Raw genomic sequence first — 72,089 nt, 5'->3', positions numbered from 1 at the left:
AAAATGGCATAATAACTTATTATAGCATCCTTTTAGGAATTTTAAATCAGTTATTGAAATAAAAGTACACAATATATAGACAAGTATGGATTCCTCAATAGGTGTTTGACCTTTCATTTCTCCAGTATCCCACCCGCATCAAATAAAGAAAAATACTTTTTAAACTTTACGAATATTTCATTGTTCTAAAGTTAAAGCCATTAAAAATAGAAATAATCAAATGGCCTACTATCATACCATTAGAAGAAAAAAAAGTGTTCATGAGAGTTCCAGATTAGAATACAAATTTTCCTTAGGCACCTGTTGATGTATGCTATTCTGCTCTTTACAATAAATAATTAAATTTAAAACACTTAATTCCTCACTTTTAAGACCTTATTAGTTTACAAATTACATATTGACCTATGCTAAATTTTATACCGACCCATGCTAATGAATTCAATACAGAAAACAAAAAACACTGCACTCAAGCAAACTACATATATATATAGATATAGATATAGATATAGATATATATATATATATATATATTACCTAAATGCATTTATATCCTACCATATCTCATAAAGCATTGTGGTAACTCACCGGAATACAGACAATCAAATATAATGGCAAAAGCACTTAATATAAACAGGGCCAAGGAAACATAGAAGATGAAGAAAAGATGAGGGAAATGTGAACAGGAGGAAGTGTAGTTAATCGAGTTGTATGTTTTGACCTTAAGATTCTCTGTGTGGGGACTTCCCTGGTGGCACAGTGGTTGGGAATCCTCCTGCCAGTGCAGGGGACATGGGTTCGGGCCCTGGTCTGGGAAGATCCCACATGCCGCGGAGCAACTAAGCCCGTGCGCCACAACTTCTGAGCCTGTGCTCTAGGGCCACTGAGCCACAACTACTGAAGCCCACATGCCACAACTACTGAAACCCTAGCGCCTAGAGCCCGTGCTCCGCAACGAGAGAAGCCACAGCAATGAGGAGCCTGCACACCACAATGTAGAGTAGCCCCCACTTGCCCCAACTAGAGAAAGCCCATGTGCAGCAACAAAGACCCAACACAGCCAAAAATAAATAAATTTATTAAAAAAAAGATTCTCTGTGGATAAAACAACATGTAAATAATTGGTTACAAAGCCATGTTATTTGAAGGTGCCAGACTGCACATTAACAGTCTGACACAAAGGGACAGCACAGGAAAACTATTCAAAGATAAAGATTTTTAAATCTTTGCAGTTTGAAACCTTTTAGAGCAAGTATAATGAGCTCGACACACATTTCAACACTCCACGTGTTAATCACATTTTCAAAGCATGTCTCAAAGTCATTGGAAATAGTTGCTGTCTCTGTCTCTGATATGTAAAACAGACCTGTGATGTGTAAAACTCAGGAGGTATTGATATCCACTTTTTGGCATCTGAACAGGAAACAAAGTTGTTTCGCAGTGATAATAAAGAATGAAGTAAATGCACCAGTCAAATAAAAGACAAAGTACTGAGGGAATGTATTAACAAAACGAATCCAACTAAATTCTGGTTACCTGGGGCCTACGATTGTACACACTGCATGGAAATACCCCAGCCTAAATACTGGCATAGGAGGAAGGGTACTGCTAAGCCCATCACAGTATAATCCTTTTAAATGTCCCTTTCAAGGTTGTCTCCACTCAACACTGAGTATAGGAAAACTTCCCATCAGGCAGAAACACTGGCTGTGCAATGATTGACCAAGAAATTAACACACTAATGAATAAATGATGCTAATTTATTTCTATCCCTGACAACGGGAAACAGCACACACTCTGTGTCAATGGTATGTCCTCTTTCCCACTTTTCTAAATGGTCAAGTATGTTTTTCCCTTCATTGCTTTATATCATGTGTGGCAGGCATGATGGGAAATGGCTACCAATGGTTCTGTTATTGATTTCTACCTTCATTTCACTGTGGCTAAAGAAGATACTTTGTATGATTTCAGTTTCTTAACAATGTATTGGTACTTGTATTGTGGCGTAACATATGGTCTTTCCTGGAGAATGTTCCATGTGTACTTGAGAAAAATGTGTATTCTGCTGTTGTTGAGTGGAGTGATCTATATATGGCTGTTAGGTTTAGTTGGTTAAATGTGTTATTCAGTCCCCCTACCTCTCTACTGATCTACTGTCTAGATGTGTTATCCATTATTGAAAGCAAGGTATTGATCTCGAACTATTATTTTAGAAGTATCTATTTCTTCCTTCAATTCTGTCAATGTCTGCTTCACATATTTGGGGGATGTTTGGTACATATATGTTTATAGTTGTTATATCTTCTTGATAGATTGAACTTGTTATCAACATATAGTGGCCTCCTTTTCCTCTTGTGATAGTTTTTGATTTAAAGTTTATTTTGTGTGATATTAACATAGCCATCCCAGATCTATCTACCTTCCTTCCTTCCTTCCTTCCTTTCTTCCTTCCTTCCTTCCTTCTTCTTTCTCTCTCTTTATTTCTTTTTGTTACTATTTGCATGGGATATTTTATTCTGTGCTTTAACTTTCAACCAACTTGTGTCTCTTGAAATCAAGTGAGTTTTTTGCGGACAGCATATACTTGGATTATGGATGTTTTTAAGGTCCATTCTGCCAATATTTATCTTTTTATTGGAGAGCTTAATCCACTTTTTCAAAAATTACTGATGAGGAAGAACTTAATTCTCTCTGTTTCCTGGCTGTTTTCTGTATGTCTTATGCATTTTTTGCCCCTCATTTACTCCATTACTGACTTCTTCTGTGCTTAGCCGATTTTGTTGTAGTGAACTCTTGATTCCTTTTTCATTTCTTTTTGCATATAGTCTATTGATATTTTCTTTGTGGTTATCAAGAAGATTACATTTACCCTTCTAAAGTTCAACCAATATCCTTTGAATTGGAACCAACTTCAATAGCACACAGAAACTCTGTTCCTCTACAGTTCCATTCCTCCTCCTTACATTATTGTTGTCACAAATTACACCTTTATACTTTGTGAGCCCAATAACATGGATTTATGATTATTTTATGCATTTGTTTCTTCAATCATGTAAGAAATGAAAACTAGCGTTACAAGCCAGTAGCACAATACTGGCTTTAGTATCTGCCCATGGAGATTTCTATTTCTTTATACACCTTCGAGTTGCTGTCTAGTGTCCTCTCATTTCAAGCTGAAGGTTCAATTTAGCATTTTTCATAGGGCAGTGTTAGGAAGTTGTAAAACAAACGCCCTCAGCCTTTGTTCATCTGGGAATGTGTTAACTTCTCCCTAAGTTTTGAAACCATTTTGGGCAAATATAGAATTCTTGGTGGACAATTTTTTTCCTTCAGCACTTTAAATATATATGTCTGGCCTCTTGCTTCCGTGGTTTCAGATAGGAAATTAGCTATGAATCTTTTTGAGGATCCCTGCTTTGTAACAAATTTGTTTTTTCTTTCTCCTTTGGGAGTAGAGATTCTTTCTCTGTCTTTTGGCATCTGAGAGTTTGATTATATTGTTTCTTGTTGTGGCGTTCCTTGAGTTTCTCTTAGTCCTGAAATCAGGCAAAGATTTACAGCAACCAAACACATACTGAACCAGGGAAGAGGCAATTTGAAAATGGCAGGAAAGCTTTGTGGCATTTTTACTTGCCCTTGCCCCATCTACTGTTAGTGTAGTGGTGGTCTTAAAGTGGTGGGGTCTTAATGCAGTGATAGTCTTAAAGTAGCAGCAGACCATTCCTAGTATGGGACCCTCAATCCTGCTTCAGGAGGGAGCAGAAGAGACCATACTCTCGGATTATTATGTGTATCTGTTCTAACCTGTCTTGGAGTTACCTGAAGGACTGACACAAGATGCTTATCTCTGTCTTAGCTAACCTGGAACACAGTCTGGAAAAGCAGCGGTCATTGCTCAAAAAAAGTGCAAGGTGAACTGACAAAGCACAGATGGCTGGGGCAGAAGACTGTGCATTGAAATACAATAGACCACATAAGATGCAGGAGCAAAAGTTGGGGGAGATTCTTTGGGAACTTAGAACATACAAAAAGTACACATGTGTCCAGAGAAATTAAGAAAGCCACATGCATACTCAAGATCAGATGCATGTTCTGAAAACACCAGAGGAGTCTCTAAGCTTTTACCATGGGCTGAGCCCTGAACTCAGTGCAGGTCAGCTAAATGTTGAAGGAGTGATCCAGCAATCTGCACAATGGGGAGAGGTGTGTGGTTTTGAGTGTGCGTGTGGATGTGCTTGTGTATATTTGTTTTTGTTTGTCTTAGGTGCAGGGATTCAAGGACATCTCTGTCAAAACATTAGGTAAACATGAACTAAAGGAACAGAGACTTCAGTGCCTACATACGATAAGGAGTACACTCATTGCAAAACTAGTTTGGAAAGGTCCCCAAACAAACAGACTACTACAGCCTTCAACAATCCAAAGCCAAGAAAACCCTGGGAAAGTGGGAGAATCTGATTTCCATAGACACCACATTATAATATTTGAAAGCCAAATGTTCAACCAAAAAACTCACAAGGTATACAAAGACATGGAAAAGTATGGTCCATTTAAGAAAACAAATTAATTGATGAAACCATCCCTAAGGAAGCCCAGAATTTTCTCCATTGCATATTCTTGCCTCCTTTGTCATAGATTCATTGACATAAGTGCATGGGTTTCTTTCTGGGCTCTCTATTCTGTTCCAGTGATGGATGTTTTTGTGCCGGTACCATACTGTTTTGATTACTGTAGGTTTGCAGCACAGTCTGAAGCCAGGGAGCATGATTCCTCCAGTTGTGTTCTTCTTTCTCAAGACTGTTTTAGCTATTCAGGATCTTTTGCGTTTCCATACAAACTTTAAAATTATTTGTTCTAGGTCTGTGGAAAATGCCCTTAATATGTTGATACAGACTGCATTGAATCCGTAGATGTCCTTGGGTATGATGGTCATTTTAACAATATTAATTCTTCCAATCCGTGACCATGGTATATCTTTCCAGCTGTTTGTGTCATCTTTCATTTCTTTTACGCGTGTCATATAGTTTCCTGGGTACAGGTCTTTTACCTCCTTAGGCAGGTTTATTCTTATGTATTTTATTCTTTTTTATGCGATTGTAAATGGGATTGTTTCCTTAATTTCTCTTTCTGATAGTTCACTGTGAGTGTATAGAAATACAAAATTTATATATAGAAATCTAGTGTATCCTGAAAATTTACCAAGTTCATGTTTGAGCTCGAATAGTTTTTTGATGGTGTCTTTCAGATTTTCTATGTATCATGCCATCTGCCAACAGTGACAGTTTTACTTTTTCCTTTCCATTTTGGAGTCCTTTTATTTATTTATTTTTTCTTGTCTGATTGCTGTGGCTAGGATTTCCAAAACTCTGTTCAATAAAAGTGGTGAGAGTGGGCATCCTTGTCTTGTTCCTGATCTTACAGGAAATGCTTTCAGCTTTTCACCATTGAGTATGTTAGCTATGGGCTTGTCATATATGGCCTTTATTATGTTGAGGTATGTTCCCTGTATGCCCACTTTCTGGAGAGTTTTTACCATGAATGGATATTGAATTTTTTCAGAAGCTTTTTCTGCACCTATTGAGATGATTGTATGGTTTTTAGTCTTCAATTTGTTACTGTGATGATAAGAGACCTAAGATAGCTACAGAGGCTAAGTGACCTTTCCTTCCCTGAATGGGTAGGTATCCTTGTTCTGCCTTCTAACTGAGTTAGTATCTGAGTAAACAACTGCCAGGTGTCATTTAGTTCACAATACACTGCTGTGGCAATATAGAAATGAATTTGCCTAAGTCATTTGGCTTTTCTCAATTATAGTAAATGAATATACTGAATGAATACTTCAACGTAAGGAAATGTTCTTAAAAATATATTAATGTAGGCAACTTCAGTGGAGAACTGAAAACAAAACATTCAGGTAAAGGGCTGAAATAAAAGTACACTCAGTTGTATCCAGTTTCCTCTTGTAAATCTCTCTTTTTAATTTGAGTGGACAGTCACTTGAGAATATCTGACTTGGGGCTAAGGAAATCTAAGCCTTCTTGGCCACACTGTATTCTCTTATGTCATTTACTAAAGACACCAGGTGGGCTGCTGAAAAAAGAGTGGGAAAAATCAATCCCTCACATCCAAAGGGCGGCTCTTGAAAATATGTGTGTTGTTGTAGTTATTTTGCTCTTCTGGCCTCAGAAGTTCTAATCTTAACCTTAGCCCCTCATGGAGAGAGACTTTGTAAACGAATTCCCACATTACTCATTATGTGACCGTTGAAAAAGAGAAACCCAGCTCTTTCCCTGTGCTTTCAACCAGTTATCTTCTTCAAAAATCTGTTTGGATTGTTATACCTTAATCTTGCCTGGCAAGGGACTTATGGGAAGGTTCTTATTGTTTGAAAGTTTGGTGCCAGTATCTGCAAAGAAAGAAGAAAGATGTGTTTATGAAACATCCCAATAGTGAAGGTGTGTGAAAGCAACTTTTGAAAAAGTTAATTTGTCAGAGTTTAGCCGTATTATTACATTTTATTTTATTCATTGAAAATAAATAATTATCAATGAATCCTTTCTACATTTTCTAGTTTCCCAAAGTTCCCTGTATTCACATTCTAAGAGGAAAAATGGTATTTTAAGTCACTGCTCTCCACCTTATATTATTTATAATCACTCCTCGTGACCTCTTCCTTCCAAGAAATGTGATCCTGAGAAGTGTCCTTTGTTTGTCTTTGTGGAATAAGTGATGAGGATGCATCCTGGAGACCTGTGAGATGTTTAACTTGTGGCATAATGAAAGTAGGAGAGTTCTGGAAAGATCTGGAAAGGTGGCTGGTAGAGTGTGGCCAGATGTGGTGGGAGAAGAGAGACATACAGAGAGAGGGAGAGGAAATTTTCAGAAGGAGAAAATGAAACAAATAATTAAATAAGTTTTGTTGTGTGGTATGGGACGCAAGCCTTTCTCTCCCCCTTTCCTTCACAATGTCTTTGTTAAAGACTGTGTTTTTCATTAGTTTTACTAAGATAGGATTTGCCGTTTTGTTTGGATACTGAGAATGGACCCATGGAAACAGTTACATTTGGGTTATCTCTGACTGTCTTTAATGAAGAACATAAATATTGGCCACACTATCCATGCACATGCTATCACCATGTCTTTTTTGTTCTCTGTTCATATATCTAAGTCCTCTTCTTTCTTTAAGGTCAATCTCAAATCTCATCTGAAATGTACATTTATTGATAGATTCAACCCATAATGAACTGTCCCTTCTTTGTCCTCCTTAGGCTCTGATTATTTACAAAAACTCATTTTTGAACTTAGAAACTGTCCAATATGATATATTAGTTATTTCACAGCATATGTTATATCCTCAACACAATTATACGCTTTTGTGGGGCTGGGATCATACATTCTGTAATTTTTCTCAGTACTTACACTTACTTTGATAAAAAGCACATTCATTCATCTAAACATCATTTATTGGGTGTTAATTAAATATCTCAACTCAGTAAATATTGTTTGAATGAATGCATGCATGAATGAGGGAGTATGCAATAGGTAGCCTAATGTACCGCCCAATGTGAGAAAACCAAAAACATAAACACAAAAGCAAGCCAAAAAGTGGACCAGGACTTTCTGTAAAATATCCTGCTTTTTGTTGGATGATGCCATGAAAATCAAGATGCTCCTGAAAGGTCTTAATAGCTGACCACGAATAGTAAACAATTGAAATTCTCTCAGGCTTCTTCAACCCTATCACTGGACACATTTATACCTCTCAGGAGTGGTATTAAAAGAAGAGATTAATAAAGCTTTTATAGATGAGTTGATAAATCTCTAAAGATTTAAGTCTTCATTGCCTGCTAGGTTTTCTCTATTTTGGGTTTCCAAAAGATTTCAATAAACCACAGGATAATTAAAAATTAGACATTATCTTTCTTACCTTGATGTTTTTTGATGGTAAACACCTTTTTATTGTCTCCATAGTGCTGCCTAGTTTCCACCAGTACAGTACTTAAGTGAATTTTGCTCTGGATATTGAATATTACTTAAATAACTAAAGTAACTTCCTCAGAATTATTATTCTATTCTGGTTAGGATACTATCTGCTCTGGTTTGTTAAAATTTCCCTTTAGAGTGGTTTTAATTTTGTTTCTGATAGGGTCCTAGGATTTATTGCCACACCCATCCTGCATCTGTTTTTCTTTGAATTACTCTCCTTGCAGTTTCTGATTCATACAGGGCCTTACAGGTTAGTGACAACCTGGCCATCACAACGCTGGGAAGGACAGGCCTACTTTTCAGAGGTGTTGATGTTTTCTGTACCTGAAGGTTTTCAAGAGATATCAATCTTCCTCACCACCGCCCTTGGCCCTCTTAATGGACTAAGCAGTTCCTCATGAAATTTCTGTAGGATATCTGTACCAACTTCTCAATATTGTTCCATCCTGAGTCTATAAATTCCTGGCCTCAAGGTAATGTTAGATTTCTAGCTCCAGCCCCTATTTACATAAGGCCTATACTAAGGAACGGAACCCACAGACATCAGTCCACTCTTCTTTCTCTGGATTTAATTTCTCTGTTACTTTCTGAAACATGCAGGTGTTCCTTTCTTTCTTTTAATCTCAGCTATGTGCTTTTAACCTTTTCAAAATTGACCCAGAATTTACATGTGTCTCCAGTAAGAGTACATTAAATTGAGCTTAGTCTGTTATTCTACTGGCATATTTGAGATCCAGATAATTTGCTACTTAACTGGATTCAATGACCTGTATATTTCAGGCATCTAACACTTACCATGTTCCAAATTTCCCTCCTTATACTTAGTAATTTTCTTGGGAATCTGGATGACATAAAATGGAATAAAGTTAGTGAGTGGCCCAGGAATGCCTGAAAGTTTGTTTGTCAGAGTGGCCAGGGAAAGTTAAGCAAGGAAGAAAAGCAAATGAAAAACAGAATCCCATTATTATGGCTAAGTTTACTCCCAGGATTCCATGCAGAGCTCTCTGTAGAGCTGGGTTGGGTTATAATTTATGCCAGAGCTCTACATGGGGCTGACACCATCTCATGCCAAGCTCTCAGTTCTGGGCTAACGTCATCTCTGGTCCACTCTGTGGAGTGGAAACTTTGGAGGAATGGCCAATGTGTTCCGTGGTGTAGGAAGAGGGAAATTATGAATGTGACTTTCTAAATTGTGGAGGAACTAACCACTGTAAATGTGCCTTGAACTATGTTGTTTAATTTGACCAGTCAGATCAATGACATTCCCCTTGAATGAAATGCTGCTACGTATATGAGCAGAAAAACAAAACTGGTATAAGGAATAGATAGCTAGTGGGAAGCTTCCGCATAGCACAGGGAGATCCGCTCGGTGCTTTGTGACCACCTAGAGGGGTGGGATAGGGAGGGTGGGAAGGAGGGAGATGCAAGAGGGAGGAGATATGGGGACATATGTATAACTGATTTACTTTGTTATAAAGCAGAAACTAACACACCATTGTAAAGCAATTATACTCCAATAAAGATGTTACCAAAAAAAACTGGTATAAGGAGATGGAGAGACTGGGAGTCTTATTTTCCCACCAATTAACTTTGCCTCTGACCATGACCTTCCCTTTGAGTCTCCTAGACCTTGGGGATGATCGCAGCCCCTTGGGTTGGGTGACGGCAACCCCATCTTCACTAGAACCTCTATAGTTAACTTTGATTTTTCCCACTCCGTCTATCCATCCCATGTGTGCAGTCAGACATTTGATCTTGGACTTTTCCTGACAAAATATGCTTGAATATAACCATTTCTTTTCACTCCCACTGCTACTGTTGTCACTGCCTTAACTAGGGCTTTATCTTTAAGTTCTTTATATAAATATATAAATATCTATATATAAATATACAAATAAAATATAATATTAATTCTGATGATTTTAAAGTCTTTTCTTGATAAAGACTTTTCCTGATAAAGATACACAATATCTTATATAAATATTTTTGTATTATCTGTTCTTTTCTTAGAAGTTTAGTCATATGATTCTATCTCTTGGTTTGTCTAGAACTTTTTGATTGAATGCTGGCTATTTTATTTGGCTTTTTTTGTTTTTCTCAGTGGAAACGTTGTTTTGCTTCCAAATATTTTATTCTACCTGGAAGTAGCAAATCTTCAAATTACAATTTTTTAAATGCTTTCAAATATCAATACTATAGGTGTCACAAAATCTAGAAAAATGACATTTAAAAATGAACTACTGCCAGATGTGTCTCTATAAAACTTTTCCCCCACTCTTTTAGCTATATATTCTTTAACTGCCTCCTCATACGACAGTTTATGTATTTTCGAAATCAAATTTTAAGAAATAAACTTTGTAGTTTTTAGACATAGATTTCTTGTACCATGGTTGATTAGAATTTGCTTCTAATTATTAATAGTTTAGAAAAGTTTATTTCAGCTTCACAATTTATTATTGATAATGTCACATTAATTTTCATTGTTAACTTTGAGCAAACCTCTATGGATTACTTCCTCATAAGTATTTACTATTATAAATGCATTACTGATTTCAGTACTGCTATAGGTTTGTGCATTACAGGGATTCTGATAAAATACTCATTCATACCATTCCATTACACACATTGTTGATGGAGTATATTCATTCATTCATTCATTCATTCATTCATTTATTTATTTTTGGCTGTGTTGGGTCTTCGTTGCTGTGCGCAGGCTTTCTCTACTTGCAGGGACTGGGGGCTACTCTTCGTTGCGGTGCACAGGCTTCTCATTGCGGTGGCTTCTCTTGTTGCAGAGCACGGGCGCTAGGCACAGAGGCTTCAGTAGTTCTGGCTCGCAGGCTCAATAGTCGTGGCTCACGGGCTCTAGAGCACAGGTTCCGTAGTTGTGGCACACCGGCTTAGTTGCTCCGTGGAATGTGGGATCTTCCCGGACCAGGACTCGAACCCTTGTCCCCTGTATTGGCAGGTGGCTTCTTAACCACGGCGCCATCAGGGAAGCCCCTGGAGTATATTCTTGACAGAAGAAAATTTCCGTTTTGACTAAGCATTGATGAGAACTGAATCTTTGACTTATCTTTCACATGCCTGATGATTGAAATAATTTTCCACAGATTAGCTTCTGGTTTTGTACTTTTCAGTTCTTTTTTTCTTCTTCAAACGCACATGCTTTGAGAGCTGTGAAGTGCAAGACACGGCTATATTGTAAGGTGGGTTTTGTCCTTATGCTTCTGTGTCTTGTGCTAGGTTAAGTCAGTAGAGCAGTCAGTATGAGTACTGGAAGTTATTCCTGTAATGCGATAGTATATAGTCAATTACATATGGCGGTGTCTGAAAATCACATAATAGCCTCACTTAAAACATCTCCTTAGGGCTTCCCTGGTGGCGCAGTGGTTGAGAGTCCACCTGCCGACGCAGGGGACACAGGTTCGTGTCCCAGTCCGGGAAGATCCCACATGCCGCAGAGCGGCTAGGCCCGTGAGCCATGGCCGCTGAGCCTGTGCATCCAGAGCCTGTGCTCCACAACGGGAGAGGCCACAACAATGAGAGGCCCGCGTACCACAGAAAAAAGAAAATCTCCTTAGCCAGATTTCAAAAAAGCCTGTGGCCATTCCAATATGATCCAACATAGCGGAATATGATAGAAGGAAAATTGGCAAAGAAAGAGACGCTGGTCTTACCTGATGGAAATTAAAATATCTCACTTTTGACAATTTTGCAAAAACTTATAATTCCATGAACTAATTTCTAGGGTTCTTCATAGGACCTAAAAAGGAACCCATAGAGTTGTGGAACAACAATAGAAGCTGCTGTGATGAGAAGCCCAGGCACTGCAACAAAGAGTAGCCCCCGCTCGCCACAACTAGAGAAAGTCTGCACGCAGCATTGAAGACCCAACGCAGCCAAAATAAAAATAAATAAATAAAGATAAATAAATTTAATTTTAAAAAAGTAATACTCAGGTTTGAGGCATGAGAGGTATGATGAGGAGAAATTAGCTAATCCTTTCAGAACTTTTAAAATATCAAACTCAGTCTCTAAGATTTTAGCATTATATACAACATTGGTTACTTATTAGTGGTTTGGGAAGGCCAATTTAAAATTTTCTGATCTTACTGTATTGAAATTCACGGCCCTAATGTTTTCCACATTGATTATATGAATGATGAAGTAAAGTCAATCATGTATTTCCTTTCCAACTGGACAGAAAACAAAATTTTAAAAAGTGTTTGGACTACTGACTTCTGATTTCTTCTAAGGCAAGTGTATAGGTAATTTTTATTCCCTGATGAGGAGAAAAATGGTGGAAGAGGGCAGGGTTAGGAATTAAGATTTCAAGAGCGTGAGAGGTAGATGGCCAACCAGAGTTCCTAAGGTTCGGTGCCTGTAACTGTTGCCGCCGCTTAAGCCTGCCAAAGCAGTGGTACGGCTGCTGCCCTCGTATTTGCTACCTCTAGAAACATTCTTGCCAGTACTGGCGGCAGCGGGACTCAATTACCCCCTTTTATCACTCTCTGCAGACCCTCCAGATGACGTCTTCTGTGGGCAACGTGGCCGACAGCACAGAACCAACGAAACGTATGCTTTCCTTCCAAGGGTTAGCTGAGTTGGTACATCGAGAGTATCAGGCAGGAGATTTTGAGGCAGCTGAGAGACACTGCATGCAGCTGTGGAGACAAGAGCCAGACAATACTGGAGTACTTTTATTACTTTCATCTCTACACTTCCAGTGTCGAAGGCTGGACAGATCTGCCCACTTTAGTACTCTGGCAATTAAACAGAACCCTCTTCTGGCAGAAGCCTATTCGAATTTGGGGAATGTGTACAAGGAAAGAGGGCAGTTGCAGGAAGCAATTGAGCATTACCGGCATGCATTGCATCTCAAACCAGATTTCATCGATGGTTATATTAACCTGGCAGCCGCTTTGGTAGCAGCAGGCGACATGGAAGGGGCAGTACAAGCTTACGTCTCTGCTCTTCAGTGCAATCCTGATTTGTACTGTGTTCGCAGTGACCTGGGGAACCTGCTCAAAGCCCTGGGTCGCTTGGAAGGAGCCAAGGCATGTTATTTGAAAGCAATGGAGACGCAACCGAACTTTGCAGTAGCTTGGAGTAATCTTGGCTGTGTTTTCAATGCACAAGGGGAGATTTGGCTTGCAATTCATCACTTTGAAAAGGCTGTCACCCTTGACCCCAATTTTCTGGATGCTTATATCAATTTAGGAAATGTCTTGAAAGAGGCACGGATTTTTGACAGAGCTGTGGCAGCTTACCTTTGTGCCCTAAGCTTGAGCCCAAATCATGCAGTGGTACATGCCAACCTGGCTTGTGTATACTATGAGCAAGGCCTGATAGATCTGGCAATAGACACCTACAGGCGAGCTATTGAGTTGCAACCACATTTCCCTGATGCTTACTGCAACCTAGCCAACGCTCTGGAAGAGAAGGGCAGTGTTGCCGAAGCAGAAGATTGTTATAATACAGCTCTGCGGCTGTGTCCCATCCATGCAGACTCTCTGAATAACCTAGCCAATATCAAAGGAGACCAGGGAAACATTGAAGAGGCAGTTCGCTTGTATTGTAAAGCATTAGAAGTCTTCCCAGAGTTTGCTGTTGCCCATTCAAATTTAGCAAGTGTATTGCAGCAGCAGGGAAAACTGCAGGAAGCTCTGATGCATTATAAGGAGGCTGTTCGAATCAGTCCTACTTTTGCTGATGCCTACTGTAACATGGGAAACACTCTAAAGGAGATGCAGGATGTTCAGGGAGCCTTGCAGTGTTATACTCGTGCCATTCAGATTAACCCTGCACTTGCGGATGCCCACAGCAATCTGGCTTCCATTCACAAGTATTCAGGGAATATTCCAGAAGCAATTGCTTCTTATCGCACTGCTCTGAAGCTTGAACCTGATTTTCCTGACGCTTATTGTGATTTGGCTCATTGCCTGCAGATTGTCTGTGATTGGACAGACTATGATGAGCGAATGAAGAAGTTGGTCAGCATTGTGGCTGACCAGCTGGAGAAGAATAGGTTGCCTTCTGTGCAGCCTCATCATAGTATGCTCTATCCTCTTTCTCATGGCTTCAGGAAGGCTATTGCTGAGAGCCATGGGAACCTCTGCTTGGATGAGATCGGTGTCCTTCATAAACCACCGTACGAACATCCAAAAGACTTGAAGCTCAGTGATGGTCGACTGCGTGTAGGATACGTGAGTTCTGACTTTGGGAATCATCCTACTTCTCATCTTATGCAGTCTATTCCAGGCATGCACAATCCTGATAAATTTGAGGTATTCTGTTATGCCCTGAGCCCAGATGATGGCACAAACTTCCGAGCGAAGGTGATGGCAGAAGCCCATCATTTCATTGATCTTTCTCAGATTCCATGCAATGGGAAAGCAGCTGATCGCATCCATCAAGATGGTATACACATCCTTGTAAATATGAATGGTTATACCAGGGGTGCTCGAAATGAACTCTTTGCTCTCAGGTCAGCTCCTATTCAGGCAATGTGGCTGGGCTACCCTGGGACTAGTGGCGTGCTTTTCATGGATTATATCATCACTGATCAGGAAACTTCACCTGCTGAAGTTGCTGAGCAGTATTCTGAGAAACTGGCTTATATGCCCCATACTTTCTTTATTGGTGATCATGCTAATATGTTCCCTCACCTGAAGAAGAAGGCAGTCATCGATTTTCAGTCCAATGGGCACATTTATGACAATCGGATTGTGCTGAATGGCATCGACCTCAAAGCATTTCTTGATAGTCTCCCAGATGTGCAGATTGTCAAGATGAAATGTCCTGATGGAGGAGACAACGCAGACAGCAGTAATACGGCTCTTAATATGCCTGTCATTCCTATGAATACTATTGCAGAGGCAGTTATTGAAATGATTAACAGAGGACAAATTCAGATAACAGTTAATGGATTCAGTCTTAGCAATGGACTGGCAACTACCCAGATCAACATTAAGGCTGCCACTGGAGAGGAGGTTCCCCGTACCATTATTGTAACCACACGTTCTCAGTACGGGTTACCGGAAGATGCCATTGTGTACTGTAACTTTAATCAGTTATATAAAATTGACCCATCTACTTTGCAGATGTGGGCAAATATTCTGAAGCGTGTTCCCAATAGTGTACTGTGGCTGTTGCGTTTTCCAGCAGTAGGAGAACCTAATATTCAACAGTATGCACAAAATATGGGCCTTCCCCAGAACCGTATCATTTTTTCACCTGTTGCTCCTAAAGAGGAACATGTTCGGAGAGGCCAGCTGGCTGATGTCTGCTTGGACACTCCACTCTGTAATGGACACACCACAGGGATGGATGTCCTTTGGTCAGGGACACCCATGGTGACTATGCCAGGAGAGACTCTTGCTTCCCGAGTTGCAGCTTCCCAGCTCACTTGTTTAGGCTGTCGTGAGCTTATTGCTAAAAATAGACAAGAATATGAAGACATAGCTGTGAAACTGGGAACTGATCTAGAATACCTGAAGAAACTTCGTGGCAAAGTCTGGAAGCAGAGAACATCTAGCCCTCTGTTCAACACCAAACAATACACGATGGACCTAGAGCGGCTCTATCTACAGATGTGGGAGCATTACGCAGCTGGCAACAAACCTGATCACATGATTAAGCCTGTTGAAGTCACTGAGTCGGCCTAAATAATGACTGTGTGCACAGGAGAATTACCCTGTACCTGAGCCTCAACCTTCTGGGGGAAAGGGAACTACTTTTTCCTTATCTGTACAATACCATGCTGCAGATGGGTGACAGACAATGATAAGAAATAGCACAGCCAGACTTGCTTCCTGCATGATCATGATCATGATAGGGAGAGACACAAGAGATGGGAAACTGCTGTTCCACAAGGAGTCTCCATAGAATTTTGCAGCAGCCAGGTGTCTGGAAGGTCTGGAAGGTAAGTCTGGAAGGTCTGATCTCCCTTGGTCTTCCATAGGATGGATGGTTAGTGTGGAAGGGAGATAGAGATTGCCCAGCCGTTTTGTGATTATCATGGATTGATTGAGTCTTCTGAATTAATATTTTTCTTTATATTTTGGGTATTGGAGCTTTTAAAAATGTTTGGTTTCAGGTATTTTTATTCATGTGAAGTGTGTATGATTCTCTTGAGATAAGCTTTTAAGCTAAAATATTCCTTGTTTTAGTTTCTGAACTCTACAGATAAATGGGGACTTTGCTGGTATAGTCTTTTTATAGGTTGTGTAAACCACTTGAGCTTATATCAGTCATTTTAGTGTCTGACATAATGTTCGGAACTATCAGTGCTTTGTTGGTTTATAGATGATGGCTTAAATTATTTTCCTGGTCCGTTTCCTTCTTCCCTTCCCCCCACTTTAAAAATTCTCCTGTAACTTGGCTAACAAAAAACCAAGTCTGATTCAAAACCTCCCAGAGTGTTTCTCTTAACCGCGTCATCTGGTGCCGAATGAAGATTCTTAGGAGTGATTATTAATTCTGAAGGGCACAGTTGTGGTACTGTCACTGATGATAATAATAATGGATTTTTGGCCTAGAGTGTTGACCTATTTCACCAGTGTTTTACCGTTGACTGCCCCTCTATGCTGCTTCCAAAAGTGATAGTGTGTGTTAAGATTTTTACTTTCATTTCTAATGTATGTTTGTTTGTTTTAGTGAGTCCTGTTCTTCCTTTTTCTTTCAGCAGAAATGAAATCCCAGGTAAGTATAAGTATTCAAATATTTGATCAGTAAGTCACAGTTATCTCCAGTACATTAAATAACTTTCATCAAAAAACATGTTATAGGTAAAAAGCTCTGAAGGACCAGCTATGTATATGATAATTATGTTTCAGACCTTCTAGGGTATTATATATAATAACTTGTCTTCTGGACGTGGTCTTGAAGTCTTTATGGATTCAGTCTCAGTAGTAGCGAACTGCACTGCTACTTGGTTTGGAGTACAAATTAGACTTTAGCCCTCTTGGAGGTTGAGTTTTTGGTATTGAAAACCATAGGAATGAAATTATTGTATTTCAACAAAGGATCGAGGGCTTGAGGCTTAAACAAGGCAACATACGTGTGGGAAGCAGTCAGCCTTGAGGGCAGGTAAGGACATGCCAGGCATGCGGCCGCTGCTCGAAGGGACTGTCCCTACTTGTTCCCCTCCTTGTTCCATTCCATGGGAGATAAATCACCAGGGCCCAGAGATCAGAAAGAATGTAAAATGAGACAAGCAAAGCTGTCTCCCCCCTGCACATGCAGGTTATTTTTGATGCTTCTGGGTTTATGGGTTTCCTCCCAGGGAAGTTTATCTTGAGCCGAGACAGTCTGTAGATAATGTAAACCACCATCTGGCAACCTTCCGATTTCTAGTCTAGATAATCTGCAACTGTAGCATAATAAAATTTGCCTTGCAACCATCAGTTGTCTTGGTCCTTCTGACCCCACCCTTCGGTGCCTCTTCAGTTCCTTACCCCTTCCCTTCTGACCCTGGGGGTGAGATCCTCTTTCTCCGGCTGGTCCGCGGCAAGTGGCACTCGAACAGGGACCTGAAGCGTGAAGGCAGTTAAAAGAAAAAGAAAGTGCAGGTAAGAGAACCCTTATGCAAAATATGTGTGGCCACCAGTAAAAGTGAAACGAATAGAGGCATAAGGCAATAGTCAGAAGTAAAATAAGATGGGGCAAAAGGGCTCAAAGATGTATGAATTATTTGCTCAGGTTTTACTTTTGATGCTTAAAGCTCGGGGTAATAAAGTTTCTGAACTTTATTGTTGACTGAATTTTTACAGCATATCCATGGTGTATCTCCCTGGTTTCCTGATGGTGGCTCTGGTGACATAGAAATCTGGCAGAAAGTTGGAGAAGATTTAAAAAATTATTACGAGTCTCGAGGGCCTACTCATACTCCTGTTGTTACATATAGTTTGTGGAATCTGATAAAAATATGTTTAGATTCTTCTCATGATAGTGTTGATTTGAATGTAAAGTCAGAAAAACATAAGCCTCTGACAGAAGGAGAGACTGTATTATCAGCTACTGTGTCGCCGCTTCCTAAACCGAAAGAGCTAATTAATTTAAATATTTTAGATGAAGAGGAACATTTTGACTTAACAGATGAGGCTTGTAAACATAAAAGAGAGAAATGTCCTGAGGATGATTTTCTAGTGGCTGTGATAGATAAGTCAGTGAGAAAGCTGCAGGTTAATAAGGACTGTCTTCCTCAAAAATCTACATCTGTAAAAATGCTCAGTCCCTTGCAGCACGCTGTACAAGGAGCCATAAAACGAGGAGAAGATCCTATTTTCTGTTGTCCCGTCATAGAGAGACCTGATCCTAATAATCCTCAACAAGCTACTAGGGAGCATCAGGCTCTCCCTTTGAAAGTTTTGAAAGATTGAAAATCTGCCTGTGCTCAATATGGGCCCACTGCTCCTTTTACTGCTGCTATGGTTGACAGGAGAAGCTCTTCCCCCCGCTGATTGGAAGTCTATTGCACGAGCTTGTTTAAATGGTGGAGATTATTTAATATGGAAGTTTGATTTTTATGAACGGGCTGCTGAACAAGCAGAAAAGAATGCTGCCCATAATATTCCAGTTGATTATCATATGCTGATTGGGGAAGGACAATATCTTTCTTTACAAGATCAATTAACTTATCCCTTTGTTGCTTATCCTCAAATAAATCATTTGGCATTACAAGCCTGGAGGAAATGTCCTTCTACACACAAAACTGAGGACCTTTCAACAATTAGACGGGGACCTGATGAACCATACGCTGATTTTGTAGATAGGTTGTCACAGGCGGTGGGGAGACTCATTGCGGACGGACTCACTGGTACGATTGTAGTTAAGCAGCTTGCTTTTGAGAATGCTAATAAGGCATGTCAGGCTGCGATTCGACCTTGGAGAAAACGGGGAACATTGGAGGCTTATATTCGCCTTTGTGCAGGCATTGGGCCTACTTATATACAGGGTGCTGCTGTGGCTGCAGCATTAACTAACGTGGGGTTTAAAAACAATCAAAAGAAAACAAAGACTTGTTTTAAATGCGGAAAGGGCAGGTCCTTTTGCTAGAGAATGTAGATCTTTTAATTCTAACCCTAGTCCTTCCTTCCCTACTCAGAAACCTCCAGATGGTCAGAAAATCCCTGGTTTATGCCCTACATGCAATAGGGGGAAACATTGGGCACAAGATTGTTGCTCAGTGGCCCACAAGGATGGGCCACCACTGTCGGGGAACTCCTCCCGGGGCCTTCCCCGGCCCCAACAAATAATAAGGGCAATGTCTGTGTATCCTCCTCAAATTATCAATCAGACATTAACCAAAAACAGAAACATACAATATCCTCGCTCTCCAGAGCAACACCAGGAAGCGCAGGACTGGAGCTCAGTACCTCCGCCCGATATGTATTAACTCCTGAAATGGGTCCTCAGGCCCTCTCTACGGGCATCTGTGGACCTTTACCCAAGGGTTTGATGGGACTATTATTGGGAAGAAGTAGTGTCGCCATGAAAGGTTTAACTGTTATGCCAGGAGTCATAGATTCTGACTACGAAGGAGAAATAAAAGTCATGGCACAAACTATTAAAAATATAATAACTATTTCTCCTGGTGATAAAATTGCACAATTGCTACTTTTGCCCTTTGTACCTCATGGACAAATTTTACAACATCAAAAGAGAGAAACAAAGGCTTTTGGATCGTCTAATGCTGCCTACTGGATTCAGAAGATAGGGAAAGAACGTCCAGAAATGAAATGAACCATTAATGGAAAGGTTTTTTCAGGTTTGTTAGACACTGGAGCTGATGTCTCTGTTATGACGCAGGTACACTGGCCTAAACGTTGGCCCATTAGTCCTACTATTACAGAACTTCACGGAATAGGACAAAGTTCTTCTCCTATGCAAAGTAGTCAGTTTTTTTTAATGGCAAGATAGTGAGGGCCATTCAGGATATTTCCAGCCTCATGTTTTGCCTGGGCTGCCTTTAAACCTCTGGGGCCGAGATATATTAAAAGAAATGGGAGTATTACTTTATAGTCCAAACTCTCAAGTCTCTAATATGATGTTGTATCAAGGATTTCTTCCCACAAAAGGGCTGGGAACAAATCAACAAGGAACTGTCTGTCCTATTGATGTGAAAATAAAAAGTGATAGACAAGGTTTGGGTTTTTCTTAGGCGCCTTGGATTCTCCACTCACTGCTGATCCAATTACTTGGCTGACTGATGACCCTGTATGGGTGGACCAATGGCCCCTCACAAAGGAGAAATGAGAAGCTGCAGAACAATTAGTACTGGAACAATTAGGGCATTTAGAAATTTCCAGTAGTCCTTGGAATACTCCTATTTTTATTATCAAGAAAAAATCTGGAAAATATAGGTTATTACAGGATCTAAGAGCTGTTAATAAAACTATGCTAATAATGGGAGCTCTTCAACCAGGCCTACCCTCTCCAACAGCCATACCACACAATTATCATCTTTTAGTTATAGATTTAAAAGATTGTTTTTTCACTATTCCTTTGTTTCCTGAAGATAGAAAACATTTTGCTTTTAGCTTGCCTTCCTTAAATTTTAAGGAACCCATGAGGAGATTTCAATGGAAAGTATTGCCTCAGGGCATGGCAAATAGTCCTACATTATGCCAAAAATATGTGGCTCAGGCCTTGACTCCTGTGAGAAAAAGGTTTCCATCGTTATATCTCATACATTATATGGATGATATACTTTTAGCCACTGATAATATTTCTTTATTAGAGACTGCTTTTCAATTTTTACAACAGTCCTTACAATCATTTGGCTTGGTCATTGCCTCAAAAAAAATTCAAAGACAATCTCCATTTTTATATTTGGGAAAATATATTGATAACACTACTATTAGGCCTCAAAAACTGCAAATTCGAGTTGATAATTTAAAAACATTAAATGCTTTTCAAAAATTACTTGGAGATATTAATTGGCTAAGGCCTTCCTTAAAACTTACTACTGCTCAATTACAGCCTTTGTTTGATAATCTTAAAGGTGACTCAGATCCTTCTTCTTCACGCTCTATGACTCCAGAAGGATTTCAAGCTTTACAAATAGTGAGTAGATCTATCAGTTCTACACAATTAACTAGAATTCATACTCACCTTCCAATTTTCTTAATAATTTGTCCAACTCCTCATGTGCCTACTGCCGTCTTATGGCAAACTGTTGGAATTATTGAATAGATTCATATGAAATCTACACCCTCTAAAGTTATTAACCCTTATTATGAACTTATTAGTAATTTAATAATGCAAGGTAGAACTAGATGCTTACAACCTATAAGTATAGAACCTTCTCAAATTATTATCCCTTATTCAGTTAGTCAACAAAATTGACTTTTTCAACATAATAATGAATGGGGTCTTGCTCTTGCAGGATTTTCAGGTACCTTGGAACGCCATTACCCTGCTGATAAATTGATCCAATTCAGCAAACTTAACTCATATCTTTCCTTCTATAATTAGGCAACAGCCTGTTCCTCATGTACCTTTGGTTTTTACGGACGGTTCTTCTTCAGGAGTGGCTACTGTAATCACTGACCACGGAACAAACCTCGTTAAAGAAACTTCCTTGACTTCAGCTCAACGTGTTGAACTGTATGCTGTCATTATGTCTTTTAAACATTTGCCTTCTATATCTTTTAATTTGTTTTCTGATAGTAAATATCTTATTAGCTTGTGATTTCTTCTGGAGACCGAGAGCATAGGACATACTAATGACCCTGAATTATCATCCTCTTTTTGTTTGCTTCAACAGCTTATTCGTTCCCATGATGGTCCTGTTGCAGGTCTGTATATCCGTGCTCATTCTAACTTGCCTGGTCCATTGACTAAACTTAATGCGACTGCAGATGTTTTAACTCGATCTAAACGTGATCTTTATCCTGTACATTTTCCTCCCAAGAATAGAGTTGAAGTTACTCCTCCTCCTCAATCTCTTTTCCCTAAAGCAGGACAGGTCCCAATTTACCGTACTCCTCCTTTCCGTTCATCATGCTGTCAAGAATGGCTAATGTACTGCATTCATTATCTTCATACTCTTGATACTCATGGTCCATGTCCTGGACACCCTCATATTATGGTAAGTTATGATCAAACTGCTTCACAAGCAGCACAGCCGTTGCACGCTTTACACCGTCAGTCGGCGGCTACATTACACGCACAATTTTCCCTTACTGGTGAAGCCGCCCGACAAATTGTTAAGCAATGCCCACAATGCTTACCTCACCTTCCTGTTCCACATTATGTTGTTAATCCTCGTGGATTATTACCTAGACATTTATGGCAAATGGATGTTACTTGTATTCCGTCTTTTGGGAAATTACAGTTTGTTCATGTCACTATCGATACTTATTCTGGTTTCCTCTGTGCTACAGCACAGACCGGAGAAGCTACTAAACATGTTATCACTCATTTATTACACTGTTTTGCTTTCATGAACCTTCCCAAAATTATTAAAACAGATAATGGGCCCGCTGCTTTTGCAACATTTTGTAATTCATTACAAAATTACCCATATTACAGGCATTCCATATAACCCTCAAGGACAATGTATTATAGAACGTGCAAATAGATCTTTAAAGCTAACTACTGAAAAAATAAAAAGGGGGGAATTGTATAGAACAACACCACAGAACCTTATAAATCATGCTCTGTTTATTTTAAATGTTCTCACTGTTGACAAATTTGGCTGCTCTGCAGGGGGAAGGTTGGTGGCTGAGCCAAGATTGGCCTCTCAATCTCCGGAGGTCCTCTGGAAAGATCCGTCAACCAGCACTTGGCGTGGTCCTGATCCTGTGTTGATTTGGGGACGTGGTCACGTGTGTATCTTTCCCAGATCAGTGCCTGGACTTTGCTGGCTTCCTGAGCGCTTAGTCAAGCAAATAGATGGCTCGCCATAGCTCACCTAGTTCAGAAGATGAAGAAGCTCTGCACCTCTCCTGAAAATTTGACAGTGTTGATTCAGAAGAAGAAGAAGAAGAGGAGACCACTTGCCAGGACGACTCAAAGGAGTGCTGTTCCAACTTGGGGACAAATTAAACAACTGGTTTCATGAGCTCAAGAGTCAGTGAAACAACAGAATAATCCTGTTACACCTGTAACTTTATTTTTGGTTATGTTGGCAACCATTTCATGTGTTCCCTCTGTTAATGCAGCAACTTACTGGGCCTATGTACCTTATCCTCCACTATTACAACCCATATCTTGGTCTGAAGCAGAGTTTCCTGTATTTTACAATGATAAGTGTTTATGGGCCTCTTATTGGGAATATAAAACAAATCAATATGTCTGTAAATTATACTAACTGGTTTAGTACCCATCCTGTCTGTCTTAGCCCATTGAATCTGGAAACTGGATGTGTAAAGGCTATTAGTTATGAGCATACAGATGTTTATGAGGGAACGGATCAATCAATTAGTTTGTCAGGCTCTCCAGGCATCTTCGTTTTACAGGAACCAACATTACTCTTACATGCCCGGCTACCAGCCGACGAGAGGATCTTAAGGATACCATCATTTGGTATAAAATGGGCAAGCTATTAATATTAGAGGTCAAATCTCATACGCCTCACCACTTAGGGATTCCGCTATTACTATAGCCAAGGTTACAGGTGAAGATTCAGGAAATTATTTCTGTATGAAGTGTTTACTTGGAGGACAAGGGATACTTATAGCTGGACGTAAGGTTACTATGCTTAACAGAAAATCAAAAAATCAATTGCCTCCCCTTACGACCGTTAACTTTCCTGGATCCAATTTTGAACATTGCAATGCATCTTGGAATAATAACCAAATATGGTGTACTATAGATTATACCAAGGTGTCAATTCTTATCTCTTCTTTTCCCATCATAGATAGGTTTATCACATTTCAAAAGAACTGGGATATATGGAAACTAGCTCTAACTTATTCCAATACACCTGTTATAACTTGTGTTGCTCCTCCATATACACGTTTGTGTGGTTCTATTAACATTGGTAATTCTTCCAAAGGAGGATATAATATTAGCTGTGTTAATTGTATTTTTAGCAGTTGTATGTTCCCTTCTGCAGGAACGCAATCTGTGCTTATACTAAAGCAACCCATGTATGTTATGGTGCCTGTACATCTGAGAGAACCTTGGTATGAAGATACTGGAGTACAGGCATGGGTGGAAGTCTCTAAAGCCTTGCAGAGGAGACGCTTTCTTGGGTGGCTAATAGTAAGTTTACTTGCGTCGGCTGCTCTGTCTGCTACTGTGGCTACTGCCGGTCTTGCTCTTTCACAGAGTATTAATCATGCTCACTTTGCTAATCAGTTATCTCAACATACCAGTCTTGCTTTATCTTTACAAAGTCACATATATTTATGGATTAATAACAAGTTAGATGAATTTAAAAACGCAATTTTGGGGATTGGAGATCGGATGGCAGCATTAAAATTGAGGATGCGTTTAGCTTGTCATGCAAAGTATACATGGATGTGTGTTACTCCTTAAAAGTACAGTGACTGTATTTGGGAATGGGAAAAAGTAAAAATGCATCTGCTGAGTGTTTGGTCAGATAATAATATTAGTCTTGATCTTAAGAAATTAAATGCTGAAATTCAGGATATACAAAATACACATCTTGATGATGTTTCGCCAGAAGATGTAATTCAAACTTTACTGGATCATTTAAAGTGGTTAAACCCTCAGTCTTGGATTACTGGAAGGTTGTCAGGATTTATTACCCTGGCCATAATTTGCCTATTATTGATAATAATCTTCTCATGTCTGTTTCGTATCCTCATGCAACAGTACACTACTCTCGGCACTAAACTTCATGGAATTATTTTGCAGCAAAAGTTAAAAAATAAAAAAGACCTGTGGGAAGCAGTCAGCCTTGAGAGCAGGTAAGGACATGCCAGGCATGCCGCCGCTGCTCGAAGGGACTGTCCCTACTTGTTCCCCTCCTTGTGCCATTCCATGGGAGATAAATCACCAGGGCCCAGAGATCAGAAAGAATGTAAAATGAGACAAGCAAAGCTGTCTTCCCCCTGCACATGCAGGTTATTTTTGATGCTTCTGGGTTTATGGGTTTCCTCCCAGGGAAGTTAACCTTGAGCCGAGACAGTCTGTAGGTAATGTAAACCACCATCTGGCAACCTTCCGATTTCTAGTCTAGATAATCTGCAACTGTAGCGCAATAAAATTTGCCTTGCAACCATCAATTGTCTTGGTCCTTCTGACCCCATTCTTCGGTGCTACTTCAGTTCCTTACCCCTTCCCTTCTGACCCTGGGCGGTGAAATCCTCTTTCTCCGGCTGGTCCGCGGCACACATGAATATATGTTTTTGTCTTGCTGTACTGCACCTGTGCTGTCTAGTAACAGATATTTTGTCTGCTAGTAGTGTTCTAGATTATGTCTTTCCAAAGCGCTGAGGCAGTGCACCTATTCTGTAGTTGCAGCTGATGCCTGAATGTAGCCTAGCTGACAAATTATTGATTAATAAGAACTTGAATTTCTCAAAGATTTGTACTGTTAACCAAAATCTGAGCAAGGAGTCTCAAATGTAATTCTTAGCCAGAATTACATGTTAATGAACCATTTAACAGTGTGAATCAAGGAACATCAGTGTAAGGCTTTCTTTTAATTTATTTTTTACCTGCTTGAAATATCAGTTAAAGTTTGCCAGCTTGGTTGCAGATGAACGGACGTTTGAAGTTCACCAAACTACTTAATGTGGGATAGGATAATAGACTTCCAGCGCCCTCAAGGCTGTGACCTTGCAGCCATTTTACATAGCACATCCTCCTCCTATAGGGATGAACCTTTCCCTGGCCCGAAAAGTAGCAGCTCTGTTGAAGCTTTGCTTATTGTAACAGGATTTTGTTTCCAGGTTACATGTCTGTGGAAGACTTAATTCTGAATAGAGATATAGATATTACTGGAAACTAATTGTTTTTTCTATTATACTCTGATTTATCAAAACAGTAAAACATTTAAACTGTGCTACAGAAATTCAGAAGTTGTCTTGCAATCTTTAAACAATAAATGAATGAGTTGCCCTTAAAAAAAAAAAAAGGATTAAGCAGTTAAGCTGTTGGTCCCACATCAGACAAATTTTCCTATACCTTCTGTCAATATTGTTAACAGAGACTGTTATTTTATTAATCCTTATGATCCCGTGATTCTTTCTTTCATGTTTCAGGGCACAGCAGGTGAGAGAGTGGATTTGTTAAGCTGGGTGGGTTTATCCTTCTTTTATGCGTTCATTCAATTTTATGTTCATTTACTTATTGTACACACATGGCAATAGAAGCTGCTAAAGCAATCATTGCTATTCTGCAAAACAACAAGGCACAGAAGCAGATGTCTTATTTCTGAGATTTCTCCCCCCAGGATTATTATGATTAAAGATCCTTTCCCCCCACTCCCTGGAGCGGACAAGGGGCTGCTCGCTGGAGGTTTTTTAATGACTTGGGGAAAGGCTCAAATATCCCCCCATTATGGTAATCCACCCCAGGGGCAAACCACACGAGAATATTATGAATTTATTTTATTGTTCTATCCTCGCAAAGGTAATACTCAGCCCATTAGAATATGAAAACTATACTGTCAAATTTCAGAATTACATGGATGAAGAAAATCACCAGTGGCATCATATCACGTGTGTTATAGTTGTATTTACTATATTGACTATATTAACTATGTTGTGTTAACAATATATTGTATAACTATATATTGAAAAGGCAAAATGCTGTAACTTATTTCAGAAAAAATAATTATGTTGGCAAACCCCAAATTGTACACTGTAGACAGGTCCTAGGAAAAGAAGATTTAATTCATAGTGGACAAGAGGTTAGCTTCTGTTTTCAGCCATGTGCTATTTCAAGAATTAAACGTCATGAATAATACAGGATATAAGAGGAATAGTCTAAAGACGGAAAAGCACATTTTGATTAGGAAAGAGAATTTAAGGCTTAAGTCTTTTTTTTTTTAAGGAAAACTGCCTTATTACTATGAGATAAGAAAATTGTTTCCTTCTTTTCTTCCTTGCTTTCTTCTTTTTCTTTTTTTTAACCTTTTTAATTTTGGATATTTGACCTCTAAGCTGAGATGACTGAAAATGCCTCCTCTGGGCATCAACATTTTTGAAAGACTTTTTCCCCCTCCCTAAGGGCTGTTTGTCTCTTGGAGGCATTGTCTACATTACTCACCAAGAGGCAAGCATTTGTCCTTGCACTAAATGCTGACATGTCCTGATAAGAGGGAAGCTGCAAAGTAGAAGAATTGAAGGTCAATATGTTGATATTGGTCTCAAGAGCATTGATGTACATTTGTGTATTGGGGAAGGGGAGAGAAGCTTGAGAGTGGGCCAGTGGGGAGGGGTAAATATTTTGTGATGCTGTCTACCTATGGGCTTATAAAGTTTACAGCTGCATTAGGAGGACAAGCATTACCATTAGCATGAAAAGTAGGGCAGACCTCAGTTGCAAAAGCTTCTAGCCATACACATAGGGCAATACGTAAATGATACACCTTATTGCATTCACCCATTCACCCTCCCCTGTTCATGCTAATTGGAAATTTCAATCCATTTCAGAGAAGTAACACAACTATCGATCATTTTCCCTGGCACAAATCTTCCTAGAGCTCACGCACTAGCCCATGTGTCTTAGATTTAATATCTGATCACTAGCTGGATTGAAGCCAAGAGGTGGTTCCCAAAGTTGCTGCACACTAGAATCACCTGGGGAACTCTGAGACCTCCCAGGGCCCAGGCTCCTCCCTAGACCTACTGAATCAAAATCTCTGGGGCTGGGACCCAGACACCAATGTTTTTCTTAAAAGCTCTTTAGGTAATTCAAATGAGCAGCAAAGCTTGAGAAGCAGCCCAATAACGGGAACAAACTTATTTCACACAGATAAAGTGGGGCAATTCATATGTTAAAAGAACATGAATATATGTCCATGCCTCTCTCACGCTTTGTCACAGTTTACCCTTCCCCCTCCCCATATCCTCAAGTCCGTTCTCTAGTAAGTCTGTGTCTTTATTCCTGTTTTACCCCTAGGTTCTTCATGACATTTTTTTTTCTTAAATCCATATATATGTGTTAGCATACAGTATTTGTCTCTCTCTTTCTGACTGACTTCTACACTGTTGGTGGGGATGTAAATTGGTGCAACCACTATGGAAAACACTATGACAGTTCCTCAAAAAGCTAAAAATAGAGCTACCATATGATCCAGCAATCTTACTCCTGGGCAAATATCTGGACAAAACTATAATTCGAAAACATACATGCACCCCTATGTTCACAGCAGCACTATTTATAATAGCCAAGACATGCAAACAACCTAAATGTCCACTCACAGATGAATGGATAAAGAAGATGTGATATATATAAAATGGAATACTACTCAGCTATAAAAAAGAATGAAATAATGCCATTTGCAGCAACATGGCTGGACCTAGAGACTATTATACTAAATGAAGTAAGTGAGAAGGAGAAAGACAAATACCATATGATACTACTTATATGTGGAATCTAGAATATGATACAAATGAACTTATCCATGAAACAGAAACAGACTCACAGACATAGCACACGAACTTGTGGTTCCCGAGGGGAAGGGGGAGGTGGGGGAGTGATGGATTGGGAGTTTGGGATTAGCAGAGGTAACCTATTATATATATGATGGATAAACAACAAGGTCCTACTGTATAGTACAGGGAACTATAGTCAATGTCCTGTAATTAACCATAATGGAAAAGAATATGAAAAATTATATATATGTATAACTGAATAACTTTGTTGTACAGCATAAACTAACACAACATTGTATATCAACTATACTTCAGTAAAATAAATTTTTTAAAAAAGAAAAAAAACATGAATATATATATATATACTTATAGATATATATATATATTTCTTTTTTTCCTCTTTATTCTGTTTGTGTTTCAAATAGGCTTTTTTTTTTTCCTTCTGCAAAAAGCGTTATTGTTTCCATTTGGTCCAAGGCTTGGGAGAGGGCTCCAGGGCGGTTACAAAGCTGCCTAGTAGCTGCAGAGCAGGGCTTCAGGCAGAAGCTCTGATGCCAGAGGGGCTCCTCAGAGGCGGCTGGACTTCAGAGACTCCTGTTTGTGCTCGAGGGTGAGCCTTTCAAAGAGATACTCGCCCAGCACAGCCTGCGGACCAGCCAGCCTGCGGAGGTTGGTCAGGTGGTCGCCCATCTTCTTGATGAGTTTCACCTGCTCCTCCAGGAAGCGGCTCTCCAGGAAGTCACAGAGGTGGGAGTCTGCGCGGGCGGAACCCAGGGCGCGCAGATCTGATAGTGCCTGGTGCAGGCTCTTCCCCCTAAGAATGGCAGCTTCCACAGCGTCCTGGGTTTTACCCCACTCATCTTGAGAAGGCTTCCGCGCATCCTGGAAGAGGGCGCGGCCACAGCACTGGTTTTGCATTTTCAAGAGACGCTGGGCGCCCTCACACTTCTCCTCAGCCAGTTGGCGAAAAATGTGGCCCACACTGTCCAGAGTCCCATTGTTGCTGTCGAAATAGAAGCTCAGAGAGAGGTAAGTGTCCCCAAATGCATGTTGAACAGGCGGTGGACAGTGGCCTCCACCTCGATGGAATAATTCTGACGAACCTGGGAAACTCGTGGTTGATCAGTGATAAAGAGCTAAGCTCAAAAAACGGTGTTGGCCTGTCCTGGAGGCTGAGGATAGCTGAGTGGCTGATTCCAAAGGTTGCGACAGGAAGAAAGGTTGGAGGGTGGTCAGGGGCTGGAGCAAGGAGCGTCCCTGGGTCTGTTCATTCCAAACACTGTTGAAGCAAAAGACAGAACTGCAGGACTGCCGAGCGCACTGCCTCAAATAGGCTTTGATATAAATGAACAAGAAGTCCAAGCAAGGACAAAACTTACCCTTCCCCCCACCAAAATAGCTGGCGATACTAGAATCTAGACCTGGGAAGGGATTCTTCCATTACTTTCTGAACATTCCAAGCCACTAGAGCAGTGGTTCTCAAAGTATGGTCACCTTGTAACCAAGCAGTACCCTATGGGGCCTTCCTAGGACAGACCCATCCCCCATATCCTCTGCTGTAGTTCCTCTCTGAAGTACTCCGATAATAGTATCTCAGGCATATTTCTTGAGTTTTCAGATGCTAAAAACCACCACCCAATGGAAGAAATTAACTCCTTGATGATCATGAGCACGTAGCCCCCAGACCTTCTGGCACCTAAGGATGGATAATGTTACCTGCCCTGTGGCCTCAACATCAACCAATCAGAGGATTGTGCACGAGCTGATCACATTCCCTGGGACGTCCCTCCCTCACCTGGCCTTTAAAAATGCTTTGCTGAAATCCTTTGGAGATTTCAGGGTGTTTTGGAACTCGGGCCACCCCTCTCCTTGCTCGATCCTGCAATAAACCTTTCTCTGCTCCAGACTCCAGCCTTTAGGTTTGTTTGGCCTCACTGTGCTTCAGACAGACGAACCTGCATTCGGTAACAACCTGACCAGTTTTACCAGCGTCCCCTGATAATGTGTCAGATATTCAAGTTTTAGGGCCCTGTCCCAGCCCTATGGAATCAGCAGCTCTGGTGGGGCTCAGTGATCTCTGTTATAACAGGCCCTCCGGATGATTTTTATTCACCTTAAAGTTTGAAAATATCTGCATTGTCAGCTGGCCAAAGCGTCCACCAGCAGGTGAAGGGGATTGGTGCCTGGAAAAGATAGGGACCAGCCAAGGCAAGTACAGCAGCATTTGCCGTGGTAGTAATGGAGAATGCCTTTTCTCCACTGGTTGGCACAGACTAGGATCTGGGAGCAGTGGCAGGGTTATTTAGGATGCTTTACATTTCAATGTAGAGGGACCGCTGTCCTGGTTTGCCAGGGACTTCCCCTGTGTGAGCACTTAAAATCTCATCTTGGCAAACCCCTTAGCCCTGGGTTTGAAAAACGTAGGGAATAACATGAAATTTAGGGGAAACATGATCTAGGTTTTGGGCAAGTCACAAGTGCTAATTAAAGCTAAGCAAGTATGGACAACACTAGCGTTCTTTAGCCCTTTGCGGGGAGGTAAATCTGATTGGGTGAAAGGACTTATTGTTAAGAGATCTTTGTAGAAACATCCCCTTCTGCTTAGTCCGCTGGTTCTCAGTTCTGGCTAGACATTGGCATCGTCTGAGGAGATTTAAAATGATTTTATTGGCCTACGATGACCAACCGTCAGTGTGAGGGTTTTTAAAAAGTGCTTCAGATGATTCTAATGCACAACCAAATTTAGGTGCCACTGCTTAAGCTTTTGAACCGCTGCTGCATATTTGCACCTCATCTTCCTATGAGAATATCCAACTGTAGTTGAGGTTTTTTTTTTTTTTTTTTCTTTTTCTAACTGTCTTATAAGATTTACTGTCTTAAATAAGGTTGAATGTACAGAAAATCTTGCTAGTCCATCTGGTATAGCTGGATACTTAGAATAATATAGTTAAGATATATACCATTTAAGTATTGTGACTGGCCTTTTTTTGAAATTAACATATGCATTGAATTAGTATGTTCTCTTTTGAAGTTGTTATGTTGGGGAGCTATACCTCTAATCTGCCATTACTAAATATCTGGACACCTCTTATTAGGAATTGCTTTTAGAAATCTTTAGGGATTAAAAGCAAGATTGCTGTATTATTTGTACTGGAACCACAAAAACCTCACAGAGTTCCCCCGCTGTACCTTCTACCCCCATCTCTAACCCTTGGCAACTTCTAAACTGTTCTCCATCTCCACGGTTTTGTTATTTTAAGAAAAATATGTAAACATAATCATGAATTACTTAATCTTCGGAGATCGGCTTTTCAAAATTTTTCCCTCGGCATCATTCCCTTGAAGTTCATTTCAATTTTTGCATATATTAATAATTTGTTCCAGAAACTTCCGGGAAGATGGCAGAAGAGTAAGACGCGGAGATCACCTTCCTCCCCACAGATACACCAGAAATACATCTATGCGTGGAACAACTCCTACGGAGCACCTACTGAACGCTGGCAGAAGACCTCAGACCTCCCAAAAGGCAAGGAACCCCCCACGTACCTGGTTAGGGCAAAAGAAAAAACTAAACAGAGACAAAAGGATAGGGACGGGCCCTGCACCAGCGGGAGAGAGCTGTGAAGGAGGAAAAGTGTCCACACACTAGGAGCCCCTTCGCGGGCGGAGACTTCGGGTGGCGGAGTGGGGGAGCTTGGGAGCCACGGAGGAGAGCACAGCAACAAGGGTGCGGAGGGCAAAGCGGAGAGATTCCAGCGCAGAGGATCGGGCCGAACGGCACTCACCAGCCGAGAGGCTTGTCTGCTCACCCGCCGGGGCGGGCGGGGCTGGGAGCTGAGGCTCCGGCTTCTGTCGGAGCGCCGGGAGAGGACTGGGGTTGGCTGCGTGAGCACAGCCTGCAGGGCGTTGGTGCGCCGCGGCTAGCCGGGAGGGAGTCCGAGGAGGGGTCTGGACCTGCCGAATAGGCAAGAGACTTTTTCTTCTCTCCTTGTTTCCTGGTTCGCGAGGAGAGGGGATTAAGAACGCTGCTTGGGAGAGCTCCAAGGACGGGCGCGAGCCGCGGCTAAAAGTGAGGAGCACAGAGACGGACATGAGACGCTAGGGCCGCTGCTGCCGCCACCAGGAGGCCTGTGTGCGAACACAGGTCACTGTCCACACCCCCTTCCGGGGAGCCTGTGCAGCCCGCCACTGCCAGGGTCCCGGGATCCAGGGACAACTCCCCCGGGAGAACGCACGGCGCGCCTCAGGCTAGCAACGTCACGCCGGCCTCTGCCGCCGCAGGCCCACACCACACTCCGTGACCCTCCCTACCCCCCCACCCCCACCCCGGCCTGAGTGAGCCAGAGCCCCCGAATCAGCGGCTCCTTTAACCCCGTCCTGTCTGAGCAAAGAACAGACGCCCTCCGGCGACCTACACGCACAGGCGGGGCCAAATCCAAAGCTGAGCCCCTGGGAGCTGTGAGAACAAAGAAGAGAAAGGGAAATCTCTCCCAGCAGCCTCAGAAGCAGCGGATTAAAGCTCCACAATCAACTTGATGTACCCTGCATCTGTGGAATACATGAATAGACAACGAATCATCCCAAATTAAGGAGCCCTGTGGATGAAAGGCTCTTGGTGCTGCAGCCAGGAATCAGTGCTGTGCCTCTGAGGTGGGAGAGCCAACTTCAGGACACTGGTCCACAAGAGGCCTCCCAGCTGCACATAATGTCAAACAGCGAAAATCTCCCAGAGATCTCCATCTCAACGCCAGCACCCAGCTTCACTCAACGACCAGCAAGCTACAGTGCTGGACATCCTATGCCAAACAACTAGCAAGACAGGAACACAACCCCACCCATTAGCAGAGAGGCTGCCCAAAATCATAATAAGTCTACAGACACCCCAAAACACACCACCAGACGTGGACCTGCCCACCAGAAAGACAAGATCCAGCCTCATCCACCAGAACACAGGCACTAGTCCCCTCCACCAGGAAGCCTACACAACCCACTGAACCAACCTTAGCCACTGGGGACAGACACAAAAAATAACAGGAACTACGAACCTTCAGCCTGCAAAAAGGAGACCCCAAACACAGTAAGATAAGCAAAATGAAAAGACAGAAAAACACACAGCAGATGAAGGAGCAAGATAAAAACCCATGAGACCTAACAAATGAAGAGGAAATAGGCAGTCTACCTGAAAAAGAATTCAGAATAATGATAGTAAAGATGATCCAAAATCTTGGAAATAGAATAGACAAAATGCAAGAATCAGTTAACAAGGACCTAGAAGAACTAAAGATGAAACAAACAATGATGAACACAATAAATGAAATGAAAAATACTCTAGATGGGATCAATAGCAGAATAACTGAGGCAGAAGAACGGATAAGTGACCTGGAAGATAAAATAGTGGAAATAACTACTGCAGAGCAGAATAAAGAAAAAAGAATGAAGAGAACTGAGGACAGTCTCAGAGACCTCTGGGACAACATTAAACGCACCAACATTCGAATTATAGGGGTTCCAGAAGAAGAAGAGAAAAAGAAAGGGACTGAGAAAATATTTGAAGAGATTATAGTTGAAAACTTCCCTAATAAGGGAAAGGAAATAGTTAATCAAGTCCAGGAAGCACAGAGAGTCCCATACAGGATAAATCCAAGGAGAAATATGCCAAGACACATATTAATCAAACTGTCAAAAATTAAATACAAAGAAAACATATTAAAAGCAGCAAGGGAAAAACAACAAATAACACACAAGGGAATCCCCATAAGGTTAACAGCTGATGTTTCAGCAGAAACTCTGCAAGCCAGAAGGGAGTGGCAGGACATATTGAAAGTGTTGAAGGAGAAAAACCTGCAACCAAGATTACTCTACCCAGCAAGGATCTCATTCAGATTTGATGGAGAAATTAAAACCTTTACAGACAAGCAAAAGCTGAGAGAGTTCAGCACCACCAAACCAGCTCTACAACAACTGCTAAAGGAACTTCTCTAGGCAAGAAACACAAAAGAAGGAAAAGACCTACAATAACGAACCCAAAACAATTAAGAAAATGGGAATGGGAACACACATATCGATAATTACCTTAAATGTAAATGGACTAAATGCTCCCACCAAAAGACACAGATTGGCTGAATGGATACAAAAACAAGACGCATATATTTGCTGTCTACAAGAGACCCACTTCAGACGTAGAGAAAAAGGAAAAAGGTATTTCATGCAAATGGAAACCAAAAGAAAGCTGGAGTAGCAATTCTCATATCAGACAAAATAGACTTTAAAACAAAGACTATTAGAAGAGACAAAGAAGGACACTACATAATGATCAAGGGATCGATCCAAGAAGAAGATATAACAATTGTAAATATTTATGCACCCAACATAGGAGCACCTCAATACATAAGGCAAATACTGACAGCCATAAAAGGGGAAATCAACACTAACACATTCATAGTAGGGGACTTTAACACCCCACTTTCACCAATGGACAGATCATCCAAAATGAAAATAAATAAGGAAACACAAGCTTTAAATGATACATTAAACGAGATGGACTTAATTGATATTTATAGGACATTCCATCCAAAAACAACAGAATACACATTTTTCTCAAGTGCTCGTGGAACATTCTCCAGGATAGATCATATCTTGGGTCACAAATCAAGCCTTGGTAAATTTAAGAAAATTGAAATTGTATCAAGTATCTTTTCCGACCACAACGCTATGAGACTCGATATCAATTACAGGAAAAGATCTGTAAAAAAATACAAACACATGGAGGCTAAACAATACACTACTTAATAACGAAGTGATCACTGAAGAAATCAAAGAGGAAATCAAAAAATACCTAGAAACAAATGACAATGGAGACACGATGACTCAAAATCTATGGGATGCAGCAAAAGCAGTTCTAAGAGGGAAGTTTATAGCAATACAATCCTACCTTAAGAAACAGGAAACATCTCGAATAAACAACCTAACCTTGCACCTAAAGCAATTAGAGAAAGAAGAACAAAAAACCCCCAAAGTTAGCAGAAGGAAAGAAATCATAAAAATCAGATCAGAAATAAATGAAAAAGAAATGAAGGAAATGATAGCAAAGATCAATAAAACTAAAAGCTGGTTCTTTGAAAGGATAAACGAAATTGATAAGCCATTAGCCAGACTCACCAAGAAAAAAAGGGAGAAGACTCAAATCAATAGAATTAGAAATGAAAAAGGAGAAGTAACAACTGACACTGCAGAAATACAAAAGATCATGAGAGATTACTACAAGCAACTCTATGCCAATAAAATGGACAACCAGGAAGAAATGGACAAATTCTTAGAAAGGCACAACCTGCCAAGACTGAATCAGGAAGAAATAGAAAATATGAACAGACCAATCACAAGCACTGAAATTGAAACTGTGATTAAAAATCTTCCAACAAGCAAAAGCCCAGGACCAGATGGCTTCACAGGCGAATTCTATCAAACATTTAGAGAAGAGCTATCACCTATCCTTCTCAGACTCTTCCAAAATATAGCAGAGGGAGGAACACTCCCCAACTCATTCTACGAGGCCACCATCACCCTGATACCAAAACCAGACAAGGATGTCACAAAGAAAGAAAACTACAGGCCAATATCACTGATGAACATAGATGCAAAGATCCTCAACAAAATACTAGCAGACAGAATCCAACAGCACATTAAACGGATCATACACCATGATCAAGTGGGGTTTATTCCAGGTATGCAAGGATTCTTCAATATATGCAAATCAATCAACGTGATACACCATATTAACAAATTGAAGGGGAAAAACCATATGATCATCTCAATAGATGTAGAGAAAGCTTTTGACAAAATTCAACACCCATTTATGATAAAAACCCTGCAGAAAGTAGGCATAGAGGGAACTTTCCTCAACATAATAAAGGCTATATATGACAAACCCACAGCCAACATCGTCCTCAATGGTGAAAAACTGAAAGCATTTCCACTAAGATCAGGAACAAGACAAGGTTGCCCACTCTCACCACTCTTATTCAACATAGTTTTGGAAGTTTTAGCCACAGCAATCAGAGAGAAAAGGAAATAAAAGGAATCCAAATCGGAAAAGAAGAAGTAAAGCTGTCACTGTTTGCAGATGACATGATACTATACATAGAGAATCCTAAAGATGCTACCAGAAAACTACTAGAGCTAATCAATGAATTTGGTAAAGTAGCAGGATACAAAATTAATGCACAGAAATCTCTGGCATTCCTATACACTAAGGATGAAAAATCTGAAAGTGAAATCAAGAAAACACTCCCATTTACCATTGCAACAAAAAGAATAAAATATCTAGGAATAAACCTACCTAAGGAGACAAAAGACCTGTATGCAGAAAATTGTAAGACACTGATGAAAGGAATTAAAGATGATACAAATAGATGGAGAGATATACCATGTTCTTGGATTGGAAGAATCAACATTGTGAAAATGACTCTACTACCCAAAGCAATCTACAGATTCAATGCATTCCCTATCAAACTACCACTGGCATTTTTCACAGAACTAGAACAAAAAATTTCACAATTTGTATGGAAACACAAAAGACCCCGAATAGCCAAAGCAATCTTGAGAACGAAAAACGGAGCTGGAGGAATCAGGCTTCCTGACTTCAGACTATACTAAAAGCTACAGTAATCAAGACAGTATGGTACTGGCACAAAAACAGAAATATAGATCAATGGAACAGGATAGAAAGCCCAGAGATAAACCCACGCACATATGGTCACCTTATCTTTGACAAAGGAGGCAGGAATGTACAGTGGAGAAAGGACAGCCTATTCAATAAGTGCTGGGTAAACTGGACAGCTACATGTCAAAGTATGAGATTAGATCACTCCCTAACACCATACACAAAAATAAGCTCAAAATGGATTAAAGACCTAAATGTAAGGCCAGAAACTATCAAACTCTTAGAGGAAAACATAGGCAGGACAGTCTATGACATAAATCACAGCAAGGTCCTTTTTGATCCACCTCCTAGAGAAATGGAAATAAAAACAAAAGTAAACAAATGGGACCTAATGAAACTTAAAAGCTTTTGCGCAGCAAAGGAAACCATAAAGAAGACCAAAAGACAACCCTCAGAATGGGAGAAAATATTTGCAAATGAAGCAACTGACAAAGGATTAATCTCCAAAATTTATAAGCAGCTCATGCAGCTTAATAACAAAAAAACAAACAACCCAATCCAAAAATGGGCAGAAGACCTAAATAGACATTTCTCCAAAGAAGATACACAGACTGCCAACAAACACATGAAAGAATGCTCAACATCACTAATCATTAGAGAAATGCAAATCACAACTACAATGAGATATCATCTCACACCAGTCAGAATGGCCATCATCAAAAAATCTACAAACAATAAATGCTGGAGAGGGTGTGGAGAAAAGGGAACCCTCTTACACTGTTGGTGGGAATGTAAATTGATACAGCCACTGTGGAGAACAGTATGGAGGTTCCTTAAAAAGCTACAAATAGAACTACCATATGACCCAGCAATCCCACTACGGGGCATATACCCTGAGAAAACCATAATTCAAAAAGAGTCATGTACCAAAATGTTCATTGCAGCTCTATTTACAATAGCCCAGAGATGGAAACAACCTAAGTGTCCATCATCGGATGAATGGATAAAGAAGATGTGGCACATATATACAATGGAATATTACTCAGCCATAAAAAGAAACGAAATTGAGCTATTTGTAATGAGGTGGATAGACCTAGAGTCTGTCATACAGAGTGAAGTAAGTCAGAAAGAGAGAGACAAATACCGTATGCTAACACATATATATGGAATTTAAGAAAAAAAAATGTCATGAAAAACCTAGGGGTGAAACAGGAATAAAGACACAGACTTACTAGAGAATGGACTTGAGGCTATGGGGAGGGGGAAGGGTAAACGGTGACAAAGCTAGAAAGAGGCATGGACATATATACACTACCAAACGTAAGGTAGATAGCTAGTGGGAAGCAGCCACATAGCACAGGGAGATCAGCTCGGTGCTTTGTGACCGCCTGGAGCGGTGGGATAGGGAGGGTGGGAGGGAGGGAGACGCAAGCGGGAAGAGATATGGGAACATATGTGTATATATAACTGATTCATTTTGTTGTGAAGCTGAAACTAACATACCATTGTAAAGCAATTATACTCCAATAAAGATGTTAAAAAAATAATTTGTTCCTTTTTGTTGCTCGGTAGTATTCTATCATCAGATTTTATCACAATTTGTTTCAACATTCATCCACTGAAAGACATTTGAGTAGTTGCCAGTTTTTGGCTATTATAAATAAAACTGCTATGAACACTTATGTGTAAGTTTCTGTGGGAACTTAGTTAATTTTTTGTTTCTTTTGGATAAATGCTCAAGAGTACAATTACTGCGTTGTAGGGTGAATCTACTTTTAGGATTAAAAGAGACTGTCAAGCTGTTGATCAGAGTGGCTAAACCATTTTATTTTCCCACCAGTGATGTGATATAATTTTTCTATGTACTCGCCAGCATTTGATGTTGTCACTATACTTTAATTTTAGTTACTCTCTGACATCTCATTATGGTCTTAATTTGTATTTCCCTAATGGCTAATGATGCTGAGCATCTTTTCATGTGCTCCTTTGCCGTGTGTATATTCTATTCCATGAAATGTCTGTTCCTGTCTTCTGCCTATTTTCTAGTTGGATTTTTTTAAGTTGTTTGGAGAGTTCTTTGTATATTATAGATACAAGTCATTTGTCTCATATGGGATTTTCAAATATGTTTTCCTACTGTGTAATTTGAGTTTTCATCCACTTAAAAGGATCTTCTATGAAGCATTTTTAACTCATTTTCATGAGATCCAATTTATCAGTTTTTGCCTTTATTGATCATACTTTTGGTGTCAAGTCTAAGAATTATTCCCCTTGTTCTAGATGCCAAACATTTTCTCCTATTTTTTTTCTAAAAATGCCCTGCTTTTACATTTAAGATTATGATCCACTTTGATTTAATTTTTGTGTAAGGTGTGGAGGTTAAGGTTCATTTTTTGTTTGTTTTTGTCTAGGGATGTCCAACTGTTTCAGTACCATTTTTTGAAAAGTCTATTCTTCCTTGATAGCTTTTGCACTGCTGTCAAAAACAAGTTATATGTATTTATGTCAGTCTATTTCTGGGTTCTCTATTCCATTCCATTGATCTATGTATCTACCCTCCATCATTACTGCAAAATCTTGAAATTGGGTAGATTAATTCCTCCCATTTTCATCTTCCTTTACAAGTTGTTTTAGCTATTCTTCAGCCTCTTCTTACCATATCAATCTTAGAATAAGCTTGTCTATATCCACAGAAACCTTGAGGGCATTTTAAGAGTAATTGTGTTAAGCCTCTTAACTTGGGGAGAATTGACATCTTTACCATGTTGTGTTTTCTAATCCATGAACAAGGTATGTCTCCCTATTTGTTTGGGACTTAAAAATTTTTCTTCATCAGCATTTTGTAATTTTCAGTATAGAGGTCCTATAAATGTCTTATTGGGCTTATATTTAGGTATTTATTTAGGTCAGTTGTAAATGGCATCACATATTTTTATTTAAGCTTCTACACATTTGTTATTAATATATAATTTGATAAAATTGTGGTGATCTTGTACTCTAACTCATTTACAAACTAATATTATTTCTCAAGCTTTTTGTGGATTCCTTGGTATTTTCTCCATTTAGATTATCATCTCATCTTCAGATACAGACAGTTTTACTTTTCCTTATTCAGTATAATAGGATATATTACTATTCAACATTCAGTAGGATATGTTCCTTCCTATGCAACGTAGTAGGAATAGTCCTTTTATCTTTTAAATAAACTTTTTAAAAATTTAACTTTTAAATTTATGTATTTATTTATTTTTGCTTTATTTTCTTACTAGACCCTCCAGTGATATATTTAATAAAAGTGGTGAGAGCAGATATTGGTGCCTTGTTTCTGATCTTACAGAGAAAGCATCCAGTCTTCCACAGTTAAATATCAGGTCGGTATAGGTTGTTTGTAGATCATCTTTATGAGTTTCAGTATGCTCCTTTTCTATTCCTAGTTTGCTTGGAGTTTTTTTTTCTTCTTTTTTTAAAATCATGAATGGGATTGGATTTTGTCAAATGCTTTCTCTGCATTAATGGATAGGATCACATGACTTTTCCCCCTTAATCTATTGGATATGGTGGATTACACTGTTTAATTTTCAAATATTTAACCAACTTTGCATAACTGGAATAAAACCCACTTGGTCATGGTATATTATTCTTTTCATATATTTCTGGATTTAATTTGCTAATATTTGGCTGAGGGTTTTTCAGCCAATTTCATAAAAAATATTGGTCTGTAGGTTTCTTCTTTCTATACTATCCCTGTCTGGTTTTGGTATCAAGGTAATACTGGCTTCATAAAATTAATTAGAAACTGTTCCCTCTACTTCTATTTCTTATCAAATCATGTAAAATTGGTGTTAATTCTTTAAGTCTTGGGTAAAAGTGAAACATCTAAGCCTGAACATTTCTTTTGGGAGTTTTTAAATGAAAAACCAGTGTTTCTAATGGTTACAGGAAAATTGAGATTATCTATTTCATCTTGGCTGAGTTTTGGGTGTAGAAACATTAGCCCATTTCATCTACATTTTTGAATTTATAGTGTAGACTTGTTCATAGTAACTTGTCCCTCATTAACCTGCAGGATATGTCATGGTATCCCTGGTTGCATTTCTGATATCTGTGATTTGTGCCATCTCTCTGTTTATCTTTATCAGTCTTGCTAGATCTTTATTGGTTAGATTGCTTATTTCAAAGAACCAGCCTTTTGTTTCATTGATTTCCCCCCCTATTTTCCTGTTTTCAGTTTCATGGATTTCTGTTTCATCTTTATTATTTCCTTCTTTCTGCTTGTTTAGTGTTTTTTCCTCTTCCTTTTTTACTATTTTAATATAGAAAATTAGATTATTGCTTTGAAATATTTTCTTTCCTAATTTAGTGCTATAAACTTCCCTTTCAGCATTGCTTTCACTTCATTCCACAAACTTTGATCTGTTATATCTCCATTTTCTTTTATTCTATGCATTTAAAAATTTTTTCCTTGATGTTGTCTTTTTTACCCATGAGATATTTGGAAGTGTGATGTTTAGTTTTCATGTGATTGAAGGTTTTCCTGTTGTCTTTCTCTTATTGATTTCTAGTCTGATTCCATTATGGCTAGAGAACATACTCTCTATGATTTTAATTCTTTTAAATCTGCTAATTTTTTTTATCGCCCAGTATATGGTATATGAGTGAATGTTCCATGGACACTTGAATATGTATTCTGCTCTTACTGAGTGTGTTCTTTAAATGTCAGTTATATCCTGTTGATTGATGATGTTTTCAGTTCTTCCATATCCTTGCTGATTTTTCTCTCTGGTAGTTGTATAAATTGCTGTGTTGAAGTCTCAAATAATAATTGTGGATTTAAAACTTTCTCCTTTTACCTTTTTCAGTGTTTGCCTCATGCATTTTGAAGTTCTGTTGTTTGGTGCACACACATTTAGTATCACTAGGTCATCTAGGTGGATTATTCCTGTTATCTTTATGTAATGACCCTCTTTGCCCCTAATAATTTCCTTTGCTCTGAAGTCTACTTTGTCTGATATTAATATAGCCATTCCTGCTTTTTCTGATTAATGTTCACATGATATATCATTTTCATCCTTTTACTTTGAACTACCTATATCATGATGTTTAAAGTAAGCTTCTTATAGACAGTATATAGTTGGATCATGCTTGCGATTTTTTAATCTACTCTTCCAATCTCTGTCTTTGACTTGGTTATTTAGATCATTTACCGTTAATGTAATTATTGCCATGTCAAAGATTTGGTCTACCATGTTATTTTTTGTTTTGTCTTTTACCTTAGTTTCTCAATCCTGTGTTTCCCTTATTTTGCCTTCTTGTGGGTTACTTAAACATTTTTTAATAAGTCCATTTTAATTTAATTCATTTATAATCATTTGTGTATACTGTTTGTATAGTTTTCTTAGTGGTTGTTTTTGGCATTACAGTATACATATGTAACTTATCATAGCCTACTGGAATCAGCGTTTCATTACTTCAAGTGAAGTTTCAAAATTTTACTTCCATTTAGGTCTCTTAATATTCCCCAGTTTTAAAGTATGATTTTCTGTAGTATTTCCTTTCTCTACATTGAGAACCCCATCAGATGGTGTCATCATTTTTGCTTTGACCATCATATAGAATTTAAGAAACTCATGAGGCTAATGATAGTCTCTTATATTTACCCCATTTGTTTTCACCCATTCCATTGTTCCCCTTTTCTTTCTGAAGTTCCCAGTCTTCTGTTATTGTTTATGTTTTCATAACAGTAGGTGATATTTTGGATTTCCAGTGCAACTGGATATGAGTTTCAGGAAACACTGAGCCTGGCTCACTTAATGCTACTGAGTTGGAGGGTTTGTATACATTGGGCCTGTTGGCACAGCAGATGCTAGCAGATTAGACTAATGTTGATGGGACTAGTGCCACAGGAGGATGGGTTCCCATTCAGGCTATGCTGCTGCTACAGTAGATCAAGTCCCCCTCTACCCCAAGTGTGGGGCAGTGACCTGCTGCTGTCACTGCTTTGTATTAGGCTCCTTTTGCCTCAGGTGTGTGGTGGGATCCCTTGGAAGCTGCTGCTGCTACTGCTGTCAATCACAAGGTTAAATTCATTTCAGAAATACTTAAGTATAAATATATAGCCTGGCTCTTGTAGGACCTCTGTTTTTTTTTTATTGCTTTCATACAAATTATCCCAATTTAGTGACTCAAAACAACATAAATTTATTGCCTTACAAGTCTGACATTGGTCTCAATTAAGTAAAAGTGTTGGCAGGATCAACAGATGAATGGATAAAGATGTGGCACATATATACAATGGAATATTACTCAGCCATAAAAAGAAATGAAATTGACTTATTTGTAGTGAGGTGGATTGACCTAGAGACTGTCATACAGAGTGAAGTAAGTCAGAAAGACAAAAACAAATACCATATGCTAACACATATATATGGAATCTAAAAAAACAAGAAAAAATGGTTATGAAGAACCTAGGGGCAGGGCAGGAATAAAGACGCAGCCATAGAGAGTGGACTTGAGGACACAGGGACGGGGAAGGGTAATCTGGGATGAAGTGAGAGAGTGGCATGGACATATATACACTACCAAATGTAAAATAGCTAGCTAGTGGGAAGCAGCCACAAAGCACAGAGAGACCAGCTCTGTGCTTTGTGTCCACCTAGATGTGTGGGATAGGGAAGGGAGGGTGGTAGGCAGATGCAAGAGGGAGGAGATATGGGGATATATGTATATGTATAGCTGATTCACTTTGTTATGAAGCAGAAACTAACACGCCATTGTAAAGCAATTATACTCCAATAAAGATGGTTAAAAAAGAAAAAAAAGTGTTGGCAGAGCTACATTCTTTTCTGGAGGCTCTTAGGGGTGTTTCTGTTCCCTGGACTTTATCCGCTTCCAGCGGTCACTTGTAGTCCTTGACTCAGAGTCCCCTTTCTCCACCTACAAACCCCAAAATGTTGCATCTCTCTGATTCTGCTTCTATTAGGACATCTCTCTCTTTCTCTTTCTACAGTTGGGAATGGTTTTCTGCTTTTAAGGACTCATGCAATTAGATTTGTTCCATGAGGTAATCCAGGATAATCTTTCTATCTCAAGGCCTATAACTTCAGTCATATCTGCAAAGTCCTCTTTACCATGTAAGGTAACATATTATTAGGTTCTAGGGATTAGGGTGAGGGCATTTTTAGGAGCCAATATGCTGCCTACCACACCCTTAACAAGTGACCTTGAGCAAATTACTGAGACTTTAAAGCCTTACTTTCCTCAAACATAAAATGGAAAGAAAGATAACTAGGTAATATCATGAAAGTGAAACAGTATATATGAAATCAACTAATTCAAAAAATAAGATTTCTTCTTTTTCTTTATGATTGGCATGATTCTCAGAGTTCAGTTACTTGAAGAGTTACTTTTTTTTAAACAGAACTAAGGAATTTCAGGGTTCAGGTGCTGTAAGATTGTCTGAATTATCTGAGTAACAATTAGCTAAGCACAGGTGTAAAGCATTTGATTTACTCCCTGGTGTCCTTTATCTTCTCATCCCACTAAATCCATATCCCTTGTCTAGCTCCAGCCAGTAGAGTCAGAGCTTGTTTTACTGTTTAACTAAAGTTCAATTTAAATTTGCTCTACCTCTCCAGATTCTCAGCCCTGGTTGCATATTATAATCACCTGGGGAGATTTCAAGACCTACTTGATGCCAGAGTTTTACCTATCATGGATATTTGAGGAGAGACCTGGAATGAAATGCTCTAGCTTATGGTTTTGGGAGCCAAATCATAGTCTACACTGAGCCAAATCATTTGCGAGATCAGCTCTAAAAAGCAATTTATCTGTGGTGACTGATGCTCTTCCTTTGTCAGTATGCTTGTCCCTCTTTGGGGGAAAAGAAGAAGGGGAAAAAAACCCCAGCGGTTGGGCTCCCTGAATTATAACCTGATGCTGTGGAATTAGTGTTGGCTCAGAGCGCACATCTTCGGATCCCCATTCTCTCTCCTGCTTCCTTGCATGAGCTTATATCCTTGGGCAGTTTTTCATCCACCACCCTCTTTTGCTTCTAATCTTAGCAAGTAAAGTCTCTCCTTAATGAAACAGCATTTCATGAGACTTACTGGGAGCATAGGTCTGTTCCAGACCTATCCTATGTTAGCTAAAGCAGATATAAGTGATGTATTTTTGGCATTCATCCTTGTGGGTTGGAGAGAGAAGACAGAATTTTATCCTTTAGGTGTCATATGACTGGGCAAATGGGCTCATTCCCTCTACTGCCTACCATGTAAAATACTGAGGGTATTACCTCTAGAAGGTATCTTCTAGGTATCAAAATAGCTCAGATAAGTCATATTTCTCAGTAAAAGGTGACAAAACTATGGCTTAGGTGGTGAATTTTCCATGTCAATTTGTCTGGGCCACCATGCCCAGTTATTTGGTCAAATATTATTCTGGATATTTCTGTGATGGTGTTTTTGTGTTTTTAAAAATTTTTATGTTTTATTTATTTATATTTTTGGCTGCATTGGGTCTTTGTTGCTGCACATGGGCTTTCTCTATTTGCAGCAAGCGAGGGCTACTCTTTGTTGTGGTGTGCGGGCTTCTCATTGCGGTGGCTTCTCTTGTTGCAGAGCATGGGCGCTAGGTGCACGGGCTCAGTAGCTGTGGTGCATGGGCTTAGTTGCTCTATGGCATGTGAGATCTTCCCAGACCAGGGCTCAAACCCGTGTCCCCTGCATTGGCAGGCGGATTCTTAACCACTATGCCACCAGGGTGTTTTTGGATGAAATTCATAATTAAATTTGTGGTGGACTTTGAGTAAAGCAGATTATCCTCCATAATATGCATGGGCCTCATCCAATCAGGTGAAGCTCTTAATAAAACAAAGACTGACCTCCCTGTCGCAAAAAGGAATTCTGCCAGAAGACTTACAGAAATTGAACTGCAACTCTTCCGAGTCTCTAGACAGCCTAACCTGCAGATTTTGAATTTACCAAGCCTCTATTATTGTGTGAACCAATTGTTTAAAATCTCTCTCTCTTTCTCTATCTTTATATAGATATGGATATAGATCTAGGTATCAATATCGATATCTAGATCTATATCTGTCAGTATATATGGGCACATTGTATACACATGCTGTTGGTTCTGTTTTTCTGGAGAACCTTGACTAATACAGTGGCCCATATAAATAAAAGGATGAACCCAAGTTCACCCAGGTAGAAAGTAGTACAATGAGAACTGGAACTTAAGGCCTCATGACTCATTCAGCTGTGAACACTGACCCAGAACTGGCGTCCGCACACTCTGGCCCACTGATCAGATCTCGCTTGACTCCTGGTTTTGTACATAACGTTTTGCTTGAACCCAGCCGCACTCATTCATTAACGTATTGTGCATGGCTGTTTCTGTGCTACAGCAGCAGATGGGCAGTTGCAATGGAGACGTATGGTACAGAAAATCCAAAATATTTACTATCTGACCCTTTACAAAGAAGATCTGCTGACCCCTGCTCTAGGATGCCATCTGATTTCTGATAGCACCAAGGAGAATAATTCATGCACATTGGGATAGATTGTTAATCTCATGTCCTCCTTAGGTCAAAGATCTCTTAAATGCTCACCCTTGCAATAGCTAGCTTGGGGAGCATTGTCTGAGGATGCAGAAATTTTTCTTGCCAGGTCTTTCCAATCCACACTGCTCCGTGACTATGGTTCTTAAAACCTTTTTTTTTTTTTAATTTTTATTGGAGTATAGTTGATTTACAGTGTTGTGTTAGTGTCAGGTGTACAGCAAAGTTAATCAGTTATACATGTACATATATCCACTTTTTTTTTTTTTTTCTTTTTTCAGTACGCGGGCCTCTCACTGTTGTGGCCTTTCCCGTTGTGGAGCACAGGCTCCAGACGCGCAGGCTCAGCAGCCATGGCTCACGGGCCCAGCCGCTCCGCGGCATGTGGGATCTTCGCGGACCGGGGCACGAACCCGTGTCCCCTGCATCAGCAGGCGGACTCTCAACCACTGTGCCACCAGGGAAGCCCCACTTTTATTTTTTTTTTGGAGTCTTTTCCAAATAGCCCATTACAGAGTACTGAATGGAGTTCCCTGGGCTAATAAGAAGAGCAGGTTCTTACTAGTTATCTATTTTATGTATAGTAGTGTGTATATTTCAGTCCCAATCTCCCAATTTAGCCTCCCCGCCACAATCCCCTGGTAACCCTAAGTTTGTTTTCTACATCCGTGCCTCTACTTCTAAAACCTGTCTATTTTAACCAACTACCACTCATTGCTTACTGTCTCTGGCTTCATGTACTTGATAATAAATCTCCTTCTTGTTCTATCCTGGATGACATGTTCCAAGGACTGAGATAATATCTTATTCTACATAATTTGTCCTTGATATTGTCTATCTTGGGGTCTTCATCTATGTCCCAAAGAAGACAGTCACTCTGTCTTCTAGTACTACTATTAATACCACATTTTATGGCATGAAGTTGACCCAATGCACTGAACTATCCCTTTAGAAGCTGTATGCAACCTGTCACTGGGTTTTAGCACAGGGGTAGAACTCAGATTAGTGATCATATATAAACAAATCTACTTGACCAGAAACTTTTTGTCTCACCATTTATTACACAAGTAACTTCTGTCTTTGCATCTATGATGTAAATATTTTTAATCTCCTAAATTATCTGAAAAATTATTTAGAGCTTCCATTTCAGTAGGCATTGGAATTGCTGTGTTATGACTATTTCATTATTTTATTTCCAAGTGTTAAATTAGGCTTCAAGCTTTGGCCAAGAGTAGACAGGAAAGGGTTTCAAAGAAATGAAGAGTGGGAAAAACTTCTGATGCAAGGGAGACTTAATAAAGATTTGATTTTGAATCAATAATTTATAATAAAAGTTTGAGTTTGAATCAATAATTTATGTCATTGCAAAATAGCTCCCTGGTAAAATTCCATTCTTTGGTAATCATTAAGTACAGAAATTAACAATCAAAATATGCAGTGACCTTCTTCATTTTCTAAAAACAAACCTATATCTAGATGAGAGGAGAATTCATCTCATAACTCAGGCTCTGGACTTACGACTCCAAGTTCTGTCTTCTTTCAACCATACCTGCTAAGTTTCTGTCTAACTTCTTGAGCATGAGGTAATGGTGTCAGCTTTCATCCCCTTCCTCAGTATATAGCTTGGTGAGTATGAGTAAGGGATCTAAAACTTGAGAACCTGGGTTCAAATCTTGACTCTAAAATTTACTTGTTGAGTACTCTTGAGCATGTTATCTGTTTTTGCCTCAGTTTTCTCATCTATAAAATAGAGATACCATTACTTCTCTCAGGGAGTTGCTATGAGGGTGAAAGAGAAAATTCATACAATGCAAGAATTTATCAGTTCTTGGAACACAATAAATACTGAAAAATAATGTTAGCCATTATCAAGGCCCCCTCATTTTATGGATAATATAGATTAGTTTATATAGGTCTAATATTTACATATGCATAAACATTTTGTACCTATGTGTGTGTATACGTTCTTCTTAGAAATTGAGCAGTCAACATTCACATCTAAAAATCTGTGCTCTGTAGATATCCTGTGTACAGACACAGTGCTATAGTTATCTATTGCTACATAATAAAGAAGTCCAAACTTAGTGGTGAAATAAACAAAAGTTTTAATATGTGCCCAGATTTTGTGGGTCAGCAATTCAAACAGTACACAGAGGAGATGGCTTGTCTCTACTCCATGACTGATGTCTGGAACCTCAGCTCATGAGGATTCGGATGGCTGGAGCTGGAATCATCTAGATAATTTTAATTCACATGTCTGGCCCTTGAAGACTGGGCCCAACAAGAACTGTTGACTGGAGTGCCTATAGATGGCTGCCCAGGTGGCTTGGACTTCTCATAACGTGGTAGTTAGGATTCAAGATAGAGTATCCCAAGAGAATGAGTGTCCAGGGTTGAAGCATTCCACGAGAATCATGCAAAAGCTGCATGACCTTTTATGACCTAGTCTTAGATGTTACATAGCATCACTTTCATTATATACTATTGCAGGCGTTGGAGACCTTTTTCCATAAAGTGTCAGACAGTCAATATTTTAGGCTTTACAAGCCATACAGTCTCTTTTGCAACTACTTAGCTCTGCTGCTGTGATGTGAAAACAGACATAAACAATACATATACTAAGGAACATGGCTGTGTTCCAATAAAGCTTCATTTATAAAAGCTGGTAGAGGCCTAGACTTGGCCCACCAGCCATAATTTACTGACCCCTGCTCTATTGTTTGAAGCCATGGAAAGCCTGCCTAAATTCAAGGGAAAACACCCACATCTGGATGCGAAGAATGGCAGTGAATCTGAGACCCTGTATTAAAACCACTACATATGGGATATTTATAAGAGGATCTGTCTGCATACCTTGTTTCTCCCATGTATGGTGGGTATGAGGTATTGGGACATCTTACATCTCTGTAAGCCTGGGTCAGGGTCAAAGTTGGAATCTGAACTCAATGACCTTGATTTCTGGAATAATCCGTAACTCTAATTATGATTTGCTTACACTCCTTACCCCAATAAATATACCACAAAAGATAGATTTCAAGTAAACAATTGCTTTATGGCAAATTTTTATCAAGTCTCCATTGACTGAATTATTCCATTTTGGTTGGAAAGCATGAGCTTTTTTCTTTCCTAAAGAGATCTGCAACTTTTCAGATGTGGCATTTCATTCTACTGAGAGGATGATGTAGGTTTTTATAAACGGAAAAAGCAGGGCAGGCTGAGTTCACTCAGATCGTACTAGTGCTTAAAGGAATAACCGAAACTGGAACACAGGCTTCCAGGTTTTCCTGTCCTGTGCTCTTTCCGGTAGGTGCCATTGTCTGCTGGGTCTGGCAGTAATAATTTCTGACCTTTACCTCTCTACGCTCTTGTGAAGTGGTTTGGGGCTTTGTTAGCTTTCTTATGAGTTTGTACTAAATTGTGTCCATAAAGTAGGCTGAATTCCTCAGGGAAGGATGATAGCTGTTACTGTGTTATTACTGCAAATGTTGTGTTGGTTACCTTTTTTTCTTTTCTTTTGTCCAGTTGTATCCTGAACTTAAAAGTTATATTATCCGAAATGAAAGATGTGCATCTGGTAGAAAAGACTAATTTAAGGGATGAAAATTCCTGATGATTGCTTCAGTCAACCCTTAATACACACTGAGCTTCATTAGTAAATAGACAACTCTCAGACCATTCCCTTGGAAGAGGTCGCACAATCAGGCTTTGTGTTGATTTCGCATTCTGTTCGGTAGAGACAGAACAAATTAGAATAATTAGCTGGTACAGGAAAGCACAAAGAACTTTCTTCTGTTTTTGTGATGCATCCCATAATAAGGGTTGAAAATGAGACTGGAGGTAAGAACGTGAAACTCAGAAGAGCAAAGGAGAGAGGATATTGTTTCTTTGAAAATATTCTTTCAGTGTTGGCCCAGAAGAAATATGAAGCTGAGGAAATTTCTTTTTAATGATGGTTTTTGTGTTGATGATGTGAGTGTGGAATTAGTAAGAATCAGGAAGCAAGCATCCTTTTCCACCAAGGACTTGGGAGCAAATGAAGCCATAAATACTCCCTGTTCTTGGAAACCCTTTTGGAGCAGTAATCAGAGAAGGGTAAAGGCAAAGCCTCAGGGCAGAGGTGTTCAGAGCAAAGGGATAGGAGGAGAACAAAAGGAGAGTGGATATGTTTAGAGCTGTCATTTTGAAATTTACCTGCTTCTGATTCAGTGCTGCTTTGCTGCTCTGTTGGTCCAGTGGAAATCCTCAAAGCAGGAGCAGCCGTATTTTAAAATAATAAGGTTAGAACAAATGACTTTAATCCACGTCTCTTTAGCTCAAAAGCACAGAGGAGAGTGTGAGGAAAGAGTGAGGCCACAAGGAATTGTTCACTGGGTACCTTTTCCCCAAACCTCACTAACTGGGAGAAACTGACCACTGGATTATGTGCCTTGAAGGAAAGCAAATATGTTGAAAGCAAACAGTGTGGAGCTTGTTTAGAAAGCAAGCTGTATCATTTGGTCACCTGCTGATGATAATAGCATTGGCTGAGACCTGACCATTTACAATGAAGGCACTTCTGTAGGTAATAAGTTCCAGGAGGGCCCGAACTGAGTATGTCTGTTTCAGCATTTAGCATGGTCTAGCATCTGAGAGGCCGGTACATTATTGGCATATAGTAGACTTAAAAATGAATATTTGTGGATTGTCTGAATGAGTGGATGTGTGTGATTCATATCCTATTTGCAGGTCCTATGCCCTACAGTGGATTTTCAACGTCAGGTTGTGAAAGTATTTATGACGGGGATTGGCATTGTTCCCTATCTAATGGATAAAGATTACACATGAAAGGACTTTACATTGACATCCCAACAGCCTCATAGGAATTACTTAACAAAAAAATAAAATTGGATTCTGTATAATTTCTAATTTGTAAGCTGGCCAGAACACTGGTATTTCAGCCAGTCCTCTGGTAGTTCCGATGACGTCCCCATGATCACCCAGGCATAATCAGAATGGCTTTAGGATTTGGGAGCCAAAATGTTTCTCAGTATTTATGGCATTGCTAGTCCATTTAAGAAAATGGAGTATTGAAAAAATAGCTTCAGACACAATATGGCATTTTATGATTTAGCATGAAATCTGAGAAATATAGAGGTTATCGGAAGCCTGCAATGGTAAAGTTTCCTCTGCTATTGAAGTTACTGTCTTTAAACAAAGCTTCTACATCACTAATGCTATATATATATATATTTTTATGATATTCAGGTTAATTTCCTATTCTCTCTAAGGAAGTAATTGGTTGGTTGGTATGGGAGATGGTGTGGCTTCCAAAGGTGAAAAGTATTATTTTGTTGTAATTTCCAGCTACCTAAGGATGGGAGAGGCCCAGGACACTGCAGTCAGTATATTATGTGGAGCAGGTTATATTGTGGTTTATTTATGAACTTTTACATGTTTATTTTCTATGCAAGTTTGTGTGCTCCTTTTTGAGTTTTGGTAGATAAGTGTTTTGTAACTTTGGAATACTTGGAGTTTATATATATATATATATATATATATATATATATATATATATATATATATAAAACATATATATAAAACATATATATATATAAAACATATATATATATATATATATATATATATATATATATATATATATATATATATATATATATATATATAATGTAGTAGTTAAAGCCGTGGAGAGTGTACTAGTCTACCTAGGTTCAAATTCTGGCTTTACCCTATGACTTCCCTGTGGCTTCCTCTGCTCACCTATTAAAATGGAGGATAATAAGACTGCTGTGGTGAGTTACATACTAAGTGCTATTTAAGCATTTGCTATAATGATCATGTATACTCGAAGGCAAGGAACTTGCCCCTTGATCGTCTCTGTATTCCTAGTGCTTAAGAATTCCTAGTGCTTTCCTAGTGCATTGTCTTAGGATAGAGATAGCTCAGTACAGTTCTTCTCACTATAAAGTACTGTTACGTTGAAAGTCTTTGCTTGTGTACTAATAATCTATGACATATCTGCTGAGGACAAAGAAAGGAATAGTTTTAAAACTGCAATGGATAACAAAAGATTGTATGATGTAATGCCTTTATTATGTAATTATAAAACTAACAAATGATCATGGTAGAAAATTTGAAAAACTCCTAGACAAAAGAGAGATCAACAACATTTGGAGTAACTTTCAGAGTGTAGAGCTGTCCATGAATATTAGTGCTTTCATATTTTCCAGGACTTTCAGTAGACTCTGCTTCTTAAGAGTCTATTCATGATATTTTACATGATATTTTACATGGGGACACACACACACAGAAATCTGTTAAAAGAAAAAGAAAGACATGTAAATCACTGATGTTTCAGATAGCCACATGAAATAAAGTGAGAAAGGTCAACAAGCTGAAAGGATGTGGAGTAGCATCTCCTTAATTGCTTACATAATTCTGATAATTACCTCTTTGTGGATAAAGTAATTAATGGGGAATCTAATTTAAGAAAAAGATATGAACTGCAAGCCTTCTCGAAGCCAAGTATTTCTTTCCACAAAAGGTTACTTTCCACGGCCATTCTTCCTTATTACCAGACAGGGAAAGAGTATTGTATGGCAAAGGATCTTCCTGAAGGAGGGTGCTTCCCACACTGATTGTCATAAGTGACTTCGGGATTACTGTTGCTGTATTACCAAAATCTTAAACTAGGATATTTTTGACAAATTTGGTCCTTAGTTAATTTTTAGAGCTACAAACTGTCAGATGGCTCTGAAATAACAATTGTCTGGCTATTCTTCAGGGTGATCACAATATGGAAATGACCTTGAGGTATCACTAAAAAGCAGGAAGGTGTGAGTCTTCCTTTGGTTCCAGAGTGAAATGCGAGTTGGAGTTGGAGTTGGAAAAGAGGCCCACAACCAAGTGATAGAGAAGGAAATGTGAGGTCGTTAGAGAAAAACCAGGTTGAAGTTAAGGTGAAGAGGCATGAGGAAATGGTCAACTGTTACAGTATTACAAAGATCATCAAGAAGCATATCCATGAATGTGGTTTGTATTGCAATCTGCTGAAAAAGAGACAAATATCCTGGCCTGGCCTGCATGGAGATTATATTTTATTGATTCTGATAATAGATTATTGTTGAAAAGGGCCTCCTATAAATTATAACCATGCAAAGGCAGCAAGATAATGTTTTTTCCTTTATGTATGTGTTTCTCATTCCTACTCACTTCTCTCTTAGGGGAAGAGAAAATCACAAAAAGCAAAAATGTCAATTCTCAGCTATTCATTTTCAATATAATTTTTTTCCCAAATTCCAGTGGAGGCAATAGGTTAACTGTTAAGATTTGTAAGGCTCAAAAAGCTAGATTTTTACAAAGTGTAGCCAAATTTTATTCTATAAATAATAGCTTTGCAAATAATATATGGTGATGCAAAGTTGGAAAAAGCTGGTTTTTCTTCCGTGAATGGCTTCACTGTGCTGGGAGAAGAGGCACAGAAGAAATCAAAGTAATTAAACATGCGGTGAGTTTTCCTGATAGGGGACTCTAGTGCTTTAAAATAGACTAGATAATCCTAGGGATAATCTGAGGGTAGAACAGACCAATGCCTCATTTCCAATCTGGTACCCTGGAAGAAAACAGTGTATTTTCTTTAAGGTCTTGAGAGGTTTTTCTTCTGCTTTGTTTTGGTTTTGGTTCATTTTGTAATCAACCTTATTAAGGTATCATTTACATAAAATAAAATGCAGACATTTTTAGTCAACGGCTCAGTGACTATTAATGTATACATTTGTATAACTAGCACCCCATAAAGATAGATAACAATTCTAAAACCCTAGAAAGTTTCCTCCTAGGCTTTTGCAAAAGTATCCCCATCTCCCACCCCAAGGCCACCACGGATCTGTTTTTTATCTTTAGAGATGACTTTTGCCCAGTTTAGAATTTCATGTAAGTTGAATAATACAGTGGGTGCCCTTCTGATCTGGCTTCACTTGCTCAGCATATGGTTTTTGAGATTCATTCATGTTGGGATGTTTTAAACCAGGACTTTAGCCTGGGTGGCTGATGTTGTCTGAAGGCACCTATAGGTACATCTGAGTCTCTGGCATTGTCACTGTCTGTTCTTGGCTCAGTATTTTCAACTTTCTAAGAAGCACAAGGTTGAAGTAAGGAAGATCATTGTCAGTATAATGGAGGTGAAGTGGGTTCTGTTATATAATATTCTCAGCAAAAATTGACCTGCTTGGAATCATTGTGTTGATAATGGACAAGGATACTCCTCCTCCAAAAACCTTGATACTATAAAACTTCTAAAGGACGCTGTCCTAGGACTCTTTTAATTTTCATGTTTTGGGAAACATTTCTGGAGAATTCAAATGCTCGCAACCTGAAAGAAACAATTATTCACCTGAAAGCTGACTCTGCTAAAGTTGAGTTGTCTGACCTTTACATGCTGATAGAACCCAAACAGTCTTGCAAAACAATGCTCTCTTGTTGGATATAAGCATATAGATTGTTTAAGATGGACGTGTATATGCAGTAAAGTGAAAAAGCAAAGAATCTTTGAGTTTCCCTTGCTGGATTTTTTTATTTTGTCATTTAAGTTTCTATAGCATATGCTAATAATTCAGGGAAACCTCAGGTTAGTTTTAGGTCCACTCTACATAAATTATGAAGTACTCCATATCCACCTTTTTTCTACCTTCCTTCTTTTCTTCCATCTTTCCTTTCTAACTTCTTATAATCGATTATACTTAATCCTGCATTTGCTGAGGTGGCAATTAGTGTAGGAAAATACTGTGAACTTTTGCTGTTCAGAATGCATGTTGACCAAATTCTATATTGAGAAAAGGTCTGAATTTACCCAGAGTAACCCTTTCTGAGCGTCTTTGAATAAAGGGCATAGAAACTGGGCTATATATAATATCCTGACAGGTATGTAGAACTCATATCAATTGCCCTAAAGAGCTTACCTAGCGTAGATGCATATGAATGCATTTAATAATTGCTTTATTGGCAGCAGTGCCAACCTACACAGTCTGTTTGGTTTTATATCATTCTCATTACCTGCTGTTTACCACTGTATACATTGCTAATGGTGTGGTTTCTATGGCTTGTGAATTTCACGGCCAAATAATATGTAATTTATTGCACACTTCAGTGTAGAAGATGGAGACTCCATAACTTTTCCTGTGCTCTTTGCCCCTTTAGAATGTATTACACTGAGATCAGGCAAAGTAATAAATTTATTTCAAATGTGCGTGATAGCTAAACATCAATTAGGACTGATGGGCAATATTTCTGCTTCCAGCAACATAACAGTTTTTAAAGACTAAGCCATTGAACGTGGAGTTACTGAACATGGGACTCAGTTCACTGGGATCCTTCTTAGAAAACTAAAGGAAAACTTGGATTGGATTTGTGTGGTTTATTCAAGTAGTAACTAATCACCTACATCTTGGTGAACTTAATTTGTCACAATTGTTTGGTATTTTATTAACTCACTTCCCCTTCTTCCCCGACTCTCACGAGAACGGATCATGAGTATCTTAAAACATACTAAGTCGTCTTCCATCCCTGTTTATCTAACTACAAAAGCACACTTTCCTTATCCAATGTAACTTACTGTCTTTTAGAGTGGCTGGGGTTTTAATTCTCTACAAAATTAAAACCAGCAAAGAGAAACATTTTCAAGGAGCCACCACATTGTAGCGCTTTAGAAAGAAGACTTTAGAATTAAGGGCAACTATATCATTTTATAGCTAAAGCACCTGAGGCCTAAAGTAGGCAGGTAACCATCGAGGTCAGGGAAAGGGGGTGAAGATCAGGTTTCCAGAAAGAGTCTAGAGGGACTCAATCTGAGCAGGTCAAAAACTGAAAGGAGGCCACGAATGTTCTGGGAAGGCTGGCATCTGGCCTCAAGTGTGGGATTCAGATGGGGAGTGGGTCCTGGGGGAACTGAGCTTCTGCAGTAGGCAGAGAAGTCCACCTCCCCTCCGGAAAGTGCCACTGACATCAGGGAGTTGAGGGGAAAGAGCAATGAGTTCCAGTCCACCTGAGAAAGCAGGCCAGTCTGATTAACTCTGAATTTAGGCTTATTTCAGATACTTCTTGAGAAAGAACTTGGACAAGAGCAAGTCCCACGCAGCCTCTTTTAAATCCATGCCCAGTATTTTCTGGTGGAGCTGCTTAAACCCTCCAAGTGACTCCAGTATTTTAATTTCACTCTGTATTTAAATCCGACGGTTCTGTGATTATTTAATGGGAAAATAAATAGGGTCACAAAAGAGTGTGAATGTATTTTACAGGATGAGGGTGGGCGGAGTGGAGCAGTCTGGAACGGGACACCAATAAAAAGGGATCTTGGTAAAGAAGAACGTCTATTAGAAATGGAGAGGAATTCACAAGGAAATTAGTGCCTGACACCACGCCCTTCTCTCTGCATGTTTAGAAGCTAGTTTCTAATTTTATTTTCATAGGAGATGTGCCTGTGATGAATTGTCTTTTACCTCCACACTATTTATCACATGGACATATTGTGAAGTTTGTGTGAGAGAAAGCAAGTATTAGAATTTGTCTTGCAAGCAGCTATAAGCACTGCCTGGAACAATCTAGGGTAGAAGGAAAAGGAAAGGAAGGTGGAAACAAAGGAGAAAGACAGCTAATGATGCTGGAGTCTCTCGCTGGGATTTGTGGTATCTCTTTTTGAAACTAAGTACAGAAAGTCAGAACTTGACTGATTGTTTCTTGATCACTGTTTGTTTTCATTTTTGCTTTTTTCTTGCTCTCTCATCAGTTATTCCAGCCAGTGCCATGTCATTTTCAGTTTCAGTAAGCATGCTTGTCTTGTTTCCATTTGCATTATTCATGCAAACCTTGATTGAACTGATGACCCCGAGTTATCACGGAAACATTAGATACACCAGTTGATACATTTCTTAATTTTAGAAAAAAATTACCGAGTGAAGGTTAAAATAACTCCTCTTCAATTTGTCATTTAAAAGAACTTCTCCTAACATACAATACCTCATTGCCTAACAATGCCAGATAAATGAAGAATTCTTATGTATTCATGAATGCAGGCTAGTCTGTATATGTTTTGGCAGGTATGACCGTTACCGAGGGTAATGGCCTTGTTTGCTGGCCATGTCCTGTCTCCTAGAAAGTTGTACTTTCTGTTGTCTTTCAGTTGGTCCATTGGATATCAAAGGTGAATTTATAAAACTATACTTCCCTTTACACTTACTTTGTTTTGTTTTGTTTTGTTTTGTTTTACTTGAAGTGTAGTTGATTGACAATGTTGTGTTTCAGGTGTACAGCCAAGAGATTCGGATATATATATTTCTTTTTCAGATCCGTTTCCTTTATAGGTTATTACAAGGTATTGAATATAGTTGCCTGTGCTATACAGCAGGACCTCGTAGTTTATCTACTTTATACATAGTATACACTTACTTTGTGTGATCCACGCTGGTCAGACCACATAATTATTTTCACTTCTGATATAATTTTTTCAGGTCCAACCTCAAATCTTTGATGAGAAGATATTTTAAAATAAGGTTAGCATGTGTGTGCTCTAAATCCAACAGTAGTTATTAGAGATATGATTTTGCACTAGGTATTCCTCTCTTTTTTGTTCTTGGCCAACCAATTGAAAATTAGGTTTTATTTTCTGGTTGGTTTGCTGGATGTTTATGACTATAATAAAAGTCTTAAATTTTGTCTCATATCTTAAAGCACAATCTGAATTAGCAATGGATATTGTGCTATACATAGGGGCTGTGATATAAATATAGTTTCTAACTTCAAAAACATATAACCTAGAAGGGAACACAGACACATATGCAGCAATTATGGCAACTGCATTTGTTTACTAAGTGAAATAGCACTGAGATGGATAAAGTGCTAGCAAGCCTTGAACAGGCAAATCAGCTTCAAAAATAGATGCGCAGTTCTTTAAAAATCTTTTTAACATTTTTCCAGGTACATGTAGACTATAACTTAGCATAAAAACGGTATGGGTTTGAGGATATGGGGAGGGGGAAGGTTAAGCTGTGACAAAGTGAGAGAGTGGCATGGACATATATACACTACCAAACATGAAATAGATAGCTAGTGGGAAGCAGCCGCTTAGCACAGGGAGATCAGCTCGGTGCTTTGTGACCACCTGGATGGGTGGGATAGGGAGGGTGGGAGGGAGACAAAAGAGGGAGGGGTTATGGGGATGTATGTATATGTATAGCTGATTCACTTTGTTATATAGCAGAAACTAACACACCATTGTAAAGCAATTATACTCCAATAAGGACGTTAAAAATAAATAAATAAGGAAAAGAAGACTGACTCATCCAATTAAAAAAAAAACGAAATTCTCTTGTCCTGGATTCAAGAGAAGGGATGAAGTAAAAGGATGAGGAAGAACAAGAAGAGGAAATGTGAGCGTGGAGAGGGTAGGAGGAAGAGCAGAAGGCAAATAAGTGTATGTGCTTCCCTTGCCATCCCTGACTTTTTTTTTTTTTTTTTTTTTTGCGCTTCAGGAAAACCCAAAAGCCAGAGAAGAGCACGGAGGTGGTCACCACTGCATGTGAACAAAAAGGTGGAGAGAAGAGAATGGTGGTAATCTGCGCAGGCAACTGGAGGATGACCTGAGTGCATCTCGCCAGGGAACAGTCCCTGTTCCATAGAACCCCTGAAGATGCCAGGCTCTTATGTTTAGATGGGGGGCCGAAGGCGTCTGTGGGGTCACCACATACATCACTCCTGGAGGTATTGTTCACTCTTTGTAAAGAGTGTCCCTGGTGAGGTTCCACATCTCCCTCTGCAGGACCCAGGCTTGCCCTCCCAACCCGCCGAGGTCAGCAGGCAACATCCCCAGTTAATCACCAGGTGTGGTGAGATATCTGGAGTGGCCCTGGTACCCCCCAGTTCAGGCGTCCTGGGGAAAGGGTGAGGAGGACAGAGGCACCGGGGCTTCTTCTCACGCAAGCAGACAGCTCACCTGGCCCAGCGCTGCTGCATCCCTGTGGGCACGCGGTAGCCCTGGCATCCGGTAGGGGACACTGCAGGATCCACACCTGGCTGGGATTTGCCCACCCCCTGGGGACACCACAGCCTCTGTGGAGCCCCACTGAAGGGCCTGGGTCACCTCATGGCACCATTTCTCAACCTGAGGTTCTATAGATTTTTCATAGATGTGTGAAAATTGAATACAACACACACACAAAATGAAGGCAATTCAAAGCAATGCTAATTTAGGATGAGTTAAAGGGCCAGGATTCCAAGTTAATTATGACCTTAAAATTAGATAACAAATACATCTGGTTTTATTACACGCTGAAAAGCAGTGTCTTCTACAAACTTTTCATGTTGGGATACAGCAAAGCTATAGAATTTATGATTCTATGACCACAGCGTCAGGATATTTTTAAATTAAAAAGCACAGGCAAGTTTGGCTGGGGTGTTAAAGAAAGAAAAATGATTATTAGGGGAAAAGGGAACATTGCGGTTCTCTGCCCACTTCCACTGTGCTGGTCTCATGATGGGCCGTGTTGCGTGTGGGCTGGAGGGACAGGGTCACTACTCCCACCTGTGTCATCAGACCTCCCACTCACAGCGCCCAGGTGGGAGGGACCCACACTTTTCACCCTGGAGCCCCAGAGCCTCCCCTTTCCTCTGCATCACTTTCACTGTTCAGGGGACCAATCACTTGAACGCCGCCCGGCCAAATGCCCAGGTTAAATCGCCCCTGTAGGACAGGTCTCTCTGCTACCAGAACACACTTGGCAAAGAGCAGCAAACAGGCCCCAGTGCCCTGGGGATGTGAGCCCTGGGGGATGTCAGGGCCCAAAGTCACTTGCAGGGTCTGAGTAGCCCCCTGGGTCCCACACACCGACCCCAGGAAGCCCACCTCCCCACTGACTCCAGTCCCTGCCTTTGTGTGGCAGGTTCTGGTCTGACACCTGTGACGACTGTGACCTGGAGGCCTCAGCCTGAGACTCAGAGGGGATGGAGCTTGTGCAGCGTCTGGCAGCTTAAATGAGACACGAAGCCAAGGAAGGAGGGCCGCCTCTCTGCTCCCCCTCCGCTCCTGAGTCAGCTAGTGAGTGCCGGTTACTTCCTGTCGGAGCTGTACAGATTTAGCATAAATTTTAGATATAGGTCTTACTTTTAACAGTGAAAGGCTGTTACATCAAGCAAAATTGATCTCTCTTTTTTTTTTAAGTATTTCTATGTAAGATAACACACAAGTATAGAAAAGCACCCTCCGCAAAGGGAGGGCTCAGTGAATTACAGTGGGCGCTCCACTCTGGGGAGCAGTAGTTTTTCCCTCTGTGAAAGCCCAGATGCTTCTGAGAAGCTTCTCAGCTTCCTTACTCTGGCCCGACCTCCACAGCGGAAATCCCAAAGGGACTGGATTCTCCCAGCCCTCCAGCACCCTCCACTACTTTCTGATTGTGCTGCCACACTCATTTTGAGTTATTTGTGTGTAAATCACTGCACTTGGAATATACGTGGAGTAACTGATTTCATTCTTATAACTGAATAAGTTAGCAATTATTCTTCTCCCCTTCTACAGGGGGCGGCCGGGTGCTGGGGACGTCCTGTATATTGAAATGTGTGTTGGTAGCAGATGTGTTTATATTTACAAGAAACCATAAAGCTCTACGCTTAAGATCTGTGCCCTGTACAATACACCAAGGAAACTTCAATTAGAAAGAGATGCCAAAAAAATTTCCCCACAAAACAACCTTCAGGGCCCGGTGGCTTCCTCTGATTTCTACCAAACATTTAAGACAGAAACGATGCCCGTCTCCTACACACTCTTCCAGAGAACAGATACAGAGGGAACACACCCACACTGCTTTCATCGGACCAGGAGAATACTGATGTCGTACCCGCAGCAGATATTACAGGACAGGAGAAATTACAGACTAAACACTTCTGAATGTCGATGTCAAAATCCAAAAGCAAATACTAGCAGTCTAAATCTAGAGGTTTTCAGAAAGGAAGGAAACTGGGATTTCGTGGCGGTATTTCCAGTGGTTGATGTGGACAGGATCACTGGGTGTTTGGGTGCTGCCTGGGAACGTGGAGAGAAGGGACAATGCCATCGTGTTAGTGGAATGAACATTTGGTGACAGAGATTAGGAGGGCCTGGGTCATCCTCAGAGACAGTCCTGGGATGGGGTCTCTAGGCTGTGGCTATGGAGGGGTCCCTCTAGAAGGGCATGGGCCTCTCTCCTGTGCCACTGCAGGGTCTAGGGATGGATGAGGAGTTTGTAGGGGCTGGATTTTGATGAGGAAGGATGAGCAGGGAAGGTGTGCCCTCAGAGCCAGTGCAGCCACGGCCCCTCCCCAGCCAGGCCGTAGCCCAGGCTACTCCGACAATTGCTCACATCGATAGTCAGGCGACAGTGGGGCACGCCAGCTTCACCCACGAAACCACCAAGCACAGCCCAGCAGGCCACTGTCCTCATTAATCAGCACTACCTGTGCATCCAGGGCTGGTTGTTGAAGACCAAGCTAATTTGTTAGAGACGTGCCATGTGGGCAACTGGCTTGGAGAGACCAGGGCTCTGAGCCACGTGGAGACAAGCCGACCACTGGTCAGACCACCAGGAGGCTCACCCAGTGTGTGAAGACGCTGAGGGAGGAGGGACGTAGATGGGACCCCCTGATCCTTCAAGGGACCTTCCTTCAGGGATATTTAAGAGCTGTGGGGTCAGGGATCAACATGTAAGGGAGGCAGCGGGTCAGGCATGGGCCCTCCTGTTGGCTCAGACCCCTCCTGTCCTTGGAGCAACCATGGGGCAGTCAGGAGGATTGGGGTCATGGAGGGAGGGGAGCCCTGGGCTCAGGGGTCCAGAGCACCATCTAGAAGATTCAGGGGTTCAGGGATTTCTGTCCCAGGGAACCAACTACATTCCTGTCCCACATCCATCTGTCATCAGCTTTGCGACTCCGGGAAAGTCACTTACAATCGCAACATTTTCGTGCCATGTACCATAAAATATGGTTCACAGCACCTGCCATGAGTTCCCCACGGGGCTGATGTGGGGATCACAGGAGATGATGACAGATATTCTTCACAAGCTCTAAAGCATCACACCCATAACCTTCCCCACTCCCCTGCCCTGTGGCATCCAGGTCCCCTCTCTGGAGGCAGCACTACCACATTTCTTGCTTATTCTTCCAGACATTTAATATTTGAACACTTAGGTAGCACTTATGAAGTAACCATCATTTTTCATCAGGGTCTACCTGATTTGCTGTATTAAGCTTCATCATGTAATACTAATAAGTGGGCCCTATTGACATTTCCATTATCACAGAACAAGGAACTGAGGACAGAGGGTCTGCATAACTTTCCCAGGTTCATGTGGCTTCTGGTATGATTTGAATCCAGACCATCAGGCACCAGCCCCCACTCTGTCGGTCACTGTGCTGTGCTCCCTTTCTGTATTACCTCACTAAATAAAGTCATGTCTCCGTGCAGTCAGCCTGCTGGCTATTTTAAGTGCACACCACATTGCAACACCCTCTTCTCAGCCCAGCTTCGATTCACTTGACTCCACTAGACTCCCCTAGGAGGCTGGTGAACAAAGAGAACAGACGTGTGACCTGGGAATGAATTGACACCTCTGCATGGTCTTCTCCCAGCAACATATCAATAGTTCTCTCAGTTTTTGTTGTGTTTTTCTGGATCATGACTCGGGTACCAAGAAGAAAAGGAAGATTATAAAGGAGTCAAACACAGGATGCACAAGAATATCATCTGCGATCAAGATAATCTGCTGGCCATCCGCAGCGGTGGTTCAGGCACATCAGAATCAGCATCTGGCCAAACAACAGGGTAGGGACACAAATAGCACCCCCACTAACCACTCCATTGAAGGTACTGTGGAAATAATACCAGCAAGTAGATTCAGGAGCAATGGCTGTAGTTTGTACAGCAGAGCCTGGATCTGGCTGAGGGAGGATTGGGCAGGGAAGGTGCCCACTCAGAACCCATGCAGCCACTGCCCGCTCTTAGGCAGGCCTTAGTCCAAGCTGCTCAGATGATTGGTCAGTTTCTAGTCAGTGAGACCCTGGGGGCCTGTAAACCTCATCTGTTAAGCCACCAAAACACCAGCCCAGTAGACCCTGTTCCCAGCTAATGAATATTAACTGCTCATCATCCAGGTTTGATCAGTTGAAGATGATGCTAATTCTCTGTGCAACTGTCATGTGGGCAGTTGGTTTGGACTGTCCTGGGTTTTGAGTCAGTTAGGGAGTCAAGTAGACTACTGGTCATTCAGGGTGGTCACCTGACCACCAGGAAGTCTCACTGCAAATCAGCTGCTAGAATCAAGTGCTGAGGGGGAAGGGAGGGAAGATGCACACATATTTGGATACCCCGGTCCATCAGGGGGTCTGCATTTGGGGGAAAGACATTGTATTTGGGGTCAGGGATTGAAACGTAGAGCCAGGAGGTGGGTCCAGATTTGAGCCATTCTCTTGGGCCGGGCACCTCCTCCGAGTACCAGCTGTCTCCCAGCAGCATCGTTGGGGCAGGAGGATGTGGGAAAGGGAGTGAGGAGAGCTCTTGGTTTGTGTATCCAGGGCATGATCTCATGTCCATGTGTTCAGGAATCTCTATCCCTCCCCTGCCTCAGACCCATCACTCATCAGTGTTGTGACTCTGGGCAAGTTACTCAATCTGTCTCAATTTCAGTGCCCTGAACCATAAAATATGGGTCACAGCCCCTACTCTGCCCACCCCACAGTGCATCACAAGAAATAATATTCTTTCCATGAGCTCTAAAACTTCTTGCTCATGTCATCAATGTGAAAAAGTAGGCTCTATCCTCCTGTTTGTAGCCTCCTAGGTGCCCTTTCTGGAGACGACCTACTTATTCTTCCAGGCATTTAATACTTGAACATTTATGTAGGTAACACTTATGAAGTACCCATCATTTTTCTTCAGGCTTTGTATTTACTAATTTTTAGCCTCAGAACATAATATGAATAAGCAGGTCCTACTCATATTTCCATATCCCTGGCCAGGGAACTGAGAAACAGAAGGGCTAAGTAACTAACCTTCCCAGGTACACGTGGCGTTCAAATAGGATTTGATTTCAGGCCATCAGGCACCAGCACCCATACTCTCCCTCATTGTGTTGTGCTGACTTTGTACTTGTCTCATGTAAATAAAGTTATTTTCCCCATGTGATCAGCCTGTTGGGTATTTTAAGTGCACGCTAAAATGCAAGATCCATCTTCATAAGCCCTACTTTGCTTCAGGGGACTCCCCGGGCAGCTAGTAATAAGGAGCTCTGAAGTTTGACCTGTGAATAAGTTAAGACTTTTGCCAGGAAGATGTCAACACCTCTCACTATTGTGAATGTATTTCCTAGGAACTTGTTTCAGGAATATGAAAAGAAAAAGACAAGGATTCAAACCAAGGATACATATGGGGATTGATCCTCCGTGAAGAAAATATACTGGCTGGCCCTCACCGTCATTCAACAGCTCAAAATGAACATCTAGTCCCAAAGGGTTGAGCCTCAACTATCATCCCATACAAGCCACTCCATTGAAGTCACTGTGGGAATTCCATCCTGAAACTGATCAAGAGTAATGACTATAAAAATGTTGTCATATTATCCTTTGATTGAGATATAATTCACATTCCATCAATGCACATTTTTTTTAACTGTGTGATTCAGCTGCTTTTAGTGTACTCAGGTTTTGCAATCAACATCTCTAATTCCAGTACATTTTCATCATCCCCAAGAGAAACCTCATACCTAGTATCAGTCATTCTCATTCTGTCCTCCCCTTTCACCCCAGCCCTGGGTCTTTCTGTCTCTATTGATTTTTCCTATGCTGGACCTTTCATATGAATAGAACCACACAATGTGCGGACTTCTGTGTCTGACTTTTGCAGTAAGCAAAATGTATTCAAGGTGCATCCAGGTTGTAGCATGTATCTGTCCTTCACCCTTTTAATGGCTGAATAATATTCATTGTATGGATATAACACATTTTATTTTTCCATTCCTCAGTTGGCGAATAGTTGGGTTGTTTCCACTTTTTGGCTATTATGAATAATGATATGACAATATAACACTCATGTACAAGTTTTTGTGTGAACATATGTTTTTTATTTCTCCTGGACATACACCTGGGAGTGGAGTTCCTGGGCCATACTGTATCTCTGTGTTGAACTTTTTGAGGAACGGCCAAACTATTTTCTTTTTCATATTTGCACCAGCGATGCTTGAAAGTGCCAATTTCCCCACATCATTGCCAACCCTTGTTTTTAAAAAAATTATATGGCACAATAGTGGGTATGAAGTGGTATCTCACTTGTGGTTTCAGTTTGCATAATTTTGACTAATAATTTTGGACATGTTTTCATGTGCTTATTGGCAATTTGTGTCTTCTTTGGAGCAGTATCTATGCAGATTCTGTGTCTCATTTTTAAAATTTGGTTATTTGACATTTTATTGTTGAGTTGCCAGTGTTCTTTACATATTCTGAATACTAGGCTTTATCAGATATATGACTTGCAAACATTTTCCTTCATTCTGAAGGTTGTATTATGTCTTTCTTGATGGTGTTCTTTGAAACACAAAGGATTTTAATTTTGATAAAGTCCAATTTCTTTTTCCTTTTGTTGCCTGTGCTTTTGCTATCATATTTAAGAGTTCATTGCCAAATCCAAGACTATGAAGATTTATCCCTTTTTTTCTTCAGAAATTTGTATAGGTCAGCTCTTATATTTAACTCTTTGATCCATTTAAAATTCAAAGTCTATTTTGTCTGATATTGGTATAGACACTCCTGCTCTCTTGGTTACTATTTGAGTTTTCTCACTGAGTTTGGAATTCCCTTTTCTATCCTTTAACTTTCAACCTGCTTGATTCTTTTGATTTCAAGTAAGTCTCTTGTAGACAGCATATAGTTGGGTCATATGTTTTTACCTATTCTGCCAATCTCTGTATTTTGATTGGAGAGTTTAATGCATTTACATTTAAAGTAATTGCTGACAAAAAAAAGACTTATTTCTGCTATTGTGCTGTTTCTTTTCCATCTGCCCAAAGCTTTTTTGCCCCTCATTTCCTGCATTCCTATCTTTCGTTGTGTGTGTTTAGCTGATTTCTTACAATAAAATATTTAAATTACTTTCTCACTTCCTTTTGGGACTATTCTATAGCTATTTTCTTTGTGTTTACCATGGGGATTACCTTTAACATCCTAAACTTAAAACACTCTAATTTGAACTTATACCAGGTTAAACTCAACAACATCCAAGTTCTTGAAGCTAAAAGAGCATCCTACTATCTCAATGCAAAAGACCTTCTCCAAGACACACTGCAGTTTCTGCCTGGCTGGGACATTGCCCCAGAGTGAGGTTAAGTTTAAGGAGTCGAAGGAGGCATACATTTCCATCCTCTGGATCACTGCTCACCAAAAAATACATAATGCCAGGCACATATGTAATTTTGAATTTTCTACTGAACACACCAGGAAAATGAAAATGGTGAAGTCAATGTAAATAATAGACTTTTAATTCAGTATCTGCAAAGTGTTAGAATGTTTACATGTGGCACGAGAAATGTGGTCATATTACGAAGGCTTGAGAGCCGCGTGGGGCAAGATAGAGGACAAACAGCATGCACTTGAAACTCTAAGAAGTGAACGCTAACAGGCAGATGGGGCCTGGAAGTCCAAAGTTGAATAACAGCCCATAACAGGGTGATTATGGTGGGTTTTTTTTCCTGCCTCTGTCTCCCAACTTAGGCAAGGCACGCAAAGTCCAGCAACAGCTGAAAGTTAAAACCATGGGATCAACCTTTTATTTCTAGCCAGACAAGTGAGAAAGTGGGGGGCTTGGATGTTGAGGAGTGAGGGGGTCATCCCCATTGGTCTTTTTCTCCCCAGTTACCACATCTCCCCTGCAACCTCAGTGATGGCAGAGGCCTTCACTGAGAACTGGCCTGTGTCTCTGGACAAAGGAACAGGTTAAGAGGCTCCTATTGTCTGAAGAGTGTGGGGGCATGCCCGTTATTTTCCTTTCTTTTCTCTTGCTATTTAAATTGACAAGAACAGGTACTACACTTGATCTTAGCTGAAAGGCTGAGATGAAATAGACAAAATAAACTTTAAGCTAAAATTACTGTCAAGTATAAATTTTACTAATCTAGTAATTCCAAAGGACCAAAGAGCAGGGCAGTGGCTTTATTGAGAACCCAGGATTTCCGAGTGTCCACCATGCTCAGTCACTTTTAAATCATCAGCACAGCCCTATAATTCAGAGATTTAGGTGAAGTGACTTGCCCAGGGTCACACAGCTAAGTGAGAGTCTTCTGGGACCAACAGTAACTTTTGCAAAGGCGTCTCTTGCTATACTTAATCACTGCCACCATCTGACACTCACATTCTTTCTTTTTATACTATTCTGTTTCCTTGGGTCAAAGAATCCGACCCCTGAATTAAGGTTAAATAGCAATTAGTGGCAGATCAAAAGCCAAAATCGCTTCAAGATATTCTTTTAATTCCCCCAAGTAATGCCTTTAGTCACAAAAATATAGAACAATATAGAAAATTACAAGTGACCTTAGTGTTCACAGGCAAGCACTAATACATTTTAATGTACCATGATCATATTAAAATAGAAATAACTATGAAACATTTTCTGCGGAGAAGCAACCCCTGTGGCAGGCAGCAGGAAGGGACAGGAAGGCTGCATGGCGCCCAGGCCCCCAATGGCCTAGGTCTCACCCTGCAGCTCACTGCTGATGCGCCGGAACGCTGCTTCCTTCTCGGAGTCTAGGTCTTCAGTGGCGACAGGGAAACCCAGCTCAGGGCCTGGGGGCAGCCTCAGAGGCTCCCCTTGCCGGTGCGGCAGCAGAGGAATCCTGCGTTTGCGGGGCCTGGGACTGTCAGATGTGCGGGAGCCGTTCCTTCAGGGCCCTTTCTGCCCTCTTGTTGCCTCTACATCTTTGTCAGGCTGGCTTTTCCTCTGGGAAACCACCAGAGCTGCAGAGGGCGACGGAGGGCCCTCCTTGCTCCCTTTCTTTGCAGACTTTTCGAGCAGCCCTTCCGGTATGGCGGGACTCCTCCTTCTCTTCACTGGCAGGAAACCTCGGGTGGAGCTATATGAGCTCGTGATGGCGTTTCTTTGGGAGCAGGAGCTCATACAAGTGGTCTGCGGTCTCCTGGTGGATCTGTCTTCTGCCCTCTTGGCGTGGAGGTCTCTCTGCAGAGGTCCAGGCCTGGGCACGAAGAAAGAGCCCCCCAGGGGCCTAAATGCAGATCGTGCGCCCCCGGTGTCATCGGGGCCGCTTCTCTGGTCTTCGTTCCTCCCTGTGACTGTGGGGACTTCCTCCTGCTTGGCCATCCCTTGCCCGCTCTCTCCCAGGGCCCTCAACACCGTCTTCTCTGTGCTGTAGTTCAGGACACAGCTAGGTGTCGTGGCCGGCACTGGCTGCCCCCGTGCCACACTGAGAGTGACTGTGTCCACTGCGGACACTGAGCTGCGGGACGTCGTGGAGGTGCGAGCACCCATCTCTGCCTTCTTCCGATGGCCTCGCCTGCAGATGGAGATAAGGACCCCCAGAAAGGAGCGCAGGGTCTGCGGAACGGTAGAATGGGGTCTCAGAGACTCTATGGCAAAGCGCAGATGCAGAGTCACTGGACACTTGTGGGCTGGCCTGCGAGTGGATAGCCGGCCATAGACAGCTGGGTTACCCGGGCCAGCCATGGGAAGTCGGTGGGTGCGGGGAGCGGGCTGGGGGCAGCCGAAACCTCCTGGCAGGTGCTGGTCCCCCGAAGCCCGGGGCGGGGGTGAGGGGCAGGGCCTACCTAAGTAACTGACCCTAGAGAACTTGGGTGAGGTCGGTCCTTGGATAGAGAGCTGGGCTCCGAGCACGCTCCTTTAGATGCCAACTCGGCCAAAAGCGGAGTGCGCTCTCTTTGGCCTGTTGCTGGGATGCAGCTCTGGAACCTGTGAGCGAACAATGGGCGTGCGTTGGCGGGGCGCAAAAGTTTAGGGAGGGGTGGCGCATGCGCAGAGTACACGTCAGGCCCTGGGGCGCACAGGTGAGGATGCGCGCCCCTGGACCGTCTAGCGCTTCTGAATCTCCCCGGGGGTCTGAGGGCTGGAGGTGTTTGCCTTGAGGGTGATGAGCTTCTTGGCAGGGCAGCTGCCCCTTCTCCCCCGGCCGGCTCTAACTGTACAGGATGGGTCCCCGGCCACCAGAGCAGGAAAGCTGGAGAGCAGGGTACCTGGCTCAGCAGCCGCCGCCCGAGGTGGCAGATTTGGCATCAGCGCCTGTGCGTCCGCCTGCCCTCCCACCTGGTAACATTGGAGGAGAGAGCCGCTAAGAACAGAAGTGCAAAAAAAAAAAAAAAAAACAAAAACAAACAAACAAAAAACCCCAGAAGTGCCCAAGCCAACCAGATCCTGCTGGGGTGACAACTGAAGGGGCAGGCAGGGCGGGCTGGGAGGGACATATATACCAGGTCCAAACCCAGAAAGATCTGAAATGCACGAGTCAGAATGAAAGTCCAGAATCATCCTTGGGCTTTGGGCTGAGCTGGAAGTATAGCCAAACTCTTCAAGGTCTCCAGCTCCACCTGCAGTTTCTGCCTGGCTGGGACATTGCCCCAGAGTGGGGTTAAGTTTAAGGAGTCTTAGTTCCCCTACCAGGGACTGAACCCGGGGCCCCAGCAGTGAAAGTGCTGAGTCCTAACCACTGGACCGCCAGGGAATTCCCTGTATATGTATGAAAAAAGGATACCACAGTCTCAGAGGGTGGCGTTGACGTCATATAAATGTGACACATATGACAGCTATAACAAAGAGTGGAAGGTAAAAGAATCTATATGGATGTAAGCCTTCTGAATTTTATTTAATTGGTAAAATATTAACTCTAGACTGTGAAACAATACGTATACATAGTGTTATTCCAAGAACAATTAAAAAATGACAAACTCAAGAAAACTGGATAACCTCAATAGTCCTATATTTAGGAATTGTGGACAAGATAGCTAAAACATTCACATATGTGTTTTGTGAAAAGTTTTTCTCTTGGTTAATTGCCTAGGAGTGGGTTTTTGGGTCATATGGTAAGTATGGCCCTCTCAGCCAGCCCTGGCCACCACTTCAGGTGTCACCCCAGCAGGATCTGGATGGTGTGGGCAGTTCCGTTCTTAGCGACTCCCCTCCAGTGCCGCCAGGGGAAAGGGCAGGAGGACGCAGAGGCGCTGCTGCCAAAGCTGCCGCCTCTTGTGGGAGCTGCACAGCCAGCTCCGCTTTGCTGGGCGGGGATCCCGTCCAGTACAGTTAGTTACCCCGACAGCACAGGGGCGCGGCCAGGGGAGAAGGGCCAGCTGTCCTGCCAAGAAGCTCATCACCCTCAAGGCAAACACCTCCAGCCCTCAGACCCCCGGGAGATTCAGAAGCGCTAGACGGTCCAGGGGCGCGCATCCTCACCTGTGCGCCCCAGGGCCTGACGTGTACTCTGCGCATGCGCCACCCCTCCCTAAACTTTTGCGCCCCGCCAACGCACGCCCATTGTTCGCTCACAGGTTTCAGAGTATAAAAAGGCAACAGGCCAAAGAGAGCGCACTCCGCTTTTGGCCGAGTTGGCAGCTGAAGGAGAGTGCTCGGAGCCCAGCTCTGTATTCACGGACCGACCTCACCCAAGTTCTCTAGGAGCAGTTACTTAGGTAGGCCCTGCCCCTCACCCTCGTCCCGGGCACTGGGGGACCAGCACCTGCCAGGAGGGCTCGGCTGCCCCCAGCCCGCTCCCCGCGCCCACCGACTTCCCGTGGCCGGCCCGGGTCACCCAGCCGTCTATGGCCGGCTATCCACTCGCAGGCCGGCCCACAAGTGTCCAGTGACTCTGCATCTGCGCTTTGCCACAGAGTCTCTGAGACCCCATTCTACCATCCCGCAGACGCTGCACTCTTTATGGGGATCCTTATCTCCATCTTCAGGCGAGGCCATCGGAAGAAGGCAGAGATGGGTGCTCGCACCTCCACGACGTCCCGCAGCTCAGTGTCCGCAGTGGACACAGTCACTGTCAGTGTGGCACGGGGGCAGCCAGTGCCGGCCACGACACCCAGCTGTGTCCCGAACTACAGCACAGAGAAGACGGTGTTGAGGGCCCTGGGAGAGAGCGGGCAAGGGATGGCCAAGCAGGAGGAAGTCCCCACAGTCACAGGGAAGAACGATGACCAGAGAAGCCCCAATGACACCGGGGGCGCACGATCTGCATTTAGGCCCCTGGGGGGCTCTTTCTTCGTGCCCAGGCCTGGACCTCTACAGAGAGACCTCCACGCCAAGTGGGCAGAGGACAGATCTGCCAGGAAACAACAGACCTCTTGT

The 72,089-nt window shown here is 41.1% G+C and overlaps 2 protein-coding genes across 2 annotated transcripts; one reads left to right on the top strand and one right to left on the bottom strand.

Moving 5' to 3' along the window:
* Window positions 1–12,512: 12,512 nt before the first annotated feature.
* On the top strand, window positions 12,513–15,669 carry LOC309959061 (UDP-N-acetylglucosamine--peptide N-acetylglucosaminyltransferase 110 kDa subunit-like; the record flags this gene model as incomplete). Its single annotated transcript, XM_082835186.1, has 1 exon — window positions 12,513–15,669. The coding sequence occupies one exon, from the start codon at window positions 12,513–12,515 to the stop codon at window positions 15,651–15,653; it is 3,141 nt and encodes a 1,046-aa protein (XP_082691312.1). The 3' UTR covers window positions 15,654–15,669.
* A 13,409-nt stretch (window positions 15,670–29,078) lies between these two features.
* LOC309958860 (ferritin light chain-like) lies at window positions 29,079–69,458 on the bottom strand (the record flags this gene model as incomplete). Its single annotated transcript, XM_082835001.1, is given in 3 exon segments — window positions 29,079–29,548; window positions 29,551–29,614; window positions 69,129–69,458. Coding segments are annotated over 3 exon segments (864 nt in total).
* Between the last annotated feature and the right edge of the window lie 2,631 nt (window positions 69,459–72,089).

This window comes from Leucopleurus acutus, assembly GCF_964270905.1.
Source record: "Leucopleurus acutus genome assembly, chromosome: 3".
Taxonomy (NCBI): Eukaryota; Metazoa; Chordata; class Mammalia; order Artiodactyla; family Delphinidae; genus Leucopleurus; species Leucopleurus acutus.
This window is presented reverse-complemented; position numbering and strand designations above follow the sequence as displayed.